This window comes from Coregonus clupeaformis, unplaced genomic scaffold, assembly GCF_020615455.1.
Source record: "Coregonus clupeaformis isolate EN_2021a unplaced genomic scaffold, ASM2061545v1 scaf0005, whole genome shotgun sequence".
Taxonomy (NCBI): Eukaryota; Metazoa; Chordata; class Actinopteri; order Salmoniformes; family Salmonidae; genus Coregonus; species Coregonus clupeaformis.
Window position 1 is genome coordinate 1,433,890 of NW_025533460.1, and position 72,089 is coordinate 1,505,978.

General features: G+C 43.5%; 1 protein-coding gene across 36 annotated transcripts; it reads left to right on the forward strand.

The window, feature by feature from the left end:
• Positions 1 to 13,063: 13,063 nt before the first annotated feature.
• On the forward strand, positions 13,064 to 52,237 carry znf740a (zinc finger protein 740a). Of its 36 annotated transcripts, XM_045212283.1 has the most exons (26): positions 13,098 to 13,186; positions 16,862 to 17,030; positions 18,152 to 18,337; positions 19,071 to 19,217; positions 19,859 to 19,985; positions 20,243 to 20,326; positions 21,685 to 21,768; positions 25,309 to 25,392; positions 27,297 to 27,380; positions 27,738 to 27,869; positions 28,261 to 28,344; positions 29,032 to 29,115; positions 31,880 to 31,963; positions 32,346 to 32,429; positions 33,187 to 33,270; positions 34,288 to 34,371; positions 34,924 to 35,007; positions 35,195 to 35,278; positions 35,560 to 35,643; positions 36,426 to 36,509; positions 37,867 to 37,950; positions 45,142 to 45,225; positions 45,655 to 45,738; positions 46,679 to 46,762; positions 47,237 to 47,355; positions 49,323 to 52,237. In XM_045212283.1, the coding sequence occupies exons 2-26, from the start codon at positions 16,986 to 16,988 to the stop codon at positions 49,494 to 49,496; spliced, it is 2,442 nt and encodes an 813-aa protein (XP_045068218.1). In that variant the 5' UTR covers positions 13,098 to 13,186; positions 16,862 to 16,985; the 3' UTR covers positions 49,497 to 52,237. The 36 variants fall into 36 exon arrangements, with proteins under 36 accessions (XP_045068216.1, XP_045068217.1, XP_045068223.1 ...); XM_045212281.1 differs by lacking the exon at positions 16,862 to 17,030 and having other exon boundaries at positions 13,064 to 13,186; XM_045212282.1 differs by lacking the exon at positions 16,862 to 17,030 and having other exon boundaries at positions 13,064 to 13,186; positions 27,738 to 27,821.
• Positions 52,238 to 72,089: the final 19,852 nt, after the last annotated feature.

A 72,089-nucleotide genomic window follows, 5' to 3' on the forward strand; every position in this document is an offset into this window, starting at 1 on the left:
AATTAACCCCCTAAGGTCGATGTCCGCACCACGTGGAAATCTAATTAGCATAATATAAACAAATATGACATCATCTTGTGGGGGGTGGGTCTTACCACAGGGAGCGTCCCGCCCCAAAGTACCCTAATTTGTTTGTTCAACATGGTGGGATCATTTTGTGTTGGTAAAATGTATTATGTGGGAAATGGCGGTGGAAACGCCTTTATGCTCAAATATTGATATAATAACCACATCTAAGTAAATTTGGAGTCACGCGATGATATGGTGTGTGGTCCTCCCACTATGACACGGGAAACATGCAGTTTATTAGGTTACCGATGAAATAAGTTATGATGAACTTCACAGGTTGGTGAAAGTGCACGGTGATGAGCTTGATGCTGCTTTCCAATAAATATCAAGGGTCTTATTCTGGTGCCATGATGATCGATGTGTATCACGCACTGATTTTTATCCGCAATAAGTCCATTTGATGGAAACGTAGGCCTACCACTGGTGGGATAATTTGCCTATTTTCTTTAATGCGGATTCTAGAATATTCGCATGATGTCTGTCGCCAATTGGATGGAAACCTAGCTACTGACAAATAGGGTTAGGCCTACACAGAAATGCATCACGAACTTCTTGGAGGTCGAAGTTGTGTAATGTTCTTCTAAATAACTAGAACTGGAGGAGTTGGTTTGGTGAACTACACTGTTCAAAAAAATAAAGGGAACACTAAAATAACACATCCTAGATCTGAATGAATGAAATAATCTTATTAAATACTTTTTTCTTTACATAGTTGAATGTGCTGACAACAAAATAAAAAAAAAAGATCAATGGAAATCAAATTTATCAAACCATGGAGGTCTGGATTTGGAGTCACCCTCAAAATTAAAGTGGAAAACCACACTACAGGCTGATCCAACTTTGATGTAATGTCCTTAAAACAAGTCAAAATGAGGCTCAGTAGTGTGTGTGGCCTCCACGTGCCTGTATGACCTCCCTACAACGCCTGGGCATGCTCCTGATGAGGTGGCGGATGGTCTCCTGAGGGATCTCCTCCCAGACCTGGACTAAAGCATCCGCCAACTCCTGGACAGTCTGTGGTGCAACGTGGCGTTGGTGGATGGAGCGAGACATGATGTCCCAGATGTGCTCAATTGGATTCAGGTCTGGGGAACGGGTGGGCCAGTCCATAGCATCAATGCCTTCCTCTTGCAGGAACTGCTGACACACTCCAGCCACATGAGGTCTAGCATTGTCTTGCATTAGGAGGAACCCAGGGCCAACCGCACCAGCATATGGTCTCACAAGGGGTCTGAGGATCTCATCTCGGTACCTAATGGCAGTCAGGCTACCTCTGGCGAGCACATGGAGGGCTGTGCGGTCCCCCATAGAAATGCCACCCCACACCATGACTGACACACCGCCAAACCGGTCATTCTGGAGGATGTTGCAGGCAGCAGAACGTTCTCCACGGCGTCTCCAGACTCTGTCACGTCTGTCACATGTGCTCAGTGTGAACCTGCTTTCATCTGTGAAGAGCACAGGGCGCCAGTGGCGAATTTGCCAATCTTGGTGTTCTCTGGCAAATGCCAAACGTCCTGCACGGTGTTGGGCTGTAAGCACAACCCCCACCTGTGGACGTCGGGCCCTCATACCACCCTCATGGAGACTGTTTCTGACCGTTTGAGCAGACACATGCACATTTGTGGCCTGCTGGAGGTCATTTTGCAGGGCTCTGGCAGTGGTCCTCCTGCTCCTCCTTGCACAAAGGCGGAGGTAGCAGTCCTGCTGCTGTGTTGTTGCCCTCCTACGGCCTCCTCCACGTCTCCTGATGTACTGGCCTGTCTCCTGGTAGCGCCTCCATGCTCTGGACACTACGCTGACAGACACAGCAAACCTTCTTGCCACAGCTCGCATTGATGTGCCATCCTGGATGAGCTGCACTACCTGAGCCACTTGTGTGGGTTGTAGACTCCGTCTCATGCTACCACTAGAGTGAAAGCACCGCCAGCATTCAAAAGTGACCAAAACATCAGCCAGGAAGCATAGGAACTGAGAAGTGGTTTGTGGTCACCACCTGCAAAACCAGTCCTTTATTGGGGGTGTCTTGCTAATTGCCTATAATTTCCACCTGTTGTCTATTCCATTTGCACAACAGCATGTGAAATTTATTGTCAATCAGTGTTGCTTCCTAAGTGGACAGTTTGATTTCACAGAAGTGTGATTGACTTGGAGTTACATTGTGTTGTTTAAGTGTTCCCTTTATTTTTTGAGCAGTGTATATACTATACAGTGGTGGAAAAAGTACCCAATTGTCATACTTGAGTAAAAGTAAAGTTACCTTAATAGAATATTACTCAAGTAAAAGTGAAAGTCACCCAGTAAAATACTAATTGAGTAAAAGTCTAAAAGTATTTGGTTTTAAATATACAGTGAGGGAAAAAAGTATTTGATCCCCTGCTGATTTTGTATGTTTGCCCACTGACAAAGACACGATCAGTCTATAATTTTAATTGTAGGTTTATTTGAACAGTGAGAGACAGAATAAGAACAAAAAAATCCAGAAAAATGCATGTCAAAAATTTTATAATTGATTTGCATTTTAATGAGGGGTATTTGACCCCTCTGCAAAACATGACTTAGTACTTGGTGGCAAAACCCTTGTTGGCAATCACAGAGGTCAGACGTTTCTTGTAGTTGGCCACCAGGTTTGCACACATCTCAGGAGGGATTTTGTCCCACTCCTCTTTGCAGATCTTCTCCAAGTCATTAAGGTTTCGAGGCTGACGTTTGGCAACTCGAACCTTCAGCTCCCTCCACAGATTTTCTATGGGATTAAGGTCTGGAGACTGGCTAGGCCACTCCAGGACGTTAATGTGCTTCTTCTTGAGCCACTCCTTTGTTGCCTTGGGCGTGTGTTTTGGGTCATTGTCATGCTGGAATACCCATCCACGACCCACTTTCAATGCCCTGGCTGAGGGAAAGAGGTTCTCACCCAAGATTTGACGGTACATGGCCCCGTCCATCGTCCCTTTGATGCAGTGAAGTTGTCCTGTCCCCTTAGCAGAAAAACAACCCCAAAGAATAATGTTTCCACCTCCATGTTTGACGGTGGGGATGGTGTTCTTGGGGTCATAGGCAGCATTCCTCCTCCTCCAAACACGGCGAGTTGAGTTGATGCCAAAGAGCTCAATTTTGGTCTCATCTGACCACAACACTTTCACCCACTTCTCCACTGAATCATTCAGATGTTCATTGGCAAACTTCAGATGGGCATGTTTATGTGCTTTCTTGAGCAGGGGGACCTTGCGGGTGCTGCAGGATTTCAGTCCTTCACGGCGTAGTGTGTTACCAATTGTTTTCTTGGTGACTATGGTCCCAGCTGCCTTGAGATCATTGACAAGATCCTCCCGTGTAGTTCTGGGCTGATTCCTCACCGTTCTCATGATCATTGCAACTCCACGAGGTGAGATCTTGCACGGAGCCCCAGGCCGAGAGAGATTGACAGTTCTTTTGTGTTTCTTCCATTTGCGAATAATCGCACCAACTGTTGTCACCTTCTCACCAAGCTGCTTATCGATGGTCTTGTAGCCCATTCCAGCCTTGTGTAGGTCTACAATCTTGTCCCTGACATCCTTGGAGACTCTTTGGTCTTGGCCATGGTGGAAAGTTTGGAATCTGATTGATTGATTGCTTCTGTGGACAGGTGTCTTTTATACATGTAACAAACTGAGATTAGGAGCACTCCTTTTAAGAGTGTGCTCCTAATCTCAGCTCATTACCTGTATAAAAGACACCTGGGAGCCAGAAATATTTCTGATTGAGAGGGGGTCAAATACTTATTTCCCTCATTAAAATGCAAATCAATTTATAACATTTTTGACATGCGTTTTTGTTGTTATTCTGTCTCTCACTGTTCAAATAAACCTACCATTAAAATGATAGACTGATCATTTCTTTGTCAGTGGGCAAACGTACAAAATCAGCAGGGGATCAAATACTTTTTCCCCCCACTGTACTTAAGTATAAAAAGTCAATGTAATTGCTAAAATATACTTAAGTATCAAAATGAAAGTATGAATCATTTAAAATTCCTTATATTAAGCAAACCAGATGCCACCATTTTGTTGTTTTTGTTATTTACAGATAGCCAGGGTCACACTCCAACACTCAGACGTCATTTACAAACAAAGCATGTGTGTTTGGTGAGTCCGTCAGATCAGAGGCAGTAGGGATGACAAGGGATGTTCTCTTGATAAGTGTGTGAATTGGACAATTTTCCTGTGCTGCTAAGCATTCAAAATGTCATGAGTAATTTTGGGTGTCAGGGAAAATGTATGGAGTAAAAAGTATATTATTTTCTTTAAGAATGTAGTGAAGTAAAAGTAAAAGATGTCAAAAATATAAATAGTAAATTAAAGTACAGATACCCTAAAAAGCTACTTAAGTAGTACTTTAAAGTATTTTTCTTAAGTTCTTTACACCACTGATACTATATGATGAATAACATTGCCTGAGACCTGAAAACTTAAATTAGCTCCACAATCTGATCTGATGCGTAGGCTTTAGTTCTGTGGGCTGCCTGCTGGTAGCTCACTCTTGCACAGTGCACCTACAAACTGGAGTAGGAGGGAGTGGGGTAAGTTGAGCCACCCTTGTTTCTAGGAAACCATAGCCTACACAAAATGTATCATTTGACCAAATATTTAGGAAGAGATAATAATTTCATGGAGTCTGTGAAGGAAGAAACCACATGGAAAAAGTGGTGAGCAAGTTAGGTAAAAAACACTGGTCGCTAAATTGAGCCAATGGGAATAGGGTAAGGGTAAGTGAATTGTGGTTGGGAAATAAAGATAGACATGGTTTTAGAAAGGTAGTGGTAATATTTCATTCAGTACAGAAATGTGTAGGCGGCTTAACTTACCCTGTCCTGCGACTCAATTTAGCCCATAACCGGTGTAAGTTGTGCCAAGAGACCACTTTTTTTGGACAAGATATGTTTTCAAAACTGTAATGTTTACATGAATTCTGATTATTTCTAGGGATACAGAACAGCCTGAAATATACACTACCGGTCAAAGGTTTTAGAACACCTACTCATTCAAGGATTTTCTTAATTTTTTTTACTATTTTCTACATTGTAAAATAATAGTGAAGACATCAAAACTATGAAATAACACATATGGAATCATGTAGTAACCAGAAAAGTGTTAAACAAATCAAAATATATTTTATATTTGAGATTCTTCAAATAGCCAGCGTTGATGACAGCTTTGCACACTCTTGGCATTCTCTCAACCAGCTTCACCTAGAATGCATTTCCAACAGTCTTGAAGGAGTTCCCACACATGCTGAGCACTTGTTGGCTGCTTTTCCTTCACTCTGCGGTCCGACTCATCTCAAACTCTCAATTTGGTTGAGGTCAGTGGATTGTGGAGGCCAAGTCATCTGATGCAGCACTCCATCACTCTCCTTCTTGGTAAAATAGCCCTTACACCACCTGGAGGTGTGTTGGGTCATTGTCCTGTTGAAAAACAAATGATATTCCCACTAAGCCCAAACCAGATGGGATGGCGTTTCGCTGCAGAATGCTGTGGTAGCCATGCTGGTTAAGTGTGCCTTGAATTCTAATTAAATCACAGACAGTGTCACCAGCAAAGCACCCCCCACACCATAACACCTCCCCCTCCATGCTTTACGGTGGGAAATACACATGCAGAGATTATCTGTTCACCCACACCGCATCTCACAAAGACATGGCAGTTGGAACCAAAAATCTCCAATTTGGACTCCAGACCAAAGGACACATTTCCACCGGTCTAATGTCCATTGCTCGTGTTTCTTGGCCCTAGCAAGTCTCTTCTTATTATTGGTGTCCTTTAGTAGTGGTTTCTTTGCAGCAATTCGACCATGGAATCAAAACAAATCAAATCAAATTGTATTTGTCACATGCGCCGAATACAACAGGTGAAGACCTTACAGTGAAATGCTTACTTGCAAGCCCTTAACCAACAATGCAGTTTTAAGAAAGAATACAAAAAAAAAGCACTAAAAATACAATATAAAATAATACGAAATTAAATTTACAAATAATTAAGAGCAGCAGTAAAAATAACAATAGCGAGGCTATATACAGCGGGTACCGGTACAGAGTCAATGTAAGGGGGCACCGGTTAGTCAAGGTAATTGAGGTAATATGTACATGTAGTAGCAGCAATGCAAATAGTCTGGGTAGCCATTTGATTAGATGTTCAGGAGTCTTATGGCTTGGGGGTAGAAGCTGTTTAGAAGCCTCTGACCTAGACTTGCCGCTCCAGTACCGCTTGCCGTGCGGTAGCAAAGAGAACAGTCTATGACTCAGGTGGCTGGAGTCTTTGACAATTTTTAGGGCCTTCTTCTGACACCGCATGGTATAGAGGTCCTGGATGGCAGGAAGCTTGGCCCCAGTGATGTACTGGGCCATACGCACTACCCTCTATAGTGCCTTGCGGTCGGAGGCCGAGCAGTTGCCATACCAGGCAGTGATGCAACCAGTCAGGATGCTCTCGATGGTGCAGCTGTAGAACCTTTTGAGGATCTGAGGACCCATGCCAAATCTTTAGGGGGAATAGGTTTTGTCATGCCCTCTTCACGACTGTCTTGGTGTGCTTGGACCATGTTAGTTTGTTGGTGATGTGGACAACAAGGAACTTGAAGCTCTCAACCTGCTCCACTAAAGCCCCGTCGATGAGAATGGGGGCATGCTCGGTCCTTTTCTTTTTCCTGTAGTCCACAATCATCTCCTTTGCCTTTGAGGGAGAGGTTGTTGTCCTGGCACCACACGAACAGGTCTCTGACCTCCTCCCTATAGGCTGTCTCGTCGTTGTCGGTGATCAGGCCTACCAATGTTGTGTCATTGGCAAACTGTTGGAGTCGTGCCTGGCCATGCAGTCATGACTAAACAGGGAGTACAGGAGGGGACTGAGCACGCACCCCTGAGGGGCCCCCGTGTTGAGGATCAGTGTGGCGGATGTGTTGTTACCTACTCTTACCACCTGGGGGTGGCCCGTCAGGAAGTCCATGATCCAGTTGCAGAGGGAGGTGTTTAGTCCCATGGTCCTTAGTTTAGTGATGAGCTTTGAGGGCACTATTGTGTTGAACGCTGAGCTGTAGTCAATGAATAGCATTCACACATAGGTGTTCCATTTGTCCAGGTGTGAAAGGGCAGTGTGGAGCGCAATAGAGATTGCATCATCTGTGGATCTGTTGGGGCGGTATGCAAATTGGAGTGGGTCTAGGGTTTCTGGGATAATGGTGTTCAAGTGAGCCATGAACAGCCTTTCAAAGCACTTCATGGCTACAGATGTGAGTGCTACGGATCGGTAGTAATTTAGGCAGGTTACCTTAGTGTTCTTGGGCACAGGGACTATGATGGTCTGCTTGAAACATGTTGGTATTAAAGACTCAGACAGGGAGAGGTTGAAAATGTCAGTGAAGGCACTTGCCAGTTGGTCAGCGCACGCTCGGAGTACACGTCCTGGTAATCCGTCTGGCCTTGCGGCCTTGTGAATGCTGACCTGTTTAAAGGTCTTACTCACATCGGCTACGGAGAGCGTGATCACACAGTCGTCCGGAACAGCTGATGCTCTCATGCATGTTTCAGTGTTACTTGCCTCGAAGCGAGAATTAAAGTAATTTAGCTCGTCTGGTAGGCTTGTGTCCTGGGCAGCTCGCGGCTGTGCTTCCCTTTGTAATCTGTAATAGTTTGCAAGCCCTGCCACATCCGACAAGCGTCGGAGCCGGTGTACTACGATTCGATCTTAGTCCTGTATTGACGCTTTGCCTGTTTGATGGTTCGTCAGAGGGCATAGCAGGATTTCTTATAAGCTTCCGGGTTAGAATCCCGCTCCTTTAGCTCAGTGCGGATGTTGCCTGTAATCCATGGCTTCTGGTTGGGGTATGTACGTACAGTCACTGTGGGGACGACGTCATCGATGCACTTATTGATGAAGCCAGTGACTGATGTGGTGTACTCCTCAATGCCATCAGAAGAATCCCAGAACATATTCCAGTCTGTGCTAGCAAAACAGTCCTGTAGCTTAGCATCTGCTTCATCTGACCACTTTTTTATTGACTGAGTCACTGGTGCTTCCTGCTTTAGTTTTTGCTTGTAAGTAGGATTCAGGAGGATAGAATTATGGTCAGATTTGCCAAATGGAGGGCGAGGGAGAGCTTTGTACGCGTCTCTGTGTGTGGAGTAAAGGTGGTCTAGAGATTTTTCCCCTCTAGTTGCACATTTAACATGCTGGTAGATATGAGGTAAAACAGATTTAAGTTTCCCTGCATTAAAGTCCCCGGCCACTAGGAGCGCCGCCTCTTGATGAGCGTTTTCCTGTTTGCTTATGGCCAAATACAGTTCATTGAGTGCGGTCTTAGTGCCAGAATCGGTTTGTGGTGGTAAATCGACAGCTACGAAGAATATAGATGTAAACTCTCTTGGTAGATAGTGTGGTCTACAGCTTATCATGAGATACTCTAGCTCAGGTGAGCAAAACCTCGAGACTTCCTTAGATATTGTGCATCAGTTGTTGTTTACAAATATACATAGACCACCACCCCTTGTCTTACATTTACATTTAAGTCATTTAGCAGACGCTCTTATCCAGAGTGACTTACAAATTGGTGCATTCAACTTAGGATAGCCAGTGGGACAACTACCACTGGGGGGGGGGTAGAAGGATTACTGTTAGACTATTCCAGGTATTCCTTAAAGAGGTAGGGTTTCAAGTGTCTCCGGAAGGTGGTCAGTGACTCCGCTGTCCTGGCGTCGTGAGGGAGCTTGTTCCACCATTGGGATGCCAGAGCAGGGAATAGCTTTGACTGGGCTGAGCGGGAACTGTGCTTCCGTAGAGGTAGGGGGGCTAGCAGGCCAGAGGTGGATGAACGTAGTGCCCTCGTTTGGGTGTAGGGTCTGATCAGAGCCTGAAGGTAAGGAGATGCCGTTCCCCTCACAGCTCCGTAGGCAAGCACCATGGTTTTGTAGTAGATGTGAGCTTCAACTGGAAGCCAGTGGAGTGTGCGGAGGAGCGGGGTGACATGAGAGAACTTGGGAAGGTTGAACACCAGACGGTCTGCAGCGTTCTGGATAAGTTGTAGGGGTTTAATGGCACAGGCAGGGAGCACAGCCAACAACAAGTTGCAGTAATCCAGACGGGAGATGACAAGTGCCTGGATTAGGACCTGTGCCGCTTTCTGTGTAAGGTAGGGTCGTACTCTGCGAATGTAGAGCATGAACCTGCAGGATCGGGTCACTGCTTTGATGTTAGTGGAGAACGACAGGGTGTTATCCAGGGTCACGCCAAGGTTCTTTGCACTCTGGGAGGAGGACACAATGGAGTTGTCAACCGTGATGGCGAGATCATGGAGCGGGCAGTCCTTCTCCGGGAGGAAGAGCAGCTCCTTCTTGCCGAGGTTCAGCTTTAGGTGGTGATCCGACATCCACACTGATATGTCTGCCAGACATGCAGAGATGCGATTCGCCACCTGATTATCAGAAGGGGGAAAGGAGAATATTAATTGTGTGTTGTCTGCGTAGCAATGATAGGAGAGACCATGTGAGGATATGACAGAGCCAAGTGACTTAGAGAATAGGAGAGCACCTAGAACTGAGCCCTGGGGGACACCAGTGGTGAGAGCATGTGGTGCGGAGACAGATTCTCGCCACGCCACCTTGTAGGAGCGACCTGTCAGGTAGGACGCAATCCAAGAGTGAGCAGCGCCGGAGATGCCCAACTCAGAGAGGGTGGCGAGGAGGTGCCCCGTGTAGCTCAGTTGGTAGAGCATGGCGCTTGCAACGCCAGGGTTGTGGGTTCGATTCCCACGGGGGGCCAGTATGAAAAAACTAATGTATTCATTCACTAACAGTAAGTCACTCTGGATAAGAGTGTCTGCTAAATGACTAAAATGTAAATGGTTCACAGTATCAAAGGCAGCAGATAGGATAAGAACAGAGGAGAAAGAGTTAGCTTTAGTAGTGTGGAGAGCCTCCGTGACACAGAGAAGAGCAGTCTCAGTTGAATGACCAGTCTTGAAACCTGACTGGTTTGGATCAAGAAGGTCATTCTGAGAGAGATAGCAGGAGAGTTGGCTAGAGACGGCATGCTCAAGAGTTTTGGAGAGAAAAGAAAGAAGGGATACTGGTCTGTAGTTGTTGACATCGGAGGGATCGAGTGTAGGTTTTTTGAGGAGGGGTGCAACTTTCGCTCTCTTGAAGACGGAAGGGACATAGCCAGCGGTCAAGGATGAGTTGATGAGCGAGGTGAGGTAAGGTAAGGGAGAAGGTCTCCGGAAATGGTCTGTAGAAGAGAGGAGGAGATAGGGTCATGCGGGCAGGTTGTGGCCGGCCGTCACAAGTCACAAGATTTCATCTGGAGAGAGAGGGGAGAAAGAAGTCAAAGCATAGGGTAGGGCAGTGTGAGCAGGACCAGCGGTGTCATTTGACTTAATAAATGAGGATCGGATGTCGTTAACCTTCTTTTCAAAATGATTGACGAAGTCATCCACAGAGAGGGAGGAGGGAGGGGGAGGAGGAGGAGGATTCAGCAGGGAGGAGAAGGTGGCAAAGAGCTTCCTAGGGTTAGAGGCAGAGGCTTGAAATGTAGAGTGGTAGAAAGTGGCTTTAGCAGCAGAAACAGAGGAAGAAAATGTAGAGAGGAGGGAGTGAAAAGATGACAGGTCCGCAGGGAGTCTAGTTTTCCTCCATTTCCGCTCGGCTGCCCGGAGCCCTGTTCTGTGAGCTCGCAATGAGTCGTCAAGCCACGGAGCAGGAGGGAAGGACCGAGCCGGCCGGGAGGATATGGGACATAGAGAGTCAAAAGATGCAGAAAGGGAGGAGAGGAGGGTTGAGGAGGCAGAATCAGGAGATCGGAGGGAGAAGGATTTAGCAGAGGGAAGAGATGATAGGATGGAAGAGGAGAGAGTAGCGGGAGAGAGAGAGCGAAGGTTGCTACGGCACATTACCATCTGAGTAGGGGCAGAGTGAGTAGTGTTGGAGGAGAGCGAGAGAGAAAAGGATACAAAGTAGTGGTCGGAGACTTGGAGGGGAGTTGCAGTGAGATTAGTAGAAGAACAGCATCTAGTAAAGATGAGGTCAAGCGTATTGCCTGCCTTGTGAGTAGGGGGGGACGGTGAGAGGGTGAGGTCAAAAGAGCAAAGGAGTGGAAAGAAGGAGGCAGAGAGAAATGAGTCAAAGGCAGACGTAGGGAGGTTAAAGTCACCCAGAACTGTGAGGGGTGAGCCATCCTCAGGAAAGGAACTTATCAAGGCGTCAAGCTCATTGGTGATCTCTCCAAGGGAACCTGGAGGGCGATAAATGATAAGGATGTTAAGCTTGAATGGGCTAGTGACTGTGACAGCATGGAATTCAAATGAGGAGATAGACAGATGGGTCAGGGGGAAAAGAGAGAATGTCCACTTGGGAGAGATGAGGATTCCTGTGCCACCGCCCCGCTGACCAGATGCTCTCGGGTATGCGAGAACACATGATCAGACGAGGAAAGGGCAGTAGGAGTAGCAGTGTTTGTCTTACCAGAGGCTGCCATTCTATCCATCCGATACAGCGTAAAACCCGCCAGCTGTATGTTATTGAGATTCATCAAATTGCCACCCTTTGCCTTGATGACAGCTTTGCACACTCTTAGCATTCTCTCAACCAGCTTCATGAGGTAGTGACCTGGAATGCATTTCAATTAACAGGTCTGCCTTCTTAAAAGTTCATTTGTGTTATTTCTTTCCTTCTTAATGCGTTTGAGCCAATCAGTTGTGTTGTGACAAGGTAGGGGGGGTATACAGAAGATATCCCTATTTGGTAAAGGACCAACTCCATATGAAGGCCTGATTCACACAGTCTCCTCTGAACAGTTGATGTTGAGATGTATTTATTTGGACTGCAATTTCTGAGGCTGGTAACTCTAATGAACTTATCCTCTGCAGAACTCTGCGTCTTCCATTCCTGTGGCGGTCCTCATGAGAGCCAGTTTCATCATAGCACTTGATGTTTTTTGCGACTTTTGCAATTTTCCGTATTGACTGACCTTCATGTCTTAAAGTAATGATGGACTGTTGTTTCTCTTTGCTTTTTTGAGCTGTTCTTGCCATAATATGGACTTGGTCTTTTACCAAATAGGGCTATCTTCTGTATACCCCCCCTACCTTGTCACAACACAACTGATTGGCTCAAACGCATTAAGAAGGAAATAAATTCCACAAATTAACTTTTAAGAAGACAGACCTGTTAATTGAAATGAATTCCAGGTGACTACCTCATGAAGCTGGTTGAGAGAATGCCAAGAGTGTGTAAAGCTGTCATCAAGGCAAAGGGTGACTATTTGATGAATCTCAAATATAAAATATATTTTGATTTGTTTAACACTTTTTTGGTTACTACATGATTCCAAGTGTTATTTCATAGTTTTGATGTCTTCACTATTATTCTACAATGTGGAAAATATAAAAAAAAATAAAGAAAAACCCTTGAATGAGTAGGTGTTCTAAAACTTTTGACCGGTAGTGTATGTAGATGTCTTTGTTAGAAAGAATACTATTTAGTGATGCTGAATGTTAAAAATGGCTCAATTTACCACACTCCCATAGGCTATGCATTGGTCAAAGCAAATGGTCACATTCTAAAGCCAATGCTCTTGTGGTCCTCTGTAGCTCAGTTGAGAGGCTAGAGCATGGCGCTTGTAATGCCAGGTAGTGTGTTTGATTCCCACATTTGGACAAAAGTGTCTACTAAAGGGCATATATTATTGTAGTTATCAGAGTTACAAAATTGGAAATTGCATACTTTGATTCACACATCCTATTGGAACTCCAATGTTTTAGCATAGCCTCTGCCTGATTATGTTTTTTGGGAAGGGCGAAGGCTGAAAATCATGTTTTTGTGGAAGAAAATCAGTGTGCATGAATACAGGCACTGTTGAGGAAAAAAGAATCCCCTTCTAAACTGAAATTATCTGTGGTTGAGGCAGCTAATTGAACCAACTAAAATGGAGTAACGTTTTCACATTCACCAACATGGTAGACGTGCAAAACCATTTTCTCCAATCACATGGCAGGATTCTCCTCGGGGAGCAGATCCGGTGGCGTTTCCTGTGTTTGTAAACTCAAAGAAATTGGAACTCGGGCGACGAACCACGACAGACGAGGAAAATTTAAGGTAAATAACAGCGTTTGAATATCACCAATGTTTTGATGTGTTGTATGTTTAGTCGTGTATCAGACGATATTTTCGAAATTCTGCCTCCGTCTCTAAGCAAAAAATAAGTGACACGACTTGTGTTAGCGTAGACAACAGGGGAGGGGGAGAACGGTAGCTAACTACAGGACGCATCAACCATCAGGTATTTATCGCTAAGTCTTGCTGCAACTGCTGTCTTGTTCCTCGTTGGATTGCAATCCTCGAACTGTTGTTTTATCTAACTAGCTGTATTTATCCGGATCTAATCACATCGAAATTGCCTAGCGATATCATATTTCGATTTGTAGATGGATGGCAACTGAAGTTTGTACAATTTGATGTGCGTGGAGGCCACGTTAGCGTCGTTGTTACGTTAGCCCGAAACAGCTAGCTCGTATTCGCTCGATGTTTTGTTTCCGTGAGTTATGAGGAAATACTTTCAATTTTTGGGTTAGTCATTTAAATATAACTTCAAGTACTATTTCTACCGTGGCAGTTAACTAGCAAACGTAAATGTTGTTCACACTACTTGATGGTCAATAACCTTGCCACGCTAACGTTACCTAGCTAGCTGCTGCCAGGGAAAATAGCTAGTTAACTTTACTATTTGTAATCAGCTACTAGTGTATCAAAAGGTTGCTGGTGCAGTAGGTCCGGTGTGGTTCAGTTGGTAGAGCATCTGCGAAATGACAAATATATATGTAGTGTTAGCAATGGTTGATACAAGAGAGTTTGAGGTTTTCCTTGGATCATTAGCTTGCCGGCTATGTGGGTGCCATTGGTTTCATTTTTGTAAAATGTTTTTCAGTTATGTGCCTATGGGGTCGTTCCATATGATTAAAATCACTTTCTGACTGCACCCCTTTTGATTTGATCAAAACCTTCCATGCATATTTGCCCATGGTAGAAGTGGTCAGAAAGTGACTTATTGTACCTGAATGACAAAACATTCAGGAGATTTGAGGTGCTTAAATGTCCAATGCAGGCGTTTTTGTCTCAATATAAAATATTTTTTGGGTAAAGATTAAGTACTTTACTGTGATTGTCTTCAATTAAAATGGTCAAAAAGAAAAATAGCTTCTTAGCAAAGAGCAATTTCTAAAGCAATAATTTTGCTAAGGCTGTCTGAGTGGGGAGGGGAAAAATGAAAACGAGCTGTTATTGGCAGAGAGGGTTGGAACTCTTTCACCAGGCATGCCAAAACTCCATCCCACCGAAATTTCAGGCAAACTTTTTAAACAGCTCTTGCACTAAAGGGGCATTATTATCATGTTCACAGTATTATTCCAACCTCAGTGTGGAAATATGTAGACTGGTTGGCTGACAACATCACGACAATGATGTGCACACTTCGATGTGGCCAGTGTGTTATGATTCTAAATGGTCAGATAGCTAGCAACAATGACAAGAAGCTGCCTTGTGGGGAATCGTATGTGGCTCGTTTCAGCTCATTGTATATTTAAGCAATAAGGCCTGAGGGGGTGTGGTATATGACCAATATACCACGGCTAAGGGTTGTTCTTATGCACTAAGCAACGCTATTTATAAACTGGGTGGTTCGAGCCCTGAATGCTGATTGGCTGACAGCCGTGGTATATCAGACCGTATACAACAGGTATGACAAAATATATTTTAAATATATAATTACATCGGTAACCAGTTTATAATAAGAATAAGCCACCTCGTGGTTTGTGGTATATGGCCAATATACCACGGCTAAGGGCTGTATCCAGGCACTCTACGTTGCGTGCATAAGAACAGCCCTTAGCCGTGGTATATAAACGCAACATGCAACAATTTCAAAGATTTTACATCAGAATGTTGACTTGAGTGGGAATATCCATTGTTATAAATTAAACTGTATCTTTCATAGGAAACCTATTGAAATTATTTAAATGTCAATGGTGCATCAGCTAAATTTCAGGGGTCTGAAGGCATAGGTCCAGTCTAGGAATTAATTTCTATGTTTGAAATGACACCCACCCTGTATTCAAGAGTATGCTGTCTCAACCGATGACAGGCACAACACAAACACTTTAGATAGGGTCTAAGCTACAACATTTGTGAAAATGAGAAATGTAATAAAGCTTAAATGATAGACATTTTGTTTCTTCAAGAAATCAAAGAATAGTTTGACAACCCTGTTTGTAAGCTTTCAAATTATATAAAACTCAACTGTTTATCGTTTTCCGTGATGAAGACATGGACGTCCCATGGTAGGATAGGGTATGCAAAATAGGTCGACTTTGAGCACCTCTATCTCCTCAATGTTTTGGCATTCAGGTCCAAAAAGTCACTTTCTGACAACTATTTCCACCATGGGTAAACATGTATGAAAGGTTTCGCCCAAATCAAAAGGGGTGCAGTCAGAAAGTGATTAAAATCATATGGAGCGACCCTATTCTCAAACCTGTTTGCTTGCTAACTTGCAGTATCAGCCCTTTCTTTGTCCCAAATTCATGGTATATTGTGGTCACCCCTTTCAACAGCTAGCTAACATTAGCAATGTTAATGTACACAATTGGTATTGTTCAGTATTGGAATTGGGTACCTGGGTTGCTTGACCATCCCATTATGGGTATTAGCTAGCTAGATGTGTTGTGTTGGTGTGACACTTGAGCGTCTCTTTCAAATGGGTATCCTATGAAGCAGTTTTGAGGAGTTAGCGAGGTAACTTTGGTAAACTCTTGAGTTAAACTCGGGATAACCGGTCATATGAAAGTGGCTCACCTTTTAGTCAGGTACATTTCTATGGCAACGAATCCTTCAGAACTAACCTGCTCCGGGCAGGCTAACTCACTGCTAACTCCACTTACTGAAGTGACTGAGCCACGAGTTGAGTACCATGAAATCAGATTCCCTCCCTCTTGCAAATATTGTCATCACCCCCTTCATTTGAGGAAGACAACTGATTTGAAATATTTTATTAACCAAATGTTTGTGTAATTTTTTTTTTAGTAATGTTAATCACATGATCACAGAATCACAGAATCACAGAATGCATTTTAAACTTCACGCACAGTAACTGTTTTGTATGACTATTATTTTGTCGATAGGAGTGGGAAGAAAGGGGGCTTGTGGTTGTGCATTGATAAGCACACAAGTCGGCATTTAACGATAAGTAAAAAAATTAAGACAGCACTTCTAAAAGCCTATTTCACGCCATAGCCTGCTGAATTTGCAAGGTAACTTTTCATTTTGATTTCGGCACAAATTAAATTGTGGCACTGACTCGCCCATGGATTGATGTTTCAGCGTTGTCTCAATTAAGAGTTTGGGGTTCGACAAGCCAAGTGCGACATGCACGCGCAGTTACAAGCCTGCTACAGTTAGCGGTAGGCGGACAAGTGATATCCACCGTCGTAATACGGATGAAGTATGAGATGGAATGTGATGCTAACTGAAGCTGGTTAGCTTTAGAAAACCCTGAGTAGATCTAGCTTTATTTGTAGGATACCCCTTTGGTGAAAAAGGCAAACAAGGAGTTAACCAAAGGACCTTCTACAGTTATTATGGTGATGTTTGTTTTTGAGTAATTGGGTTTTGTGTGATTTGGAGTAGTTACAATTTGATTAACTGGTTTTAGCGCAAAAAAATAATTTCAGTATTATTGAATGTGTTTTCATGTTTTGTCCACATCGTCCTCTTCCTCAGTTTTAGTGCTAGATGAGTGAGGTGGGTGTGGCCTCCCGTCAGACTGACCATCCTGATTGACGGATTCCTGGATGACCTTGTCCCCGCCCCTGTCCCCGCCCTCACATATACCGTTCCCACTGCAATGTCACACCTGCCCAGCAGCTCAGTCCGCGACCATATGAAATGGGTTTGTTTTCCAAAAAAATATATAATGATAAAATGGCTACAAACAACATGCCTACAATTAGGCTACATTATCTTTTGTCACTCAGGATGTTGTCGTCATCAAATGTTATTTAAAAAAATATTTGACATCTGTTTTATCATTGGGCTTCATACCGTTTCTGGTGTAACTAACTCGGCCTCTGGCAGTCTTGAGTTTTTGTTTTCTCCTTTGTTTAGCTCCTCTCTACACCCATACTGGTTCTATTTATACAGTGAGCTCCAAAAGTATTGGAACCGTGTTGTTTTGGCTCTGTACTCCAACACTTGGGATTTTAAAGGATACATTGACTGAGGTTAAAGTGCAGACTGTCAGCTTTAATCTAAGGGTATTTTTTGTACGTAGTCCCCCATTTTAGGGGACCAAAAGTATTGGGACAAATTCACTTATGTGTATTGAAGTAGTCAAAAGATTAGTATTTGGTCCCATATTCCTAGCACTCAATGATTACATCAAGCTTGTGACTCTATAAACTTTTTGGATGCATTTGCTGTTTGTTTTGTTTGTGTTTCAGATTATTTTGTGGCCAATAGAAATTAATGATAATAATGTATTGTCATTTGAGTCACTTTTATTATAAATAAGAATATAATGTTTCTAAATACTTCTATATTAATGTGGATGCTACCATGATAACGGATTGACCTCAATGAATCGTGAATAATGATGAGTGAAAGTTAGACGCACAAATATCATTCCCCCACCAAAAATGAAAACCTCTGATATTGTTTTAATGGTGAGAGGTTAGCATGTCTTGGGGGTATGATATTTGTGCGTTTAACTTTGGGACCAAATACAAAACTTTTGCCTACGTTATACACAAGTGAATTTGTCCCAATACTTATGGTCCCCTAAAATGGGGGGCGACTAGGTACAAAAAGTGCTGTAATTTCTAAACGGTTCACCCTATATAGAAGAAAATGCCCTCAAAATAAAGCTGACAGTCTGCACTTTAACCTCAGTCATTGTATAAGTTCAAATCCAAAGTGTTGGAGGGCTGAGCCAAAACAACAAATGAGCTCACTGTATATTTTCTAAATGTCTGATAGTGGATTTCCCTGACTCAGGCTCGGTTCTGTTCCCAGGCGGGGTTGCTTGGCTGTGAGGCTGTTCTCTCCAGTATGGCCCTGATGCAGGCCAGCTCCATGGCCGGTCCGCCCAAGAAGATGATGGCGCCACTCGGCCATGGACCACCGCCCCAGAGGGATGGCCCAGACCGCGGTCCTCAGAGCCACATGATCCTGCCATCTGGAATGAGCTGTCCACCCCTGGTTAGGAGGCGCCGGGGCAATGCAGAGGGGGAGGAGGGGTTTATTATTGTCACCTGCTGAAAGAACAACAAATGAGAAATTGACATATTTCGCATTGGATAGGTCTCAGCAGTAACTTGCATTTGTTATGTAGGTCAAGCACTTGCCTATTGTGGGCTGCTAATATAACTAAATTATAGTCTTCAGTAATGATTTAAAGAGGCTGCCAGATATGTACATCATTTGAGAAGTAGGCATGAAGGGAGGTTACCTTCTGTATTACTGTCTTTTGCCAAGGTTATTTTTATTTTTACTGTTTATTATTAGTTTTCCCAGCATAATCCTCCTGTAGCTCAGTTGGTAGAGCATGGCGCTTGCAACGCCAGGGTTGTGGGTTCGATTCCCACGGGGGGCCAGTATGAAAAATGTATGCACTCACTAACTGTATGTCGCTCTGGATAAGAGCGTCTGCTAAATGACTAAATTGTAAAACATTTAAATGTAATAATCCTGTAAAGGATTAGAAAATATCCTGTGCTTCACGTTTTAATTTTTTCATATATTTAGAAAACCTTAATTTTGTTGGAAATCAAGGAATATTTTCTTTCTCGTTTTGTTTCTGTTTTGAAATGTGGGGCTATCTGTACGGTAATTCCTATTTGTAAATTTCAGGCTATCAGGAGAAAAAAAAAGTGTTTTCTCCACCAGGCAGGCTTACGCAAAGCCCTCTCTCCCTCTTGTCTGTGCTCCTCAGCTTATCCGGAAGGAGGGCGACTTCCACACCCCCCGCCTGCTGGACGAGAAGGAGATGAGGGCCAACGAGGACATGCAGCTGAAAAAGAAGAACAGGAAGTCAGGAACGCCCTGTAAAGTGAGAGAGCAAGACGGGAGGGGAGGGAAGGTCAGTGCCTCTGAATTTTAAACTCTTTCTGTGGACTCTTTCTGTGTTTCGGAGAGATTGTGTTATAAAAACAGACTGAAAGTGTGTTTGTGTGCACGTCTGTGGGCGTTTGGCTCTCTGTGTGCTTTTATGTGTGTAAGACGTACTTTTTTGTCTCTAGCTGAGTTGGTGCCTTTGAGTGCACATATTTTGTTTGTGTGGGGGGAGGAGTGCATAGGAGATGTAGAGGGGGTGGGGTTCTCTGGAGAGGAAAGAGGGGGAAGGGGAACACTAACTGTTATTGTGTGGGAAAGGGGGAGCAGTAACATATGGGGGGTGGGAGGGATTAACCCTTCTCTAGGTTTTGGGTACTAAGTCATTTAAATGGCCAAAATGGTCAAATGTTTTACTTTTTTACAAGGAGCTAGAAATAATATATTACCCTTTTAACCAGGACTATTTGGCTGGAGTTTTTTTACTAGCATTTTGGTCAGCACTAGCGTTTCTCATACTGAATAAAACCAATGTATCATATGTTTCCTTCTATACAAAAGTGAGGGCATACTTGTAGTGATGATTTAGTAGATGTATATCTTTGAGTTTTGTCTGTGGTGTATTTAGGCCTACAATTTTTTGATGAGCCTCTATTCTATCCTGCATAGGTGGTTGTTGTGGATGAGAATGGTAACTGTCCAATATCTAAAGTGCAGAAAAACTTCATCTGCAATCACTGTTATGGCGCATTTAGGAGTGGATATCACCTGAAGAGACACATCCTCATTCATACAGGTATGTGTCAAGACCACAATGGCCAGCTAACTTCTGGAGGTGCTCCATTACCAGTTAGGGAGATGTTTAAAATGCCTAGCTAATACAGTAAGACAATACATAAGGCCAACAGAAACACCAGTTTGGATTAAGTGACTGGTGATTTTAAGTTTATGAGATGGCCTCCTAAAACAGACTGTCTAGTGTCAGATTTTGATTCACAGTTTTTGGTGTTGTCTGTGGGGACCTTTCACTAAAACTGGTACTCTTCGGTTTAGGGGAGAAGCCGTATGCTTGTGGCATATGTGGCATGAGGTTTATTCAGCGTTACCACCTGGAGAGACACAGCCTGATTCACACGGGTATGCGTCCTCTTACCATACCCATCTCTATCTAAACAGGCTACATCTGTAGTGCTGCACCGGAACCCCAGTATACAGGGCTTTCAGTGTTTAAAAAAAGTCATTTGGACAGTAATTTCCAGCAAAGCTCACAATTCCTTTCACCTCAACTATATGAAGGAGAGGGGTTATCATCACAAATGTTCAAATTGGTCCCCCAACACCAGTAAGCTTACAAATGAAAGGTCTACTTGGTACAAATGTTTATAGATTGACCACAGGAGGCTACACAAAGGTCCCAGTTTTAGGACAATGTTGCTTTAGCTAGGTGAAGGTGTTGCAAGTTACCAGTAGCTTTTTTTTTGCAGTATGAGATTTTGAATATAATTTAATGCATGGACATCAAGAAACTATGATTTTCTGAGATATTAAGTAATATTGGTAAGTAAACCATTTTAAAGAGTGGCCTGTAGCCTCTCCTAAATTGGAAAAGAAAACAATGCTTTCCAAGTTTGCATTTTTATTTTGAAATAAACTATTTGCTTTAGATTCTAGTCATCTTGTTTGTCTTTTGTGGTACTTTCAAAAATCGGATCATAAGCTAGGTTTTCATCCAACTAGCGACAGATTTTCATTAGACTATTCTAAAATCTGCATAAAAAGAATATGCACATTTTCCCACCAGAGATGTTTCCGTGTACCCAATTTTTTTTAAAGTTAAGTGTTTCGATCGCATTTTCAACTCTACTGATGGTTTTCTCACAAAAAAAAGCAGTTATATAGCGAGTGTGCCCACTCTGGTATTGGTACGTAGCAATGTATAGCCTACATGATGATTATGGAAAAAAGAGCAAGATAATTTTTATTTGTCAAACGGCAGCTAAGAATCGATGATCATGTCACCAGAATAAGACCCTCTATTGGAAAGGAGCATCAAGCTCATCACCTTGCATTTTCACCACCCTGTGAAGTTCATCATAACTTATTTCATCTTCAAGTTTTAATGTCACATGCACAAGTACAGTGAAATGCCTATCAATATGATGGTTATTATATCAATGTTTGCACATAAAAGCGTGTCCACTTACATTTCTCGCATAATTCATTTTACAGACACAAAAATATTTACGGAAACATTTTCCATCAGGCCTGTCATGACATTTATGACTATGTCCTTTACTTGCATAAAAAGGTTGGATGGAAACCTGGTTAGTGTCCAGTATTGTGTGTGTTCTTCATTTGGCCATATGTTTATCCTTGTAAATCTAACAAATCTTACTCTAATTTGAATTGACAGTTAGAAATGTGCAATTGGTATAAAATATTTGTTCATTCTGTGCAGATTGAATAGCTAATATTTGTATGCTCTGTGTGTATAGGGGTGAAGCCGTACGCTTGTTCCATGTGTGACATGAGGTTTTTCCAGCGTTACCACCTGGAGAGACACAGCCTCACTCATACGGGTATGAGTCCTCTTTCCGTACCCATCTCACATAAAACAAGCGACCCATTTTACTCCTGTTTGTCATAGAGCAGCCTCTCAGTAGAAATGTATTGAGTGTAAAATGATAGATGTCTTACCATGACAGTCTGCCAGCCTCAGGAGCTCAGGACGAGACAAATATCTTTATGCTAGGACAAAAACTGTGGCATTCATATACACTACATGGCCAAAAGTATGTGGACACCCCTTCAAATTAGAGGATTCTGCTATTTCAGACACACACATTGCTGACAGGTGTATAAAATCGAGCACACAGCCATGCAATCTCCATAAACAAACATTGGCAGTAGAATGGTCCGTACTGGAGAGCTCAGTGACTTTCAATGTGGCACCGTCATAGGATGCCACCTTTCCAACAAGTACGTTTGTCAAATTTCTGCCCTACAAGAGCTGCCCTGGTCAACTGTAAGTGCTGTTATTGTAAAGTGGAAACGTCTAGGTGGCTCAGCCGCAAAGTGGTAGGCAATACAAGCTCACAGAACAAGACTGCGTAGTGCAAAAATCGTCTGTCCTCGGTTGCAACACTCACTACCAAGTTCCAAACTGCCTCTGGAAGCAACGTCAGCACAATAACTGTTCGTCGGAAGCTTCATGAAATGGGTTTCCATGGCCGAGCAGCTGCACACAAGCCTAAGATCACCATGTGCAATGCCAAGTGAATCGCGCTTCACCATCTGGCAGTCCAACAGACAAATCTGAGTTTGGCGGATGCCAGGAGAATGCTACCTGCCCGACTGCATAGTGCCAACTGTAAAGTTTCAAGGATGAGGATTAATGGTCTGGGGCTGTTTTTCATGGTTCGGGCTAGGCCCCTTAGTTCCAGTGAAGGGAAATGTTAACGCTACAGCATACAATGACATTCTAGACGATTCTGTGCTTCCAACTTTGTGGCAACAGTATGGGGAAGGCCATTTCCTGTTTCAGCATGACAATGCCCCCGTGCACAAAGTGAGGTCCATACAGAAATGGTTTGTCGAGATCGGTGTGGAAGAACTTGACTGGCCTGCACAGAGCCCTGACCTTAACTCCTTCGAACACCTTTGGGATTAATTGGAACGCCGGCTGCGAGCCAGGCCTAATCGCCCAACATCAGTGCCGATCTCACTAATGCTCTTGGGGTTGAATGGAAGCAAGTCCCTGCACCAACATCTAGTGGAAAGCCTTCACAGAAGGGTGGAGGCTGTTATAGCAGCAAAGGGGGACCAACTCCATATTAATACCCATGATTTTGGAATTAGATGTTCGAGTAGGTGTCCACATGCTTTTGGTCATGTAGTGTAGGTAGAAATGCAGACATACTATATAGTTATATGTATTTGGCCATTCTGACACTTAAAATGTTTGAAACTATTAGACTTACAGTGGGGGAAAAAAGTATTTAGTCAGCCACCAATTGTGCAAGTTCTCCCACTTAAAAAGATGAGGCCTGTAATTTTCATCATAGGTACACGTCAACTATGACAGACAAATTGAGGAAAAAAAATCCAGAAAATCACATTGTAGGATTTTTAAATGAATTTATTTGCAAATTATGTTGGAAAATAAGTATTTGGTCACCTACAAACAAGCAAGATTTCTGGCTCTCACAGACCTGTAACTTATTCTTTAAGAGGCTCCTCTGTCCTCCACTCGTTACCTGTATTAATGGCACCTGTTTGAACTTGTTATCAGTATAAAAGACACCTGTCCACAACCTCAAACAGTCACACTCCAAACTCCACTATGGCCAAGACCAAAGAGCTGTCAAAGGACACCAGAAACAAAATTGTAGACCTGCACCAGGCTGGGAAGACTGAATCTGCAATAGGTAAGCAGCTTGGTTTGAAGAAATCAACTGTGGGAGCAATTATTAGGAAATGGAAGACATACAAGACCACTGATAATCTCCCTCGATCTGGGGCTCCACGCAAGATCTCACCCCGTGGGGTCATAATGATCACAAGAACGGTGAGCAAAAATCCCAGAACCACACGGGGGGACCTAGTGAATGACCTGCAGAGAGCTGGGACCAAAGTAACAAAGCCTACCATCAGTAACACACTTCGCCGCCAGGGACTCAAATCCTGCAGTGCCAGACGTGTCCCCCTGCTTAAGCCAGTACATGTCCAGGCCCGTCTGAAGTTTGCTAGAGTGCATTTGGATGATCCAGAAGAAGATTGGGAGAATGTCAGATGAAACCAAAATATAACTTTTTGGTAAAAACTCAACGTGTTTGGAGGACAAAGAATGCTGAGTTGCATCCAAAGAACACCATACCTACTGTGAAGCATGGGGGTGGAAACATCATGCTTTGGGGCTGTTTTTCTGCAAAGGGACCAGGACGACTGATCCGTGTAAAGGAAAGAATGAATGGGGCCATGTATCGTGAGATTTTGAGTGAAAACCTCCTTCCATCAGCAAGGGCATTGAAGATGAAACGTGGCTGGGTCTTTCAGCATGACAATGATCCCAAACACACCACCCGGGCAACGAAGGAGTGGCTTCGTAAGAAGCATTTCAAGGTCCTGGAGTGGCCTAGCCAGTCTGCAGATCTCAACCCCATAGAAAATCTTTGGAGGGAGTTGAAAGTCCTTGTTGCCCAGCGACAGCCCCAAAACATCACTGCTCTAGAGGAGATCTGCATGGAGGAATCGGCCAAAATACCAGCAACAGTGTGTGAAAACCTTTTGAAGACTTACAGAAAATGTTTGACCTGTGTCATTGCCAACAAAGGGTATATAACAAAGTATTGAGAAACTTTTATTGACCAAATACTTATTTTCCACCATAATTTGCAAATAAATTCATAAAAATCCTACAATGTGATTTTCTGGATTTTAGTTTCTCATTTTGTCTGTCATAATTGACGTGCACCTATGATGAAAATTACAGGCCTCTCATCTTTTTAAGTGGGAGAACTTGCACAATTGGTGGCTGACTAAATACTTTTTTCCCCCACTGTATGTGGCAAAAGTCTGTCTCTTACCCACAGAGGGAATGGTCTCTCACTCTCTCGATGTCCAAGCCTTGCACATGATTTACTGGTAGTTGTTCATGGCTAGGTAGCTCAAATGTAATTGATAATGGCTTGAAGTTGGTACAGATTGTTACTGATGATTATTTTCTGAGTTTTGTAGATAAAAACAAGTTCCTAGCCAAATAACTTATTTTGTGAGTTAACTTCCTCTTCTTTTTTTTTATAGCTAACGTTTCTGTGGTAGAATCTTGACGTTTGTTGCTATTGAGCTTTTGCTTGTGTTAATTGAACTTGATTGGGCATTAAACATTTAGTTTTAACCTTAAATGCATGTTGGAGTGTTTGTCTCCAAAGGTTAAGACATAATCGGGAAGTAATTGCTCACTATTGCAACAAACATTACACCTCTAGTAGTAGAACTAATCAGTCCTTACGTTTTAGTGAAATGTATTGATGTAGTTTGGGACTTGGGAATTGGTGTGTGTGTTCTACTTTATATAATAGGATCACTAGCTAATATATTAATACTCTGTGTGTGTATAGGGGTGAAGCCGTACGCATGCAACATGTGTGACATGAGATTCTTCCAGCGTTACCACCTGGCGAGACACAGCCTCACTCATACGGGTAGGCCCCCCTCACCATAGCCCTCATATAGAATAGCATTGTAGTGGTAACCAGGTTTCCCCAATGAAGTGAATTAACATACAGTGGGGAGAACAAGTATTTGATACACTGCTGATTTTGCAGGTTTTCCTACTTACAAAGCATGTAGAGGTCTGTCATTTTTATCATATGTACACTTCAACTGTGAGAGACGGAATCTAAAACAAAAATCCAGAAAATCACATTGTATGATTTTTAAGTAATTAATTTGCATTTTATTGCATGACATAAGTATTTCATCACCTACCAACCACTAAGAAGTCCGGCTCTCACAGACCTGTTAGTTTTTCTTTAAGAAGCCCTCCTGTTCTCCACTCATTATCTGTATTAACTGCACCTGTTTGAACTCGTTACCTGTATAAAAGACACCTGTCCACACACAATCAAACAGACTCCAACCTCTCCACAATGGCCAAGACCAGAGAGCTGTGTAATGACATCAGGGATACAATTGTAGACCTGCACAAGGCTGGGATTGGCTACAGGACAAACGGCAAGCAGCTTGGTGAGAAGGCAACAACTGTTGGCGCAATTATTAGAAAATGGAAGAAGTTCAAGATGACGGTCAATCACCCTCGGTCTGGGGCTCCATGCAAGATCTCACCTCGTGGGGCATCAATGATCATGAGGAAGGTGAGGGATCAGCCCAGAACTACACGGCAGGACCTGGTCAATGACCTGAAGAGAGCTGGGACCACAGTTTCAAAGAAAACCATTAGTAACACACTACGCTGTCATGGATTAAAATCCTGCAGCGCACGCAAGGTCCCCCTGCTCAAGCCAGCGCATGTCCAGGCCCGTCTGAAGTTTGCCAATGACCATCTGGATGATCCAGAGGAGGAATAGGAGAAGGTCATGTGGTCTGATGAGACAAAAATAGAGCTTTTTGGTCTAAACTCCACTTGCCGTGTTTGGAGGAAGAAGGATGAGTACAACACCATCCCAACCGTGAAGCATGGAGGTGGAATCATCATTCTTTAGGGATGCTTTTCTGCAAAGGGGACAGGACGACTGCACCGTATTGAGGGGAGGATGGATGGGGCCATGTATCGCGAGATCTTGATGGGTCGTGGCTGGGTCTTCCAGCATGACAACGACCTGAAACACACAGCCAGGACAACTAAGGAGTGGCTCCGTAAGAAGCATCTTAAGGTCCTGGAGTGACCTAGCCAGTCTCCAGGCCTGACCCAAATAGAACATCTTTGGAGGGAGCTGAAGGTCCGTATTGCCCAGCGACAGCCCCGAAACCTGAAGGATCTGGAGAAGGTCTGTTTGGAGGAGTGGGCCAAAATCCCTGCTGCAGTGTGTGCAAACCTGGTCAAGACCTACAGGAAACATATGATCTCTGTAATTGCAAACAAAGGTTTCTGTACCAAATAATAAGTTCTGCTTTTCTGATGTTTGAAATACTTATGTCATGCAATAAAATGCAAATGAATTACTTAAAAATCATACAATGTGATTTTCTGGATTTTTTTAGATTCTGCCTCTCACAGTTGAAGTGTACCTATGATAAAAATTACAGACCTCTACATGCTTTGTAAGTAGGAAAACCTGCAAAATCGGCAGTGTATCAAATACTTGTTCTCCCCACTGTACATGACCAACTCGAGTTTGGGTATAATTTTTTTATCTTGGTAATCTCAGGCGCTTTGTACAATGCTTCACGATTTTAAATCAATCTGCATGTATTTTCCTAATTTTATCATTAAGTATCTTTAGATAGAGTTCTGTAGCTGAAGGCCATTATCATACTAGAAAAGTATATTAGCCTACAAGGCTTGACATCATAGTGACAACTTGGTGGATATTTTAAAACCAAGACATTGGTGGCTAGCTACAATATTGATGTTCTGTGTGTATAGGGGTGAAGCCATACGCTTGCAACATGTGTGACATGAGATTCTTCCAGCGTTACCACCTGGCAAGACACAGCCTCACTCATACGGGTATGGGTCTGCACACCGTACCCTTTTTTACAATGGCCTATAAACACTGATGCTGCACTTAAGCACCAATACACAGGTTCCTTAAGTTCTTGCGTAGACTGGCGTGTGGTGAGAGTGTATTAATTAGCTATATTTCTATACTCAAACGACTGAGGTATGCTGGTGATTTTGTTTTGAATGTATATCAACTGTGTTGAATAATGTTATGTCTCAGTGCAAGTTTGCATGGCTATTGTGACGTTTAATTTCCGCCATTGTTCTGGCATGTCTGCCTTTATTCGATGAGTGTGTAAAGGACTCTAGTTTATCAAAGGGCAAGATGCAGGCTTTTCTGAAGTTGGTGCTCTGTGTGTATAGGTGTGAAGCCATACGCTTGCTCCATGTGTGATCAGAGATTCTTCCAGCGTTACCACCTGGCGAGACACAGCCTCAAACATACGGGTATGGGTCCGCTCACCATACCCATCTCACATATGTTGGCTACACCAGGTACACAGAGAGGGTATTTAAGTCCCACCAGTGAAATAATAATCTTAACTAAGAACATGCATGATCGTGATTCTTGAGTTTGGATTGTTGAACATTTGCAAATAATTAAATATTGCAGATAGAGACCAATAAGTTATTTTTATAGGAACAGCTTGTTCTTTTGCAACATTTAGGGCAGGTTGCACCGCTGCCACTTTAAAACCTCAATTATCTTTACTAGGCCACTGAGTTCCAACATTTAAAAAAATCCATATTTTGGTGTCTGGCACAGTACAAACCCAGTTAATACATGCATGATGTTCTTAAAACAAGCCTTTATATATTCACATGACTGGTGCAGGTGCTCTCTTGGTGTAGATTTATTCTAAAGTTTGGCGCTTTGTGTGTGTAGGAGTGAAGCCGTACGCTTGCTCCATGTGTGACATGAGGTTCTTCCAGCGTTACCACCTGGCGAGACACAGCCTCACTCATACGGGTATGGGTCCGCTCACTTACCATCTTACTCTCAGTACATTTTTACTCGAGCTGCTTACGCAAAATTATTCAGATGAATATAAATGTTAAGCCCCCAATGGCCCCATGCATTGTCAAATGTTCAGACATCTTGTTTGTATGGTTAGGCTACTTTTTAGTACAGTTAGACAGAAAATTCATTGTTGGATGTCCTTGTTGGTAATCCCATCCCCTTCTCAATCTCAGTGATTTTGAATTAAGAGGCTTTGTTGGAAACTACTGTCCACTAAAAAGAAAAATCCCCATGTTATCAAATATTACAGAATGATGTGATTATGTATTAAGAATGTATTGTTTCATAAAAAAATATTTATTTATTTTTGGTCAGTGATCTCTAACCAAGTTCCTGATATAATTGACTATTTGTAACAAGGGGAGAGATTATCACCAGATGACATCATCAGTTATGTTTTGTAACTTTAGAGACAATCATTGCATGATATGGAGAAATGTATTCGCAAGTACTTAAGGTTATGGACACTCTTTATCAACATATGGTTTTTCATTGTAAGTGATTGTTTATACTATTGTTTAAATTGTAAAGCAGGAAATCGACCATGTAATTGTATAGAATAAAGAATCAGGGAATGCATTTAAAAAAAAACTGCAACAGAAAGATGGCTAATATTTGTATGTTCTGTGTGTTTAGGAGTGAAGCCGTATGCTTGTTCCATGTGTGACATGAGGTTTATTCAGCGTTATCAACTGGAGAGACACAGCCTCACTCATACGGGTATGTGTCCTCACTTTGAATCCCTCCCTCTTGCTTCAATCTGGCATCGGATGCCATGCGTGAGCCCCACTGCATTGTGGTTAAATTAGTCCCCCATGTCATGTTGGGGTATAATGGAATTAAATTGATCCATATGGCTGCATCAAACTCGAGTTTGTGTTAAAGGCATTTTATTTAGAAATTAGACTGCATTTATGCTTAGTCATGTTTCCTTTCAGAACAGGTTTTCTTAGAGAATGATGTTGAATATTGTTCTATGTAGGTAAAAGATTTCCAAGGTAACCAGTTTAGAGGACTATGATAGATTCTCATCCAACCCTCAAATCATTGCACAGCGTTAGTTAATCAGCATCATATCATGTTTAGAAATTAGGCTTGTTGGTGAAATGAACCCATTTTTAATTAAGCCCCAGGTCCGATTAAAATCTTTATACCCCCATGTTGGAATTGAGCTGTGGTCTGGCTAAGAGCCAAAACTTTAGGCTGGCTACATTGGTCTTTCCAAAAATGTCCTATGGAAGCCATCTTTGATGTAGGGCTGGGCAGTATACCGTATTTTACTATATACCGGTATTGATGAACGGACCGGTTTGGGTTTTTACTTTACCTAAAATAACGGTATTTCAAAGTTTGGTTTGTTAAATGTGATGCGCAACTCCCAGCGCGTTTACTCTGTTTGCTACTTGAGTCGTCTTTCTCCCTCTCCTCCTGCTGCATGCTGCTTTCCACACCAAGCCGTGCCCCCTGTCACTCGAGAGAACAGCTGCTCGACCACTGAGTCACAAGCACTTTCTTGCCATTCTCTGCACTACAGTCTGCATGGTCAAATAGATTAAACAAGATGTTGGTGACATGCTGCTTTCCACAAGCCTACTGTAATTACACTTATTCTGTGTATCTTACTGTCTGCAAACTGTCTCCTAGTTTGTCTTTTTTTTTGCAAGTTGTGGCTAAAATAAATATTGTTAGCCACTAATACTAATATAGCTAGCATGCTAAATGTACTAAGAGTCAGTGCAAATGTAGCAATCTAATACAGCCTGGTACCAGTGCTGGTACCAGGCTGTATTAGGAGGAAATAGGCGAAGCAAGAATATGTTGGCTAGCTACATGATTGAAGAAAACAACATGTAATATCTAATTAGGGTCACCTGGAAACACTGACTAGCACTTTGGTTCCTACCCTGTCAATAATTCCTCCCTTGTTTATTCATTCGTTTTCATTTCAAACAACAATGTATTCAAGGTGCTGCCAACTATATTCTAACTATAGAATTAGAACATGCATTCTATTTCCATGATTCCAACAGTTCACCAATTAACTAGGCCTGTTTTTTTTGCCCATATCATGCAGCCCTGCGTGGCACAGTGTAGAAATTATAACAAAAGTGCAGAAATTTTTCTTTTTGTTGGATTGAAAAGTATAAAACTATCAGAATAGCGAAAGCCCCATTTGAAATCATGTATGTGTTTTCACCCTAGGGTCATGAACTATACTGAACAAAAATATAAACGCAACATACAACAATTTTACTGAGTTACAGTTCATATAAGGAAATCAGTAAATTGAAATAAATTCATTAGGCCTAATCTATGGATTTCACATGAAATACTATCCAGCTGTCCGGGTGGCTGGTCTTAGACGATCCCGCAGGTGAAGAAGCCAGATGTGGAGGTCCTGGACTGGCATGGTTACACGTGGTCTGCAGTTGTGAGGCCGTTGGACGTACTGCCAAATTCTGGTAGAGAAATTAACATTGAATTCTCTGGTGGACATTCCTGCAGTCAGCATGCCAATTGCACGCTCCCTCAAATCTTGAGACGTCTGTGTTGCGACAACTGCACATTTTAGTGGCCTTTTATTGTCCCCAGCACAAGGTGCCCCTGTGTGATTATGCTGTTTAATCAGCTTCTTGATATGCCACACCTGTCAGGTGGATTGATTATCTTGGCAAAGGAGAAATGCTCACTAACAGTGATGTAAACAAATTTGTGCATAACATTTGAGAGAAATAAGCTTTTTGTACATATGGAACATTTCTGGGATCTTTTATTTCAGCTCATGAAACATGGGACCAACACTTTACATGTTGCGTTTTCTATTTTTGTTCAGTGTAGGTACTCATAAAACATATTTTTAGAATTGTTACTATTCAAAACTTAAAATACCGGCATACCGTCAAATTTGAAAAATATCATATATTTTGGCCATACCTACTTTGATTCTCCTGCTACAATCCTGAACTCCATCAGACAGCTTCAGGAGTTTATGATGTCACAATAGCATGGCAAAAATCACATGGTTGTGTCAATGTATTTTATGTTTAAATATGTACCAACTGCCTCAAATTTTCACATCTAATGTTCATATGAACAGCATGACGTGAAGTCATGTGTCCACCAGCCTTTTCACCCAAAATTCTAACCTGACTCGGAAATTGCAATTGTTATTAGGTAAACCATTGGCAGCGCGTAGCCACGCTTAGGCTACAACAATGGTTTTGCGGTGTATTATGGCAGTGTATTAAGGCACTACCTTTCTTAGCATTACCCTTTGAACATAGAAACGGCCCAATATGGCCTACTCATTGGGCGCTGAACTCGTGTCCCAATTGGATTAGTAGATTGCACAAGATGTTCTGTCAAAGAAAATTGTCTGGTGAACAAGACCAAAACTTTGCTAAGCTTATTTAGCTAAAGTTAAGATCGATCATTTTTGGCAGTTGACCTTTCTTATACTAAAGTTCGTGCTCTTTGTGTATAGGGGTGAAGCCATTTGGTTGCACCATGTGTGACAAGAGGTTCTTCCAGCGCTACCACCTGGCAAGACACAGCCTCACTCATATGGGTATGCACCTGCTCACTGTATCCCTGTAATTAAACCATAGTATACAGGGTTGGCAGGATATATGCACCAAAAAAGATATGCACACATTTTTTTGCAGGTTTGATATCCATAAAAGTCCATAATTTAATTTCCCTTAAGGATGAGAAGGGTTAGTTTTGCCACCAGGTGACATCATCAGCTCATGTGATGTGTTGTGGACAAAAGCTTTGAATAACACATCTAAAAATATCTCACTTCATTGGGGGAAACATTTAGATGTTTGTTAATCCCCAGTACATAATGGCAAGTATAGTGGTTAACTACCAATGAATTGAACGTCCAAGTATATTCATACCTAAAATTCGAGGCACTGAAATGATGTATTGATGCTCTGTGGGTTTAGGTGTGAAACCTTACGCTTGCACCCTGTGTAACATGAGGTTTGTTCAGCGCTACCACCTGACAAGACACAGCCTCAAACATACGGGTACAGTCCGCTCACCGTACCCATCACACATATACAAGCTAGTAAAGGATGTTAGTAAAAATGTCACAGGCACACGTATGTAAGACTTTGCAAAAATAGTTGATTTGATCCGTTATTTATGATAAATTAGTACACTATATTTAATTTTCTTGACACATTGCAGTAGTGATGACTAAAGACTGGCATTTCTATAAATAATGATTGTGATTTGCAGTCCTTTACAAGTTAACGCCTTTGATGAATTACAAACTGTAATATTGCATCATTGCTGTTGTACTTTCGAAGTTCCCAGTAGCACTAGGTCATAAACACCAACTAAAACCACTTTCTTTTCACAACTTTGTAAATTGAGCACTTTAAGAAAGCCTTGAACTACCACCAGATAATATAATCAGTTCATCTAATGTGTTGTATCATGAAGTGCAATTCATCCAATTGCAATTTCCTACATTCTGAAGTCTGTGGATGGACGCCTTGTAAATTGTGGTTCATCATAAACAAATTGTTTCATTGGCTAATCCTAGATTTGCACGCCATACCAACACCTTTTTGATTAACCCCAAAAACCGCAAGCTATTGAGTTGGTAGTGTAATCAGATTCTTCAGGATGAATAGCAAGGAAGTCATCGCATGGATAGACATCAGGGTTTTATAAGCTATCAATTTATTATAAATGTGTATATACCTGAACTTAATATTGGAACACTTCAATTGATGGAGAGTGCGGCATTCAAATAATGATGTTCTGTGTGTATAGGGGTGAAGCCGTACGCTTGCACCATGTGTGACAAGAGGTTTTTCCAGAGAGACCACCTGCGGAGACACAACGTCACTCATATGGGTATGGGTCCGTTCACCGTACCCATGTCATTATTCCACACCTGAACCCTAGTATACAGGTTTGGAAGGGTTTAGCCTATATGCTAGCTACTGCGCGAATCAAGGATGGCCAAGAAAATGTGTTCATGATGAAATACGATTTTAGATGGTTGGATAAATCATAGTTGTAGAGATGTTTTTAAGGGGTGCTACCATCTGAACTTCCAATCCTGCTGTTTTGAAGTGAGCATGTTGATAAGAATGTTGCGCTGTTGATAACAATTGTTGATGGTACTGAATGTGGTGTAGTTTATGGTATTAGATCATGAACTTCTCATCATCCAAGTGCAATTTCTTACATTCTCAGCTCTGTGGATGGACGCCTTGTAAAATTGTCTCATCCTAATCGAATTATGTTTTATTGGCCATCCTTAATTAGCGCACTTTACTAACACCTTTTTGATAGACCCCAACAACGCAAGCTATTGTGGTAGTGAAATTGGTTTCTTCAGGGTGAATACCCTGGAAGTTACGGTGTGTTCGAGTGCTGTTGGAAATCCAAAAATATGAGGTCCAGACTCTGAAATAACCACTTGAACGACCCTCCAAATTGTTACAAGAGTTGGGAAACTTGGGCCTGAAATTTTAGTTGCGACAGATCACTGACATTAAACTTTTAGACCAAAATATGGTAAAACAAAGCCGTTTACAATGTAGCTAGGTTGACCCATGCAGTGTGGTTTGACACATTGTCAATGTAAGCAAGCTAGCAACATTGGTTCTTCGCCATCAAGCTTAAATCTCATTGGTTGAAGAATTGTTGTGAGTGCCGACTTCAAAAGCACTTGAACGCACTCATGTCATAACGACGACTTCACCAACTGGGAAATACGAGATTCTGAGGACCATTCGAACACACCACCATCAGTGGTTTATCAAAATCAATTTAATATAAATGTATATGCCTAAACTTAATTTTGGAAGACCTCATTCGATGGAGAGTGAGACTTAAAAACGTTTCTATTTTCTGTGTGTACAGCGGTGAAGCCGTTCGCTTGCACCATGTGTGACAAGAGGTTTTTTCAGCGCCACCACCTGCGGAGACACAGCATCACTCATATGGGTATGGGTCCGCTCACCGTACCCATGTCTTTAAGATCAGGCTAAATCTGAACCAGAGTATACAGAGTTGGCGAGGTTTAAATGCTTTAACTCCAATAATATTGAGCAAGTGTTACCATAATTGGTGTTCTTGCATCTCAAAGAAACACCTTTAAAAACACTCAATCCTTTGCTTGAAATTAGCATGTTGATAACAATAACACAGCTTAGGAACATATTGTTTATCGTACTGTATTTGGTATTAAGTTAATGGTAAATGATCACAAACTTGTCGTCATCCAAGTACAATTTCTTACATTCTACATTTTATTGGCCACCCTTAATTCGTGCATCTTGTCAACACCTTTTTTGATTAAAAAAAAAAAAAACGCATGCTATTGAGGTGGTGGAGTATTTAGATTCCGCAGGGTGAATACCCTGAAGGTTATTGACATCAGTGATTTTTATAAGAAATCAATGTAGTATAAATGTATATGCCTGAACTTAATATTGGAAGACTTCAATCGATAGACAGTGAGACGGAAAAATAATATGATGTTCTGTGTGTGTATAGGGGTGAAGCCGTATGCTTGCACCATGTGTGACAAGAGGTTTTTTGAGCGCCACCGCCTGCGGAGACACAGCATCACACATATGGGTATGGGTCCGTTCACCGTACCCACATCATTAAGATCAGGCTACACCTGTACCCTGGTATACATATTCTCAAAGCACCAGACCCCCCCCCCAAAGCTCAGAAATCTGGTATATACCTGAACTTAATATTGGAACACTTCAATCAATGGAGAGTGCGGCATTCAAATAATGATGTTCTGTGTGTATAGGGGTGAAGCCGTTCGCTTGCACCATGTGTGACAAGAGGTTTTTTCAGCGCCACCACCTGCGGAGACACAGCATCACTCATATGGGTATGGGTCCGTTCACCGTACCCATGTCATTTAAGATCAGGCTACACCTGAATCCTAGTATACTGGGTTGGCTGGATTTATATGCTAGTCGTACACAAAGAAATGTATAGATAAGATATATTGTTTGCGGATAGGTTGGATATGAAAACACCATTTCCCATAATTTTTTATAGACAGCAGTGGCTTTTAAACAATTGAGTTAAACTGAATACACATAATATTTGAAGACTTCAGTGGATAAATTCTGAGAACCTTAGTAATGTATTGTTCTGTGTGTATAGGGGTGAAGCCGTTCGCTTGCACCATGTGTGACAAGAGGTTTTTTCAGCGCCACCACCTGGCGAGACACAGCGTCACTCACATGGGTATGTCATTAAGGCTATTGGTGAAATGTTTGCATGTTAGGTTTGATATCCAAAACGTCCATAATTCAATTTCCCCTAAGGACGAGAAGGGCTTGTATTACTACCAGATGATGTCATCAGCTCATGTGATGTGTTTTGTTATTTTGGGAAAAACAACTACACCGACTGTTCGATAACTCGCACCTCAATAGCATGCAGATTCGGATCTCTTCCAAATTGTCTTGTATTTTCAACCCGAGACTATTTAAATTGAGCAAGTGTTATCATAATTTTTTTCTTGCGACCTTCATAAACAATAGTTAGTAATTCTACCATCCGAAAACGGGTCCATTCTGCTGCGTGAAAGCAGCATGTTGATAACAAAAACAGCACTCTGTTCATTATTAGCTCTTGTATTCTGTGTAAAGTGGTGTTTTTAGGTATGAGAAAAATCACACTTGATGACAAGTTCACTTTTACATTCTGAACCCAGTGGATGGAAAGTCCTATATTTTCGACCATTTAAAATTGAGTTCTGTACAGATAACGTTTTATTGCTCAGCCTCAATTCACACTGAAAAAATAAACGTGTGCTTTGTTCGACTCCAATGACCACTGCGAGTTATCGAAGTGGCGGTGTAATGACATTTCTTCAGTGTTAATCCTCTGTTATAATTGCATAGATTTACAACAGTGATTTAATAAACAATCAATGAAGTATAAACTCATACACATAATATTCAATCGATTCAAACGATGGAGTATGTGAAACAGAAAAATAATAAAACGTTCTTTGTGTATAGGAGTGAAGCCGTATGGTTGCACCATGTGTGACAAGAGGTTTTATCAGCGCCACCACCTGGCGAGACACAGCGTCACACACATGGGTATGGTTCTGCTCACCGTACTCCTGTCATTAAAGGGATAGTTCACCCAAATTACAAAATGTAATTGGTTTCCTTACCCTGTAAGCAGTCTATGGACAAGGTATGACAGCAGTACATGCTTTGGTTTAATTTCCCTGGCACTGTGTCCAAATGCTGAAGTTTTAGCATTTGTGGCACAAATCACATTCAAGTCATTGTACCGATATTAGCATTTTTCACGCATCGTGTTCAAATCATCGAAGTGACTTTGACCTTCACAATACATTTTTCATACTTTTGGGTGATTTGGACATGATGTGCGAAAAATGCTAATATCAGGTACATGACTTGAATGGGATTTGTGCTATAAATGCTAAAACAGTAGCATTTGGAAACCGTGCCAGGGAAATAAAACCAAAGCATGGATTGCTGCTTTACCTTGTCCATAGACCGCTTACAGGGTACGGAAACCAATGTCATTTGGCAATTTGGGTGAACCATCCCTTAAAGATCAGGACACAGTATCAAAGTTGGCATCAGGACGCCAACCCTGGTATACAGGGTTGGCGGGATTTATAAGCTAGTCATGGCCAAAGAAATGTATAGGTGAAATATATTATTTTGTAATTTAGGTTTGATACCCCCAAAGTCTACAATGTAATTACCCTTGAGAATGAAGCTAATATTACCACCAGATGACATCAGCTCATGTGATGTGTGCAAAATTAATTGCCAAGAAATTGGCTAAATAACAACTACATTGACCACTCCGTAACTCATGCATCAATAAGATTAAAAACTAACAGTTGTGAAGATGTCTATCAAACATTTTTGTATTTTCAAACCAGACAGTTATGATAATTGCTATTGGAATGGATGTTATTGGAACCTGCAGCAACGGTTAAAGATGTCTACAATCTGAAAACATCCAATCCTGCTCAGTATTGCCAACTTTGCCACTTTGCACTAGTCACTAGATCTAGCAACGATTTGGATCCCCCTCCCCCTTCCCATTTTTGCCCCCTGAATGTGACTGAGTCAGGACAAATTCAGCAATATTTAAAGCATTCTCAGAGCGTTTGCCTCAGAGTTTTCTGAAATTTGCGACAGCCTATGTAATCATCACATGCCTTGAAAATCTGTCATCTAACAACTTCTAGTGACAAATTGTGTAGACAATAGCTTTTTCCCCCCAAAAAAAGTTGGCAACACCGGTCCTGTTGCGTGAAGGCAGAATGTTGATAATAACAGAACTTAGTGCATATTGTCAGTCCTACTGTTTTTGTGCCTAAAGTTTATGGTAAACCTAATATTGGAAGACTTCAATATGGAGTGTGAGGCATTACAGTAATGTATTGATGCTCTTGTGTGTGTATAGGGGTGAAGCCGTACGGTTGTACCATGTGTGACAAGAGGTTTTACCAGCGTTACCTCCTGGCAAGACACAGCCTCACTCATTTGGGTATGGGTCCGCTCACCGTACCCACCTTACCCAAGATCAGGCTACACCTGAACCCCAGTATACAGGGTTGGCAGAATTGATATGCTAGTCTTGCTCAAAGAAATGTATACAGTGCCTTCAAAGTATTCATACCCCTTGAATTATTCCACATTTTGTGTAACAGCCTGAATTCAAAATGTATAGATTTTTTTTTTCTTCTTCTTGCCCATCTACACATAATACCCCATAATGACAAAGTGAAAACATGTTTGTAGAAATGTATGCACATTTATTCAAAATAAAATACAGAAATATCTCATTTACATAAGTATTCACAACCCTGAGTCAATACTTTGTAGAAGCACCTTTGGCAGCAATTACAGCTGTGAGTCTTTCTGGGCAAGTCTGAGCTTTCCACACCTGAATTGTGCAACATTTGTCCATTATTCTTTTTAAAATGTTATTGATCATTGCTAGACAATCATTTTCAGGTCTTGCCATAGATTTTTCAAGTATATTTAATTCAAAACTGTAACTGCCACTCAGGAAAATACACTTTCTTATTGGATTTCAGCTCCTGTGTAGATTTGGCCTTGTGTTTTTAGGTTATTGTCCTGCTGAAAAGTGAATTAATCTCCCAGTGTCTGGTGGAAAGGAGACTGAACCAAGTTTTCCTCTAGGATTTTGCCTGTGCTTAGCTCCATTCCGTTTCTTTTCTATCCTGAAAAACTCCAAGGCCCTTAACTATTACAAGCATACCCATAACATGATGCAGCCACCACTATGATTTGAAAATATGGAAAGTGGTACTCAGTAATATGTTTGGGGCAAATCCAATACAACACTTTGTATTCAGGACAGAAAGTGAATTGCTTTGCCACATTTATTGCAGTATTACTTTAGTGCCTTGTTGCAAACAGGATGCATTTTTTGGAGTATTTGTATTCTGTACTGTTTTAAAGTCACCATTGGCCTCACGGTGAAATCCCTGAGCGGTTTCCTTCCTCTCCGGCAGCGGAGTTAGGAAGGACGCCTGTATCTTTGTTGTGACTGGGTGCATTGTTTGTTTATTTATGTATGTATGTATGTGTGGTACTGTATATTTTTATATACAGTACCAGTCAAAAGTACATACATACATAAACTCAGCAAAAAAAGAAACGTCCTCACTGTCAACTGCGTTTATTTTCTGTCAACTACGTTTATTTTCAGCAAACTTAACGTGTAAATATTTGTATGAACATAAGATTCAACAACTGAGCCATAAACTGAACAAGTTCCACAGACATGTGACTAACAGAAATTGAATAATATGTCCCTGAACAAAAGTAACAGTCAGTATCTGGTGTGGCCACCAGCTGCATTAAGTACTGCAGTGCATCTCCTCCTCATGGACTGCACCAGATTTGCCAGTTCTTGCTGTGAGATGTTACCCCACTAAGGCACCTGCAAGTTCTTGGACATTTCTGGGGGGAATGGCACTAGCCCTCACCCTCCGATCCAACAGGTCCCAGACGTGCTCAATGGGATTGAGATCCGGGCTCTTCGCTGGCCATGGCAGAACACTGACATTCCTGTCTTGCAGGAAATCACGCACAGAACGAGCAGTAAGGCTGGTGGCATTGTCATGCTGGAGGGTCATGTCAGGATGAGCCTGCAGGAAGTGTACCACATGAGGGAGGAGGATGTCTTCCCTGTAACGCACAGCGTTGAGATTGCCTGCAATGACAACAAGCTATGCCCGATGATGCTGTGACACTCCGCCCCAGACCATGACGGACCCTCCACTTCCAAATCGATCCTGCTCCAGAGTACAGGCCTCGGTGTAACGCTCATTCCTTCGAAGATAAACGCGAATCCAACCATCACCCCTGGTGAGACAAAACCGCGACTCATCAGTAAAGAGCACTTTTTGCCAGTCCTGTCTGGTCTGGCGACGGTGGGTTTGTGCCCATAGGCGATGTTGTTGCCAGTGATGTCTGGTGAGGACCTGCCTTACAACAGGCCTTCAAGCCCTCAGTCCAGCCTCTCTCAGCCTATTGCGGACAGTCTGAGCACTGATGGAGGGATTGTGCGTTCCTGGTGTAACTCGGGCAGTTGTTGTTGCCATCCTGTACCTGTCCCGCAGGTGTGATGTTTGGATGTACCGATCCTGTGCAGATGTTACACACAGTCTGCCACTGCGAGGACGATCAGCTGTCCGTCCTGTCTCCCTGTAGTGCTGTCTTAGGCGTCTTACAGTATGGACATTGCAATTTATTGTCCTTGCCACATCAGCAGTCCTCATGCCTCCTTGCAGCATGCCTAAGGCACGTTCACGCAGATGAGCAGGGACCCTGGGCATCTTTCTTTTGGTGTTTTTCGGAGTCAGTAGAAAGGCCTCTAGTGTCCTAAGTTTTCATAACTGTGACCTTAATTGCCTACCGTCTGTAAGCTGTTGGTGTCTTAACGACCGTTCCACAGGTGCATGTTCATTAATTGTTTATGGTTAATTGAACAAGCATGGGAAACCGTTTTTAAACCCTTTACAATGAAGATCTGTGAAGTTATTTTGATTTTTACGAATATCTTTGAAAGACCGGGTCCTGAAAAAGGGATGTTTCTTTTTTTGCTGAGTATACATACATACATACATACATACATACATACATACATACATACATACATACATACATACATACATACATACATACATACATACATACATACATACATACATACAGTACCAGTCAAAAGTTTGGACACACATTCCAGGGTTTTTCTTTATTTTTACTATTTTCCTTGATGACAGCTTTGCACACTCTTGGCATTCTCTCAACCAGCTTCATCTGGAAAGCTTTTCCAACAGTCTTGAAGGAGTTCCCACATATGCTGAGCACTTGTTGGCTGCTTTTCCTTCACTCTGCGGTCCGACTCATCCCAAACCATCTCAATTGGGTTGAGGTCGGGGGATTGTGGAGGCCAGGTCATCTGATGCAGCACTCATCACTCTCCTTCTTGGTAAAATAGCCCTTACACAGCCTGGAAGTTTGTTGGGTCATTGTCCTGTTGAAAAACCAATGATAGTACCACTAAGCCCAAACCAGATGGGATGGCGTATCGCTGCAGAATGCTGTGTTAGCCATGCTGGTTAAGTGTGCCTTGAATTCTAAATAAATCACAGTGTCACCAACAAAGCACCCCCACACCATCACACCACCTCCTCCATGCTTTACGGTGGAAATACACATGCAGAGATCATCCGTTCACCCACACCGCGTCTCACAAAGACACAGCGTTTGGAACAAAAAATCTCCAATTTGGACTCCAGACCAAAGGACAAATTTCCACCGGTCTAATGTCCATTGCTCGTGTTTCTTGGCCCAAGCAGGTCTCTTCTTCTTATTGGTGTCCTTTAGTAGTAGTTTCTTTGCAGCAATTTCGACCATGAGTGCCTGATTCACGCAGTCTCCTCTGAACAGTTGATGTTTGGATGTGTCTGTTACTTAAACTCTGAAGCATTTATTTGGGCTGCAATTTCTGAGGCTGGTAACTCTAATGAACTTATCCTCTGCAGCAGAGGTAACTCTGGGTCTTCCTTTCCTGTGGCGGTCCTCATGAGAGCCAGTTTCATCATAGCGCTTGATGGTTTTTGTGACTGCACTTGAAGAAGAAACTTTCAAAGTTTTTGAAATTTTCAGAATTGACTGACCTTCATGTCTTAAAGTAATGATGGACTGTCGTTTCTCTTTGCTTATTTGAGCTGTTCTTCTGTATACCAACCCTACCTTGTCACAACACAACTGATTTGCTCAAACGCATTAAGAAGGAAAGAAATTCCACAAATTAACTTTTTACAAGGCACACCTGTAAATTGAACTAAAATGTGACTATCTCATGAAGCTGGTTGAGAGAATGCCAAGAGTGTGCAAAGCTGTCATCAAGGCAAAGGGTGGCTAATTTGAAGAATCTCAAATATAAAATATATTTTGATTTAACACTTTTTTTGGTTACTACATTAATATGCCATTTAGCAGACGCTTTTATCCAAAGCGACTTACAGTCATGCGTGCATACATTTTTGTGTATGTGTGGTCCCGGGGATCGAACCCACTACCTTGGCGTTACAAGCGCAGTGCTCTACCAGCTGGGCTACAGAGGACCACGTACATGATTCCATATGTGGTATTTCATAGTTTTGATGTCTTCACTATTAATCTACAATGTAGAAAATAGTACAAAATTATGAAAAACCCTGGAATGAGTAGGTGTCAACGTTTGACTGGTACTGTGTGTGTGTGTATGTGTGTGTATATATGTATATATATATATATATATATATATATATATATATTGCTCAAAAAAATAAAGGGAACACTTAAACAACACATCCTAGATCTGAATGAATGAAATAATCTTATTAAATACTTTTTTCTTTACATAGTTGAATGTGCTGACAACAAAATCACACAAATTATCAATGGAAATCAAATTTATCAACCCATGGAGGTCTGGATTTGGAGTCACCCTCAAAATTAAAGTGGAAAACCACACTACAGGCTGATCCAACTTTGATGTAATGTCCTTAAAACAAGTCAAAATGAGGCTCAGTAGTGTGTGTGTGGCCTCCACGTGCCTGTATGACCTCCCTACAACGCTTGGGCATGCTCCTGATGAGGTGGCGGATGGTCTCCAGAGGGATCTCCTCCCAGACCTGGACTAAAGCATCCGCCAACTCCTGGACAGTCTGTGGTGCAACGTGACGTTGGTGGATGGAGCGAGACATGATGTCCCAGATGTGCTCAATTGGATTCAGGTCTGGGGAACGGGCGGGCCAGTCCATAGCATCAATGCCTTCCTCTTGCAGGAACTGCTGACACACTCCAGCCACATGAGGTCTAGCATTGTCTTGCATCCGCACCAGCATATGGTCTCACAAGGGGTCTGAGGATCTCATCTCGGTACCTAATGGCAGTCAGGCTACCTCTGGTGAGCACATGGAGTGCTGTGCGGCCCCCCAAAGAAATGCCACCCCACACCATGACTGACCCACCGCCAAACCGGTCATGCTGGAGGATGTTGCAGGCAGCAGAACGTTTTCCACGGCGTCTCCAGACTCTGTCACGTCTGTCACATGTGCTCAGTGTGAACCTGCTTTCATCTGTGAAGAGCACAGGGCGCCAGTGGCGAATTTGCCAATCTTGGTGCTCTCTGGCAAATGCCAAACGTCCTGCACGGTGTTGGGCTGTAAGCACAACCCCCACCTGTGGACGTCGGGCCCTCATACCACCCTCATGGAGTCTGTTTCTGACCGTTTGAGCAGACACATGCACATTTGTGGCCTGCTGGAGGTCATTTTGCAGGGCTCTGGCAGTGGTCCTCCTGCTCCTCCTTGCACAAAGGCGGAGGTAGCGGTCTTGCTGCTGGGTTGTTGCCCTCCTACGGCCTCCTCCACGTCTCCTGATGTACTGGCCTGTCTCCTGGTAGCGCCTCCATGCTCTGGACACTACGCTGACAGACACAGCAAACCTTCTTGCCACAGCTCGCATTGATGTGCCATCCTGGATGAGCTGCACTACCTGAGCCACTACCTGTAGACTCCGTCTCATGCTACCACTAGAGTGAAAGCACCGCCAGCATTCAAAAGTGACCAAAACATCAGCCAGGAAGCATAGGAACTGAGAAGTGGTCTGTGGTCACCACCTGCAGAACCACTTCTTTATTGGGGGTGTCTTGCTAATTGCCTATAATTTCCACCTGTTGTCTATTCCATTTGCACAACAGCATGTGACATTTATTGTCAATCAGTGTTGATTCCTAAGTGGACAGTTTGATTTCACAGAAGTGTGATTGACTTGGAGTTACAATGTTGTTTAAGTGTTCCCTTTATTTTTTTGAGCAGTGTATATATCTACCAATAGGTGCCCTTCTTTGCGAGGCATTGGAAAACCTCCCTGGTCTTTGTGGTTGAATCTGTTTTGAAATTCACTGCTCGGCTGGGGGGCCTTACAATTATCTGTATGTGTGGGGTACAGAGATGAGGTAGTCATTCAAAGATCATGTTAAACACTATTACATTTAAGTCATTTAGCAGACGCTCTTATCCAGAGCGACCTACAAATTGCATGCAACTTATGTGACTTAAGCAAATTGTTACTCCTGAACTTATTTAGGCTTGATATAACAAAGGGTTGAATACTTAGTGACTCAAGACATTTCAACTTTTAATTTTTAATTTGTAGAAGCTTTAAAAAAAAACATTGAGGTATTGTGTGTAGGCCGGTGATGACACATTTCAATTTAATCCATTTTAAATTCAGGCTGCAACACATCAAAATGTGGAGAAAGTCAAGGTGTGTGAATACTTTCTGAATGCACTGTAGGTGAAATATGTTCTTTACATGTTAGGTTTGATACCCCAAAAAGTAAATCATGTAATTTCACTTAAGGATGGGAAAGGCTAGTTTTACTACCAGATTACATCCGCTCATGAGATGTGTGGTGGATCTAAGCATTTAAAAAAAGGTATAAATCTTAATTGTCAAAAACATTATGACACTGAACACTCAGGAACTCATGCCTCCTAAGTTTCAAATTGGAATAACTCCCAGTTGTGGAGATGTCTTCCAAAATTGTGTGTGTATTTTAAACCAGACAGTTATGATGTGTTAGTGTAATGGCTGTTATTGGAAGCTGCAGAAACGGTTAAAGATGTCTACAATCTGAAAACGCCTAATCCTGCTCAGTGTTGCCAACTTGGCGACGTTGCACTAGTCATTAGATCTTATTGAGTCCCCCTCTCATTTTCCCCCTAAAAGTGACTAAGGTAAATTCAGCATTATTTAAGGATTTCTCCATTTTCTTATTTTTTATCTGAGTTTTCTAAATTAAGTGACTTGCCTGCAGTGATTTGGCCTAGTCGGAACAGCAGCTTACACACTCACTGTGCTGATGATGATCACATGCATTACAAATGTGTGTTGTGACGTTATCATGGAAATCAATTGTCTACTTTATGTACAATTTTAGTGACATTGTGCTACCAATAGCTGGTTTCTTACCTCACGAAAAGTTGGCACCACCAGTCCTGTTGCGTAAAGGCAAAATGTTGATAACAGCACTTGGTGCATATTGTCTGTTGTGCTCTATTTGTCTGAACTTTATCGTAAACCTAATAGTGAAAGACTAACAAGAGGCACAAAGTAATGTATTGATGCCCTTGTGTGTGTATAGGGGTGAAGCCATATGGTTGCACCATGTGTGACAAGAGGTTTTACCAGCGATACCACCTCTCAAGACACAGCCTCACTCATTTGGGTAGGGGTCCGCTCACCGTACCCACTGTACCCAAGATCAGGCCACACATCAACCCTTGTATACAGGGTTAGCAGGATGTATATGCTAGTCATCATGCACAAAGATATATAGGTGAAATATATATTGTTTTCAAGTTAGGTTTTCCAGAAACGTTTGGATGAGAAGGGATAGTTTTACTGTTAGATTACATCATCAGCTCATGTGATGTGTTGTGGTTGTGGACTAAAACATTGAAAAATACATTTTAAAAAATTGTTGGAGAAAACATCTCCCTGATTCTTCCATCTGAATCCCTTGTAAGTTATTGCATGAAATGAAATTAGTGGTAAAATCAGTTTAGCATAAATGGATATACTGTACTTCAACTTCCTATTGGACGTAAATTAGTGCGAGGCACAAAAATAATATCTCAATGCTTTGTGCATTTAGGTGTGAAACCTTACGCTTGCACCATGTGTGACATGAGGTTTGTTCAGCGCTACCACCTGACAAGACACAGCCTCACTCATACGGGTACAGTCCGCTCACCGTACCCATCACACATATACAAGCTAGTAAAGGATGTTAGTAATGGATTTTTACAAACGTAACAAAGGACTGCTAGAAAATAACAATTTCTCATCTACATAGTTTTGTAATGATAAATTAGTAATTTGTTGATTTTAAGTTTAAAACACTGCAGCAACACTAATTAATTAATTAATAATACATTCTAGTACAAGTTCCATTTCATTTTCTACCTCTAAAATTGTTTAAAGCTAGACCCCTAAAGATCTTCAGCTAATTGCTAATTTAGCTATCATTTGGATGTTGAGGTAACAAAAACTATTTATTAGAAGAATGAATCTATTCCAGCTATTCCGAACATGACTTGGCCAGGCACTTCCATAAGTAAAACAATATCATATTGTAGGCTTGTTGTGAGAAATTGTCTGCAGCTAAGTAGCTAGTGCTATGATCGTTTAGTGAAGAATTTAGTACAATTTGAAACGACAACTATTCTTTGCATTGTCTAATGATTATTTTATCTAGCTAGTTATTTTTGTGGTGGGATTATGCGTTCTGCGAAGGCTTTATTGACACACAATTACAGATTTTGTTCTTAGTACTGTTATTCAGTGCTTAGTTCACAAGTTGTTCACAATTGCATGTGTTGTTTGTTCTTAATTAGCTACTAGTGTTTTTTATGATGAAACAAAAAAAAGTAGTCTTCATTAGAGCTGATAAAACAGGTTAGATTGCCACATCTTCTCATCCTTGTGATCAATAGCCCCCATCTTCAGGGTCCACATCGTGATATGACACATAAAGCACTCTTACTGTAATTGTTACATGCTTATGGTAGCAAACAATTCTCACAATAGTATTTGTAGTGCTAACTTGAGCTCTTCAATTTTGTATGTGTTGTACTCTTTTGGAGAAAGAGAGCTAATGCATTGCTCTGTGTGTATAGGGGTGAAGCCGTATGCTTGTTCCATGTGTGACATGAGGTTTATTCAGCGTAACCACCTGGAGAGACACAGCCACACTCATACGGGTATGCCCCCATTTACCGTACCCTTATCCCCAAAAAGGCTATTTTAATAAAAACAAATATGACCACAACAAACTCGAGTTTGGATTGTCAAGTCATTTGATGAGATGTTGAACCAGCCTCAAACTATCAAGTAAAACTTTTCAGGGGCATCGAGTTGGTTTGATTTAAAAAGAAATCAGATTCCACTTTTTATCTACACATAATGAGTTGATGACAAGACATCTTAAAATGTTACCAGAAGTTTAGTTCCTTATCATCCTTAATTCCTGTCCAGAAATGGGCTCATATTCAGTAGTTTGTCTTTGTTTTAATGTCATAAGAACTAAAGAAACCGTTTCCCATCACTTTAACAAACATTTGTAGATGGTTCTGGTAACAAGTAGACTTTAACCTAGTAAGAGTAAATCATGTACAGTTTGTTGTGGTTCGACTCTGTGGATTTGATGTGATGAATCTGTTTGTGTGCTCTTTTAGGGGAGAAGCCATTTGCTTGTGACATGTGTGACATGAGGTTTATCCAGCGTTACCATCTGGAGAGACACAAGCGTGTCCACAGCGGAGAGAAGCCTTATCAGTGTGAGCGATGTCAGCAGGTAAAATAACTTAGACACGAAAGAGGCACACACATACCCAGGCAGGTGCACATACACACGGCCACCTGCATTGGAGAGATGCCATCTCAGTGTGAGCAGTGCCAGCACGTAAAATAACGTGCCTTGCGTGCTGGCACTGAGGAACACATGCACACGAAGCGAGGAGACGCGCATGGACATGCCCTCTTACGTCACAAAACATCTGCCGCAGGGTTAGCAGTGACAGCACATAGGGGAATGGTGTCACAGAGGCACATGTACACGCTGATACAGGCACGTAGCAAAGACATGCCCTACCAGGTTAGAAAATATATATTTTTTAGGGTGAGCAGTGCCAGCACGTAAGAGAACGTATTACATTGGTGATGCACATACACACACAGTGACGCACACAAATACAAACATATACAGATGCCTGCCCACATTAAAAATAAGTATTCTCCTTATGAGCAGTGCCAGCAGGTAAGAGAATGTGTGGACATACTCTGACATGCACACACGTTGATAGCCATGAAGCGCATTGAAAGGCTGGTCATGGCTCACATCAACACCATCATCCCGGAAACCCTAGACCCACTCCAATTCGCACACCGCCCCAACAGATCCACAGATGTCTCAATCACACTCCACACTGCCCTTTCCCACCTGGACAAAAGGAACACCTATGTGAGAATGCTGTTCATTGACTACAGCTCAGCGTTCAACACAATAGTGCCCACAAAGCTCATCACTAAGCTAAGGACCCTGGGACTAAACACCTCCCTCTGCAACTGGATCCTGGACTTCCTGACGGGCCGCCCCCAGGTGGTAAGGGTAGGCAACAACACATCTGCCACGCTGATCCTCAACACGGAGGCCCCTCAGGGGTGCATGCTTAGTCCCCTCCTGTGCTCCATGTTCACCCATGACTGCGTGGCCAAGCACGACTCCAACACCATCATTAAGTTTGCTGACGACACAACAGTGGTAGGCCTGATCACCGACAACGATGAGAAAGCCTATAGGGAGGAGGTCAGAGACCTGGTAGTGTGGTGCCAGGACAACAACCTCTCACTCAACGTGAGCAAGACAAAGGAGCTGATCGTGGACTACAGGAAAAGGATGGCTGAACACGCCCCCATTCACATCGACGGGCTGTAGTGGAGCGGGTTGAGAGTTTTTCAAGTTCCTTGGTGTCCACATCACCAACAAACTATCATGGTCCAAACACACCAAGACAGTCGTGAAGAGAGCACGACAACGCCTTTTCCCACTCAGGAGACTGAAAAGATTTGTTATACAGCTGCACCATCAAGAGCATCCTGACCGGTTGCATCACTGCCTGGTATGGCAACTGCTCGGCATCCGACCGTAAGGCGCTACAGAGGGTAGTGTGTACGGCCCAGTATATCACTGGGGCCAAGCTTCCTGCCATCCAGGACCTCTATACCAGGTGGTGTCAGAGGAAGGCCCAAAAAATTGTCAGACTCCAGTCACCCAAGTCATAGACTGTTCTCTCTGCTACCACACAGCAAGTGGTACCGGAGCGCCAAGTCTAGGTCCAAAAGGCTCCTTAACCGCTTCAAATGGCCAACCGGACTATTTGCATTGACCCCCACATGTACAAATTACCTCGACTAACCTGTACTCCCGCACATTGACTCAGTACCGGTACCCCCTGTATATAGCCTCGTTATTATTTTGTTACTTTTGTTTTAATTTTTTACTTTAGTTTATTTAGTAAATATTTTCTTAACCAACAATGCAGTTTTAAGAGAATAGAGTTAAGGGCTTGTAAGTAAGCATTTCACCGTAAGGTCTACACCTGTTGTCTTCGGCGCATTTGGCAATTTATTTGGGATTTGACCCACATGCACCAGAAAGGCCCATTGACCAGACAGACACAGTGGTCTTAATTGTATTGGGCATGTGTCCACACTCATCTGTTTAAATGAATGCTGCATAAATCCTCCATGTATGTGTTGTAGAACTTCTCACGGACAGACCGGCTGCTGCGACATCGGCGGCTGTGCCAGGGCCGGGGCGTGGCCAAGGTAGAGAACCAGCCGTGCTGCGAGCCCCGCCCTTACTCCCAGGAGCCCCCGCCCGCTCCACCCACCTGGAGCCCCCTTCACCCCCCCCCTGGTCGGCTGGCTGTCTGACTGACATTCCCCCCATCCCCATCCTCCCTCCACACATACACACACGACCACCATCTCCCAGAGAGACAAGACAGGCCACCGGGTCTTTGTCACTCAACCCTGCGCTCAGTGGCACCACACTCTGGCAAAGACTGATCCTGCAACTCCAGTCCTGAGGTTACTATGACAGCGGGACAGATGTTTTTGTCTTCTTTTGAGAGCGAGTTTCCTTCAATAGATGGTCTCTTTTGTACTTAATCTATTTTTTGAAAGTTATGTTTTTTTATTATTTAGATTTATCGTTTGTGCTTTTGGTGGTACACTCTGGTAGGGGGGGCATTACACAATGGCAATGATGAACTGGGATGGATATACATACATGCATACATACAACACATGACGTTTGTAGAAAATGTAGTTTGTGAAAGGAAAAAAAAGGAGTTGTCAGACAATGGTACAGGTGTCAGAGCTATAAAACTAAAAAGGGGTTCATAAAGTTAATGATTTTATGACGGTATAGGCAAGTGGAGGATGTCCTAAAAGGTCAAAGATGAAGTGTCAGGGTAGAGGACGTTGTGGTTCTTGTTGGATAGAGTTGCTGATGACTCAGGAAGTGGCAGAGGCAGGATGACAGCGTTAGCAAGTTCCATTACACCCTTTAACGGTGTATTATGTATGTACTGAGGTCTATGGGAGCAGGTCGCAGGCTCTCTTTTACAGTCAGTTCTCATTCAGATGTACGTGGAAAACAACGGCACAAGATGGCAGCTTCAGCAAGTCCCATTACTTTGTGTTTGTACAGATCCTCATGTTGAGAGCATAGCAGGAGGTATACACAATCTTGTGGCCTTAGAGCGTGCTTATGTTTTATATGTTTTGTATTTGTTTAATTTGCCTTTTTGTTTTTTAGTTCATGGTTTAATTATTATCATATATGATTATAAGGACAAGCCACTGCCTTTTTAAAAGCTGGGTATGTTTTTCTGAAGCTGTCACCCTTATAGAACACTGCTTACTAAAATGGCACTAAGGCATAGGCTAAAATTCCTTCCTCTGTTCTTTGAGAATTGATATAGTGCTGGTTATTATTGTTAATAATGTAACCCCTCGTGTAATTATTCAGGAACCCGGGGAGTTTGACAATTCCAGTGAGATGCTAATAGTGCTAACTTCAATTTGTCAGGCAGTGCTTTGGCCAGCTAATGGCCGTACCGATCATTTTTCTCATAGCTAAATCAACACTTGTTTCACTTTGCTACACACTAACAAATGCCTTTTACTGAGATGTGGGGTAGGTGTGTATAAAGGATTTCTGTCATGTTCTTTCAGGGGTTAGCCTTAACTCGAATAAGATCTCACTCTTAAATAATCATTGTAGTGTAAAATGATATTGTAATGAATGACTGTAACCTGTACTGAACTTTTGAACATGTCTGTGGTTTACCCCCTCCAAGTGTAATGGCTACAGAGCACAGAGATGCTTTAGTTAATGTCTATCTACTCTGACGTTTATCTATTTTTGTCCGGGTAAATCAGTGGGTCTATTGGTGGTGTTCCACAGCAGCCTGTCTGTGGGCTAGTAGAGAAGCTTAGGGGAGGATCTCTGAAACCTGGTCCTGAGGACCCCCCAATGTGTGCTGGACTTCACTTAAACCGAATCATTGAATTTAATTAATGTTTCTCAATGTCGCCAGGCTACTACTGTTAGTGAAACCAATGTACTTTTGTTTATTTAGTAATGCAAAATGTATATTCCAGAAATGTTGTGATGTACAGTCTGCAGTAGTTAAGATATTTAACTGTTTAATTATGCCTGAGTGATTAGATGATGCCATCCAGCAAACATAGGGGTTTTCTAGTACCAGGGTTAAGAAACGGCAGCTTACTGTATGATTTGGCAACCCCTTGCCCCAAGAAATGTGGAAAGGATGCCACCTGTAACCACCACTACCCACTAGTGAGGCCACAGGGCAAGGTTGGTTGCCATTAACTGTTAAAGCCCTCTCAGTTCTGGTCTTTTAAGTATTGTTCTCAATCTCATCATGGTGAAAATGCATTGGAATCTTTGAGTCTGATCAGTTAATACAGTGAGATTCATTTTCTTCTAAGGATCAGACAGGATGGCGCGGTTAGAGAAGAGCTCCTCTCTCTGCCCTACCGCATTTTACGATTCTGGTAATGTTTCAAGGACCTTTTTCTTCTGATAATATTGTAAACACTGGAGTGATAAAAACAAAAGATAAAAAAATCATGAAATATGGATATTTTTCTTTTTCAAAACAGTTCTAGATTTTAGACTTTAGACAAGCCTCTTACTCCTCAACTTGACGAAGATGGCAGAACCATTTGGATCAGTACTGTATTGAGAGCCCAGAACGTTTTAGTAATTTAAAGATTAGAGGCGGTAGTACCTCAAGAAAATGACTTTTTTATACAGGTCCCCTTCTATTTGTAGTGAATTATATTGATAGAAATATTAGGTAAGCAACAGCATCTACATTAGCTATCACAAGTTAGTATTTTCTTTGTCTTTATTAGTCTTGCATGCAGAGTTATGGTCCTCAGTTAAGATGGGATCTTATATTGATTATTCTTTTGTGTAAGCAAAATACGTGCATAAAAATACCTTCTTAAAAAATTACATTGATTATTGTAAAAATTGGGAAACTAAATGTACCCTTGTGATCCAATTAGTTTTAATTGTACGGAGTAAGGGGAGAGGCTTCCTACCATTATGCTGAAATAAAATACTTTATAAAAGACTTGAGTTTTATTTCCTCTGTTTGTGACCAAGGTTTAACTTCCTGACTGATGTCTTGAGATGTTGCTTCAATATATCCACATAATTTTCCTTCCTCATGATGCCATCTATTTTGTGAAGTGTACCAGTCCCTCCTGCAGCAAAGCACCCTCACAGCATGATGCTACCACCCCCGTGCTTCACGGTTGGGATGGTGTTCTTCGGCTTGCAAGTCCCCCTTTTTTCTCCAAACATAACGATGGTCATTATGGCCAAACAGTTCTATTTTTGTTTCATCAGACCAGAGGACATTTCTCAAAAAAGTATCTTTGTCCCCATGTGCAGTTGGAAACCATAGTCTGGCTTTTTTATGGCAGTTTTGGAGCAGTTGCTTCTTACTTGCTGAGCGGCCTTTCAGGTTATGTCGATATAGGACTCGTTTTACTGTGGATATAGATACTTTTGTACCTGTTTCCTCCAGCATCTTCACAAGGTCCTTTGCTGTTGTTCTGGGATTGATTTGCACTTTTCGCACCAAAGTACGTTCATCTCTAGGAGACAGAACGCGTCTCCTTCCTGAGTGGTATGACGGCTGCGTGGTCCCATGGTGTTTATACTTGCGTACTATTGTTTGTACAGATGAATGTGGTACCTTCAGGCGTTTGGTTCATCCTTGGGAGCAATTTCCAGACTTGTGGAGGTCTACATTTTTTTGTTGTTGAAAAAAGGCACTGAGTTTGAAGGTAGGCTTTGAAATACATCCACAGGTACACCTCCAATTGACTCAAATAATGTCAATTAGCCAATCAGAAGCTTCTAAAGCCATGACTTCATTTTCTGGAATTTTCCAAGCTGTTTAAAGGCACAGTCAACTTAGTGTATGTAAACTTCTGACCCACTGGAATTGTGATACAGTGAATTATAAGTTAAATAATCTGTAAACAATTGTTGGAAAAATTACTTGTGTCATGCACAAAGTAGATGTCCTAACCGACTTGCCAAAACTACAGTTTGTTAACAAGTTTTAATCACTCCAAGTGTATGTAAACTTCCGACTTCAACTGTATGTTCTTTTGAAGGTTTATTGAAACATTGCTATGTTAAGTTACGTACTCATTACTGGGTCTGATTATTTATTTTTTTAATCTCTAGCTAATCCTAAAATTAATTGGGATGACTTGTGGCGATAATTGTCCTATAGAGACCCTACCCCAAGCAGTAGTTGGTGTCAAATCAATTTTTATTTGTCACATGCGCCGAATACAAATTGTGTAGACTTTACAGTGAAACGCTTACTTACAAGCCCTTTCCCAACGATGCAGAGTTAAAAATAAGAGTGAAGCTACAGAGAATACCAATACCATATCAGTGTGCAGGGATACGAGGTAATTGCGGTAGGTATGCACATGTAGGCAGGAGTAAAGTGACTAGGCATCAGGATAGAGGAGAGTAAAAAAAAAAGTTGCAGCAGTGTGTTTGTGTGTGTGTGGGTTTGTATGATAGATAGTGTGTGTGTGGGTAGTCTTTTGAGTGTGCATAGGGTCAATGTAGATAGTCCGGGTAACCATTTCATTCACTATTCAGCAGTCATGGGCATGGCTTGGGGATAAAAGCTGTCTCGGAGCTTGTTGGTCTAAGACCCGATGCTCCGGTACCGTTTGCCGGATGGTAGCAGAGAGAACAGTCTATGGCTTGGGTGGCTTAAGTCCTTGGCAATTGTTCGGACCTTCCTCTGTCCATGTGTTGGCATAACTGCTCCCAATCTCTTCAAGTCAAATGAAATGGCCCACCTTACATTAAATTAAACTGTGTTTGCTGTGATCCAGAAGTTCTTTGGAATTTACAGGTATTTCCCCAGAAACACTGACCTTGGTCCTTCTCTGTCCACTCCACATCCCCCTCAAACCATCAACACCTGCGGAGGAGGAGGGCTGATCATAATGGCAAGGAGGGGAGGAGGAGAAGGACAGAACCTGGAGTTAGTCAGGGGTGTCCTCCTCTAAGGCCTGCCTTTCTATAGTCTAGCTGCCTGTGCTTTCCCAAATGCCCTATGAATGGTGTGAGTACAAATAGGATAAGGCACTAACTCATTGATCCTGCTTTTCTTTGTTTCTCTTAAACTCCACCCAAAAACGATATTTTTGTATTTGTTTTGAGCCCCACCTGTTTAGCTAAAATAAGAATAATACAAAAATATTATTATATATTTATTTGCCTGTTTTGCATGTTATTTAGGTATTAATATGTGTCATATATCAGTTTGCAAACAATGTAAAAAAATTAATAATTCATTGAGTTAATAAAGCCACATACAAACATGGTCTCTTTTTTGCTTTCTTGAGTAAGGCAGCTCCAAAATGCAGGTGTTTCAGCCTAGCTCAGTGCTTTCTGTGGTGGTGGGGCAGCCAGCGGAAAATACGGAGCATAGGGGTTGGTAATGTTCTCTAGTTGCGCCCTGATTGGATCAGTGTTCTGTCACTCATGGGGACACTACCTCACCGCAAAATCTACAGGGAGAGCTCGAAAATTCAAGCCCCTTGGGTGCTGCCATAGAGTTACATTAGAAGTGCCCATCCAAGAAGGCTCAAGGTCATTGGCAACAGATAAAATGACGTCAAATCACGTTATATCTACCATAGCTTTGATTGGACTGATCATGTCAACATCATCCTTTCAAAATCTTAGCTAGCAGTCATCATCATGAATCAAGTCGACAATCTACTGGCAAATTTTACATTTACATTTACGTCATTTAGCAGACGCTCTTATCCAGAGCGACTTACAAATAGGTGCATTCACCTTATAGCCAGTGGGATAACCACTTTACAATGTTTTGTTATATATATATATATATATATTTTTTTTTGGGGGGGTGGATTGGAGTAAGGGGGGGGTAGAAGGATTGCTTTATCCTATCCCAGGTATTCCTTAAAGAGGTGGGGTTTCAAATGTCTCCGGAAGGTGGTGAGTGACTCCGCTGTCCTGGCGTCGTGAGGGAGCTTGTTCCACCATTGGGGTGCCAGAGCAGCGAACAGTTTTGACTGGGCTGAGCGGGAACTATGCTTCCGCAGAGGTAGGGGAGCCAGCAGGCCAGAGGTGGATGAACGCAGTGCCCTCGTTTGGGTGTAGGGACTGATCAGAGCCTGAATGTACGGAGGTGCCGTTCCCCTCACAGCTCCGTAGGCAAGCACCATGGTCTTGTAGCAGATGCGAGCTTCAACTGGAAGCCAGTGGAGTGTGCGGAGGAGCGGGGTGACGTGAGAGAACTTGAAGGTTGAACACCAGACGGGCTGCGGCATTCTGGATGAGTTGTAGGGGTTTAATGGCACAGGCAGGGAGCCCAGCCAACAGCGAGTTGCAGTAATCCAGACGGGAGATGACAAGTGCCTGGATTAGGACCTGTGCCGCTTCCTGTGTAAGGCAGGGTCGTACTCTCCGAATGTTGTAGAGCATGAACCTACAGGATCGGGTCACCGCCTTGATGTTAGCGGAGAACGACAGGGTGTTGTCCAGGGTCACGCCAAGGCTCTTCGCACTCTGGGAGGAGGACACAACGGAGTTGTCAACCGTGATGGCGAGATCATGGAACGGGCAGTCCTTCCCCGGGAGGAAGAGCAGCTCCGTCTTGCCGAGGTTCAGCTTGAGGTGGTGATCCGTCATCCATACTGATATGTCTGCCAGACATGCAGAGATGCGATTCACCACCTGGTTATCAGAAGGGGGAAAGGAGAAGATTAGTTGTGTGTCGTCAGCGTAGCAATGATAGGAGAGGCCATGTGAGGATATGACAGAGCCAAGTGACTTGGTGTATAGCGAGAATAGGAGAGGGCCTAGAACTGAGCCCTGGGGGACACCAGTGGTGAGAGCACGTGGTGCGGAGACAGCTTCTCGCCACGCCACTTGGTAGCAGCGACCGGTCAGGTAGGACGCAATCCAAGAGTGAGCCGCGCCGGAGATGCCCAGCTCGGAGAGGGTGGAGAGGAGGATCTGATGGTTCACAGTATCAAAGGCAGCAGACAGGTCTAGAAGGACAAGAGCAGAGGAGAGAGAGTTAGCTTTAGCAGTGCGGAGAGCCTCTGTGACACAGAGAAGAGCAGTCTCAGTTGAATGACCAGTCTTGAAACCTGACTGGTTTGGATTAAGAAGGTCATTCTGAGAGAGATAGCAAGAGAGTTGGCTAAAGACGGCACGCTCAATAGTTTTGGAGAGAAAAGAAAGAAGGGATACTGGTCTGTAGTTGTTGACATCGGAGGGATCGAGTGTTGGTTTTTTGAGAAGTGGTGCAACTCTCGCTCTCTTGAAGACGGAAGGGACATAGCCAGCGGTCAAGGATGAGTTGATCAGCGAGGTGAGGTAAGGGAGAAGGTCACCGGAGATGGTCTGGAGAAGAGAGGATGGGATAGGGTCAAGCGGGCAGGTTGTTGGGCGGCCTGCCGTCACAAGTCGCAGGATTTTATCTGGAGAGAGAGGGGAGAAAGAAGTCAAAGCATAGGGTAGGGCAGTGTGAGCAGGACCAGCAGTGTCATTTGACTTAACAAACGAAGATCGGATGTCGTCAACCTTCTTTTCAAAATGGTTGACGAAGTCATCCACAGAGAGGGAGGAGGGGGGGATTCAGCAGGGAGGAGAATGTGGCAAAGAGCTTCCCTAGGGTTAGAGGCAGATGCTTGGAATTTAGAGTGGTAGAAAGTGGCCTTAGCAGCAGAAACAGATGAAGAAAATGTAGAGAGGAGGGAGTGAAAAGATGCCAGGTCTGCAGGGAGTCTAGTTTTCTTCCATTTCCGCTCAGCTGCCCGGAGCTCTGTTCTGTGAGCTCGCAATGAGTCATCAAGCCACGGAGCTGGAGGGGAGGACCGAGCCGGCCGGGAGGATAGGGGACATAGAGAGTCAAAGGATGCAGAAAGGGAGGAGAGGAGGGTTGAGGAGGCAGAATCAGGAGATTGGAGGGAGAAGGATTTAGCAGAGGGAAGAGATGATAGGATGGAAGAGGAGAGAGTAGCGGGAGAGAGAGAGCGAAGGTTGCGACGGCGCATTACCATCTGTGTAGGGGCAGCGTGAGTAGTGTTGGAGGAGAGGGAGAGAGAAAAGGATACAAAGTAGTGGTCGGAGACTTGGAGGGGAGTTGCAGTGAGATTAGTAGAACAGCATCTAGTAAAGATGAGGTCAAGCGTATTGCCTGCCTTGTGAGTAGGGGGGGACGGTGAGAGGGTGAGGTCAAAAGAGGAGAGGAGTGGAAAGAAGGAGGCAGAGAGAAATTAGTCAAATGTAGACGTAGGGAGGTTGAAATTCCCCAGAACTGTGAGGGGTGAGCCATCCTCAGGAAAGGAGCTTATCAAGGCGTCAAGCTCATTGATGAACTCTCCAAGGGAACCTGGAGGGCGATAGATGACAAGGATATTAAGCTTAAATGGGCTAGTGACTGTGACAGCATGGAATTCAAATGAGGAGATAGACAGATGGGTCAGGGGAAAAATTGAGAATGTCCACTTGGGAGAGATGAGGATTCCTGTGCCACCACCCCGCTGACCAGATGCTCTCGGGGTATGCGAGAACACATGGTCAGACGAGGAGAGAGCAGCAGGAGTAGCAGTGTTTTCTGTCAGCTTCCTGCCTCCTGTTTGTCTCCGGGCCTCTAGAGGTCATCTGTGTTCCCCTCTGCCTTAGTTCTTCCTCGTGTGTCCTTATTAGCTTGATCCAGGTCACCTGTGCCTTGTTTCACCTAGAGTATTTTAGCTGTGTTTTTTCCCCTGTTCCTCACTTGGTTTTTGAGTCCTGGCTATGTGTCTCCTGCTTTGTCCCACCGTGTCTTTCCAAGTAAGCTTTTCTAAGTTATCTTTAGTTTGTTTTTCTCCCCTCGTGGAGTTATTTGGTTTTGCCTCCTGTTTTGTTACTCTACCTCTGTTAATATACCTCTTTCTGAGAAGAACTTTTGTTGGACTATTTTTGAAGTGCAAAGAACCTTTTTGTTACATTAAATCTACTTACCCGGAGTATTGCCTTGGGTGTTTCATTTGGGTCCAACTATACCTCCTCTGTGGCTAAGGGGTAGAACCCCCAGCTCCCCACATCTGAGACCGGAGTTCTAGCCCAGCTCGTGACAGAAAAACCAAGTCAATCATGGACCCAGAAACACTCAGTTCCCAGGACCTGTTGGCGGTGATCACTCGACATGAGGCATCTTTCCAGCGCCATGAAGCCGTTCTCAGCCGACAAGAAGAGCTGATGGCTAGTCATTCTCAACTCCTGGCCGAAATGATGAGTTCCCTCCACCAGCTCTTTGAACGCCTCCCTGGTCCTCTCCCTTCCTCCAGGTCACCCCCCAGTGACGACAGGCCTTCTCCAGTGGCGGAGCCCCGACTACCACCTCCCAAGCCCTTTTCTGGGGATCCAAGCTCTTGCCAGGGTTTCCTCACCCAATGCTCTCTCACCTTCGAGCTCCAACCCTCAAGTTTTCCCACAGACCGTTCCAAGATTGCTTACATCATTACCCTTCTTTCAGACAAGGCGCTCGCCTGGGCCTCTGCGGTGTGGCAGTCCCAGGAGGCCTGTTGTGACTCCTACGCTGCATTTGTAGAAGAGTTCAAGCGGGTGTTCGATCATCCTGTCAGTGGGCGGGAGGCTTCCAAGCGCCTACTGTCTCTCCGTCAGGGTCCCCGAAGCACGGCAGATTTTGCCATTGAATTCCGGACCATAGCAGCAAGGAGCGGATGGAATGATGAAGCGCTGAGGGTCTGTTTTCAGGGAGGGTTATCTGAGCCCCTTCAAGATGAGTTAGCCACCCGAGAACCAGCTGGAGATCTCGAGTCCCTCATAGCCTTGGCCATCCGCCTGGACAATCGTCTAAGAGAGCGGAGAACGGCTCGCCGCCAGGTGTCTCAGTCCCAGGTTCCTCTGAGCAGCTCTGTTTCTCCTGTTTGGACTCCGTCATTTAGAGCTTCCCCGGCTCCTGAACTGCTCCAGGATTCCCCGGAGAGCATGCAGTTAGGCCGTTCCAGGCTTTCTCCCAACGAAAGGGAACGTCGCATGAGGGAGCGTCGGTGCCTCTACTGCGGGGTTGCCGGCCACATCCGCTCCACTTGCCCCGAGCCTTCGGGAAACGCCTGTCCCCGCCCAGCTACAGGAGGGTTGTGATGGGGAAAATTAGAGCTCCTCCTACTAACGCTGTCCTAGCTATTCCAGCCACTCTGTCCTGGGAGGGCCACCAGCATCGGGTCCAGGCTATGATCGATTCCGGTGCCGCAGGTGATTTCATGGATGTAACCTTGGCTAAGGAACTCAAGATCCCTACCCAACTACTTCCTCAACCCCAGGCAGTTACAGCCTTAGATGGCAGACCTCTGGAACCAGGAAAGGTTACGGAGGCGACTCAGTCCCTGCGACTTACTATCTCTCAACACCAGCAGGAGGAGACCTTCTATCTCATTGACTCTCCCGAGTATCCTATTATCCTGGGTCACCCTTGGCTATGCAGACATAATCCCCAGATCGACTGGCCTACTGGCACCATTCTAAACTGGGGTTCCACTTGCCAACTCACCTGCATGCTTCAGAGTCCCTCAGCCCCTAGTACCCAGTTTCAAGAGTCTGTTGACGTCTCCCGAGTCCCCAGTGTTTACCATCGGTTCAAGGCAGTGTTCAGCAAGGCCCTGGCTACTTCCTTACCGCCTCATCGCACGTATGACTGTGCCATTGATCTACTCCCTGGTTGCTGCCCTCCTAGAGGTCGGATCTTTCCTTATCCTCCCCGAGCAAGCAGCTATGGACACCTACATTAAGGAGTCCTTGGCAGCCGGCCTCATCTGTGCCTCTACTTCCCGGCTGGGGCGGGCTTTTTTTGTTGAAAAGAAAGACGGGGTCTTAGGCCTTGTGTTGATTACCGGGGGACTCAACAAGATCACGGTTCGGAATCGATACCCCCCTTCCTCTCATGGCCACTGCTTTTGAGCTGCTTCAAGGGGCTTCCATTTTTACTAAACTGGATCTCCGCAATGCTTACCATCTCGTGCGGATCCGGCAAGGGGACGAATGGAAGACGGCGTTCAACACGCCCACGGGGCACTATGAATATCGGGTGATGCCGTTCGGGCTCACCAATGCCCCCGCAGTATTCCAAGCCCTGATTAATGATGTTCTCCGGGATATGCTTAATCTGTTCGTCTTCGTGTACCTGGACGATATCCTCATCTTCTCGAGGTCACTGAAGGAGCATGAGGGGCATGTTAGCAGGGTTCTCCAGAGGCTCCTTGACAATCACCTCTACGTTAAACCTGAGAAGTGTGAGTTTCATGTTTCTCAGACTCAGTTTCTCGGGTTTATTGTCACTCCCGGCCACCTAGAGATGGATCCCAAGAAGGTCAAAGCGGTCCACAGCTGGCCCACACCTGCCACGGTCAAGGAGGTTCAACGGTTCATTGGCTTTTCTAACTTCTATCGGAAGTTCATTAAGAATTTCAGCTCTGTGGTAGCCCCTTTGACGACGCTTACCAAGGGAGGAGGGACCAAGATTCACTGGGGTCCGGAAGCAGCAGGGGCCTTCGAGGATCTCAAGCGCCGCTTCACTTCTGCTCGATTCTGGTGATCCCTGACCCAGAAAGACCTTTCGTGGTGGAGGTGGACGCCTCAGAGGTGGGGGGTGGGAGCCGTCCTGTCACAGAGGGGTGAGGATGAGAGATTACACCCTTGTGCCTTCATGTCTCGCCGCCTGTCTGAGGCCGAGCGCAACTACCACGTGGGGGATCGAGGAGTTGCTTGCGGTTAAGCTGGCCTTGGAAGAGTGGCGCCATTGGCTTGAGGGGGCTCAGCATCCTTTCCAGGTTCTCACAGACCACAAGAACCTGGAATATCTCCAACAGGCTAAGCGGATGAACCCTCGGCAAGCACGATGGTCCCTTTTCTTTAATCGATTCCAGTTCCTCCTGTCTTACCGACCTGGCACCAAGAACGTCAAGCCGGATGCCCTGTCTCGAGCCTATTCTCCCGAGGTACAAGAGAAGCCCTTGGCATCGATTATTCCGAGGTCTAGGATCGTCGCACCTCTTCAGTGGGAACTTGAAAGAGGGGTACGAGAGGCCCTTGTCCATGAGCCCGATCCAGGCGGTGGTCCTGCCGGTCGCCTGTACGTTCCTCTCTCTGTTCGGGCCCGCGTCTTGCAGTGGGGTCATGAGTCGCCCTTGACATGCCATCCAGGCAGTGCTCGCACACTGGAATTCCTCCGACGGGCGGTTTTGGTGGCCGTCCATCAAGAAGGACGTGCAGGTCTATGTTGAGGCCTGCCCTGTGTGCAACCAGGGAAAGTCGACACGCCAGCGACCCCAGGGACTGCTCCATCCCTTACCTGTTCCTCGAAGGCCATGGTCACACCTTTCTCTGGACTTTGTTACGGGACTTCCTCCATCCCAGGGCAACACCGTCATCCTAGTGGTGGTAGACCGGTTCTCTAAGGCTGCCCGGTTTATTCCCCTGCCCAAGCTGCCCTCGGCTAAGGAGACTGCTGAGCTCCTCATGAACCATGTCTTCCGGATATTTGGTATTCCCCTGGACGTGGTCTCCGACCGAGGTCCCCAATCTCGTCCCGGTTTTGGGGGCCTTCTGCAGGCTTATTGGGGCCACAGCCAGCCTATCGTCGGGGGTTCCATCCAGAGTCTAATGGCCAAACGGAACGGATTAATCAGGATCTGGAGACCATCCTGCGGTGTATGGCGGCCAGTAATCCCACGTCTTGGGCCACCTATATCATTTGGGCTGAATACGCCCACAACACCCTCCAGTCCTCAGCCACCAGATTGTCCCCCTTCGAATGCCAGTTCGGTTACACCCCCTCCATTATTTCCAGAGGAAGAGGCGCAAGTTGGTGTTCCCTCGGCCCAGCGCTTTGTCCAACGCTGTAGGCGGACCTGGAAGAAGGCCAGGCGTACCCTCCTTCGGACCTCCCAGAGATACCAAAGTCAGGCTAATCGCCGCCGCCGGACGGCCCTAGTTTCCGAGCTGGTCAGAGAGTTTGGTTGGCCACTAAGAACCTGCCCCTCCGGGTCGAATCCAAGAAGCTTTCCCAGAAATACATCGGCCCTTTCCGCATAGCAAGAAAGGTTAACCCTGTTTCGTATCGTTTGGTTCTCCCTCGCTCCCTTAGAATTAACCCCACTTTCCATGTTTCACTACTTAAACCTGTCTTGTCTTCTCCCTTTGCCCCCCCACGCAGACCCCCGCCACCTCCCAGGATCATTGACGGCCAGCCAGCCTACACAGTCCGCCGGATACTGGACTCCCCGGAGGGTCCAGAACTCTCTGCAGTATCTGGTGGACTGGGAGGGCTACGGGCCAGAGGAGCGCTCCTGGGTTCCAGCCAAGGACATCCTGGACCCAGGTTTGATCCGAGAGTTTCGCACCCTGAGGCCAGGGTGTTCTGGAAGGAACGTCAGGAGTCGTTCCTAGAGGAGGGGGTCCTGTCAGCTTCCTGCCTCCTGTTTGTCTCCGGGCCTCTAGAGGTCATCTGTGTTCCCCCTCTGCCTTAGTTCTTCCTCGTGTGTCCTTATTAGCTTGATCCAGGTCACCTGTGCCTTGTTTCACCTAGAGTATTTTAGCTGTGTTTTTTCCCCTGTTCCTCACTTGGTTTTTGAGTCCTGGCTATGTGTCTCCTGCTTTGTCCCACCGTGTCTTTCCAAGTAAGCTTTTCTAAGTTATCTTTAGTTTGTTTTTCTCCCCTCGTGGAGTTATTTGGTTTTGCCTCCTGTTTTGTTACTCTACCTCTGTTAATATACCTCTTTCTGAGAAGAACTTTTGTTGGACTATTTTTGAAGTGCAAAGAACCTTTTTGTTACATTAAATCTACTTACCCGGAGTATTGCCTTGGGTGTTTCATTTGGGTCCAACTATACCTCCTCTGTGGCTAAGGGGTAGAACCCCCAGCTCCCCACATCTGAGACCGGAGTTCTAGCCCAGCTCGTGACAGTTTTCAGTGGTAATCCATGTTTCCGTCAGCGCCAAGAAGTCGAGGGACTGGAGGGTAGCATAGGCTGGGATGAAGTCTGCCTTGTTGGCAGCAGAACGGCAGTTCCAGAGGCTGCCTGAGACCTGGAACTCCACGTGGGTCGTGCGTGCAGGGACCACCAGGTTAGAGAGGCAGCAGCCACGTGGTGTGAGGCGTTTGTGAAGCCTGTGCGGAGAGGAGAGAACAGAGATAGGCAGAGGCATAGTTGACAGGCTGCAGCAGATGGCTACAATAATGCAGAGGAGATCGGAATAAGATGAACTAAACATCTGGGAAAGGAGAGAGCGGGGCCTCCCTCACCACAACTCCCAAATATAACTCTCCCAACTTCCACCTCAGACTATAATTGTTGTAAACTACAGCGGTTCAATGTTTTCTAGGAATAGACTAACCTAGTTTATTCAGCTAGCTAACTAGGTGCAGTATTATTCTGTGAAAAACGTCCGGGCACCTCGTCATAAGACGCCACAGCCAGCTAGCATGCCGGTCTCCAGCAGCAGGGTTTAGCGCCAATACTCAGCCACAACAACCACCAGTGTATCAACACACAAGCAGATTGTTCGTGTCCGTGTCTAACGTTGTGGGTTAGTCCCGACAGCTTGAGCGAGTCCGTCGTCAACTTATTCAGCCAGTTAGTTAGCTAGAATAGTTAGCAAACTAGCTAGCCATTGCTTTCAGACAAAGAAGAACCCCTCCTTTCACGGCACGAACACACAGAGAGAGCCAAACTAACGTTAACTAGTCACCCATGTCCCGAATTCCTTGAGCGACTCGGGCTATCAATATGTAAAAAACAAAACACAAGTGTAGGTTATGACTTACCCCTAGCAGCTACTGTTAGCTAGCCAAGTGCAAAGCTAGCCACTGAATTGACTCAGCCAGTTCGCAAATCCTTTTCAATCCTTGTCATATGAAGATAGATTATAGATAAAACGTATCGGTGCTCATGGGCCATTGGACATAAACATTACACAACAAGTTGGAAATCGCAAATTCAACAATGAGTGGTTTGGAAGGAATCAGTGGCTAACTGCATGCATTGCAATGCAATCACTAGCCTGCTATTCTGTGGAGTGGGTGTGTGGTCCAAGTCTGGGTTTAAGGGTCTCTTTTCCAACCTTAAAAGGATAAACATTCAACATTGGCCATGGTGTCAATCCAGCATGACTTCTGCTGCGTTCAAAACAACTGGAATCTCGGAACTGGGAAATCTCAGACTTCAGTGAGTTCAAGACAACTGTGAACTCTGAAAAAAACGAGCTCCGACCAGGCAAATACGTTTTGAACGGTCATCCAACTCAGAATTCCAAGTCGGGATCTCGGGCCTCTTTCTAGAGCTCCGACCTGAAGATCACTAACGTCATGATTCTACCTTATTTTTTTCAGAGTTCCCAGTTGTCTTGAAAGCACCATATATCCAGAGAATGCCAGACTTTGATGATAAAGTTTGATGACAAAATTTGTCCACGAAGGACCGCCGCGCCACCTTCCTGTTCAAGTGAGCACAGCACAACAAGGTGAGTCCAACAATGCATTGTATGCTGCTGCATAAATTATGTAATATGCCAGGGAGATATGTATACTGTAGCTAAGAAAGTAATACAAATTGCATGTTGTGTAGTAAGCATTTAGTAGCCCATGTGCCTCACCCTAATAATTTGGTCCCTTTTAACCTCATAACTTAGCCTACTGTTCTGACTTGGTGGTGCACATGTAGCCTATAGCCTGTTTTAGAGAAAAGTAATCATCAAATATTGTAAGAGCTTTCATTGTCTGCTTATATGCCCCCTTTATTTATCCTACGGTTCTGACTTGGTGTACAGGGAGAATAGTGTAATACTGGCCCATGTTCTGAATTCTGTCACTGTACATTTCAAAGGTGCTGAACAAATAGTTATATTGACTACGTCCGTCCTAGCTCGCTCATTACTGTCTTAACCGAAATTACGGATTGCCTCTTATCCGCTCGTCGTCCCCTTATGGCATAGTTTGTACATCTCAATTGTCAGTAGAAACCACATTTGCAAGTCAGCCATATCAGCTATGTTTTTTTTAAAGGCAGTAAAATGAGGCTGAATGAACTGTTTCGCTGCCAGACAAGGCTCCGCTGATAGCCAGGTGTAGCAGTGGTAAGGTGTTGGGGCTGCTTTTGGGACTGCTGTTGGGACAGCTTTATGTAGGCCCTAACAGTTTGTGGGCACCGTTTGTCACCGTTAAAGTGCAATTAATGTATTGTTTAGTGTTGTGTTGTGCTGTGCTGTGTAGTGTAGTGGCTTTGCTGGCATGAATCCCAAACATTTTTGGGGAGTTTGCCCCACCAAAATGTACATGCTAAAATCACCACTGATATCAGCAATCAAGTTTTCAAGATATATAACTTTCAAAATACAGAAATACAGCCAATATGATTTTTCCCTTTAAGCTTCACCACCTCAGATGTTCTCTTCCACACTGACTGCAATGCTATCAGACTTTTTGGGGTCTAATGAAACCAGCTCACTGAGGCATCACTCATAGAGGGCTCTCTCTCTATCCATTCCGCTGTCTCTCCCTTTCTCAGGGGTTCAGCCATAGACTAATTTACAGCACCCTGGGGCTCCGAGCACTTAACACAGAGCCATCCTAAGTGAGGGGAAATTATATCTTCTTATGGGGGGGAAGGGTCACTGCTAGGGTGTGTACGTCTTTTCATAAAGCAGGTGTCTGGGTAGCGTTTTCAGTGTTTCTCTAGATAACGGACACCTGGTAAGGATGCAGACAGTTTGGTTGGACACTTGACACATTGTGGTGGGATAGATTATAGAATTCTGATAATAAAGCTTTTATTTATCTCATTGATCTTTCAGACGTTTCTGAAATCAGAGGGTTAAACCCTCCTTTCCTTTCTCAAGGGTTGAGCCTGGATCCCTCACTGTCATAAATCAGTACAAATAATTTAAAAGCACCCCAGACTCAGACACCCCACTCCTCCCACCATGAGGTACAGGGGTGGCCTCTCATTTACTGGTTAATTAATAAATTAATCAGCGGCTCTGCAAATACAGTGATTGGCCCTCAGTCATCCATCACAGGATCGCCATGGTCACTGTCTGTGGTAATTAAAGACGATATTTAAGGTCGCCGATACATGTCCTGGAGGGGTCTGTGGCTTCATGTCAGCATTTACACACACACACACATACACACACACATAAAAATATGTTGGCTGTAAATTCTCCAGACATGAGAATGAGCGAACTGGTCCATTTCACAAATGGGGGAGAGATTGTGTAGAAGATCTGGCCAAATATTTTGTTGAACAAAATGTCCCTCGGTCATAAGGACAGTGAGTTCCAAAATTATTTTTTGTTGTTTTGGCTCTGTACTCCAGCACTTTGGTTTTGTAATATAATGACTATGAGGTTAAAGTGCAGACTGTCAGCTTTAGGATATTTTCATCCATATCGGGTGAACCGTTTAGAAATTACACCACTTTTTGTACATAGTCCCCCCATTTTAGGGGACCAAAAGTATTGGGACAAATTCACTTATGTGTATTAAAAGAGTAAAACGTTTATTTGGTCCCATATTCCTAGCACGTAATGATTACATTAAGCTTGTGACTCTACAAACTCGTTGGATGCATTTTCTGTTTGTTTTAGTTTGTTACAGAAGTCACTTTTATTGTAAATAAGAATAGCCCATCTGAAATTAGCCCACCCAACCCTATATTGTTATTTATTTTGCTCTTTTGCACCCCAGTATCTCTTTTTGCACATCATCTCTTGCACATCTAGCATTCCAGTGTTAATACTAATTGTAATTATTTTGCACTATAGCCTATTTATTGCCTTACCTCCATAACTTGCTACATTTGCACACACTGTATATATATTTTCTGTTGTATTTTTTGACTTTATGTTTTTTTTACCCCATATGTAACTCTGTGTTGTTGTTTTTATCGCACTGCTTTGCTTTATCTTGGCCAGGTCGCAGTTGTAAATGAGAACTTGTTCTCAACTGGCTTACCTGGTTAAATAAAGGTGAAATAAAAAAATTAAATAAAAAATATGTTTCTAAACACTTCTACATTAATGTGGATGCTTCCATGATTTGTATTTATTTATTTTACCCTTATTTTACCAAGTAAGTTGACTGAGAACACATTCTCATTGACAGCAATGACCTAGGGAATAGTTACAGGGGCGGAGGGGGGATGAATGAGCCAATTGGAAGCTGGGGATGATTAGGTGGCCATTATGGTATGAGGGCCAGATTGGGAATTTAGCCCAATTTAGACGCACAAATATCATACCCCCAAGACATGCTAACCTCTCACCATTACATTAAAAGGGGAGGTTAGCATTTTTGGGGGGTATGATATTTATGCCTTTGTAACTTTCTCCCTCATCGTTATTCACGATTCATTCAGAATTATCCGTAATCATGGTAGCATTCACATTAATATAGAAGTGTTTAGAAACATATTCTATTATTATTTACAATAAAAGTGACTCCAAAATGACACAATACATTATTTACCATTAATTTCTATTGGGCACAAAATAATCTGAAACACAACCAAAACAAACAGCAAATGCATCCAACAAGTTTGTATTCACAAGCTTGATGTAATCATTGGGTGCTAAGAATATAAGACTGAATACTGAACTTTTGACTATTTTAATACACATATAAGTGAATTTGTCCCAGTACTTTTGGTCCCCTAAAATGGGGGGACTATGTACAAAAAGTGATGTAATTTCTAAACAGTTCACCATTATGGATGAAAATACCCTCAAATTAAAGCTGACATAGTCATAGTCATTGTATCATTTAAAATCCAAAGTGCTGGAGTACAGAGCCAAAACAACAAAAAATATGTCACTGTGCCAATACTTTTGGAGCTCACTATATCAACAACTAACCACTCTGTGCCTGATCTAGAAAAAAAGTTATTTTAGAGGGTAAGTATGCATTAGCTTCAACTTCTACCATGATTTAGACTGGTCAACACTAGTGTATGGAGGGCGAGCAGAGATGTCATCTTAACGGAGAACTGTAATTTCACATGCTTTTAAAGTCCCTGTAAATTCCTAACAAGGAAAAATGACACACCTTGCTGCTTTCATGTGTTGTAGAGCTAGAAAAATTATGCCATTAACACCACCATACTGGAGAAGTACTACTATATCTATTACTTCTACTACTGTGTGGTACCACAACTACTAGTCCCATTGTGTCTGTGATTAAGGCTAGTTACTGTATGATTGGCTAATCATGAGAAGGAACGGAATGTTGTTCAATTACCCACCCATACCAAAATGTATGCACACATGATTGTAAGTCTCTTTGGATAAAAGTGTCTGCTAAATGGCACATATTATATATTATATCATATTATATTGTGGTTTCTGGCTGCTTCCCTGCAGTATTGAAACCATGATATCATAGCCACTGCAGGTTCATCATTTTGTTATATTTGCCATTTACTAGGACAATGTAAGAGAGCAGGCACTTTCACTGATAGTCCTCTTAGCTATTCTTTCAGCTGAGATTAGTCTAACAAAGTTATAAATCAAAATTATATTAAACCATAAATCAATGGTAAACGGGGGTGAATCTCTGAATGAGAATGAGGGTCTTCTTCTCATAGGATGATGAAAAACAGAAGCCATTTTGGGTGGGACCATTCAATAGCAGGCGCAGCAGCTGCGTCAGGCACAAAATGGTGCTAATGTTAGGCCATTTTAGTGAAGAAATGTAATGTCTAAGTCAGTGGTGAAAGGACAAGGCTGTCTATCCAATGTTAGCATACCTAACTGATGTTACCTTGAAGCTTACAATGAAGATATGTCATTATGATTTAGGTGTGAATAGCCCTTCTATGTGTCTTTATGTATCTCTTGATGACTGTCTCCATCAGGGGTTGGACATAGTGTCTGACCTCAATGTGTGTGTAGGACAGAGATGAACTGGAGACATGGACCCGCCCCTCCCCTCTGCTGACCTCCCGAGTGGCGCAGTGGTCTAAGGCACTGCATCGCAGTGCTAGCTGTGCCACTAGAGATCCTGGTTCGAATCGTAGCCGGCCGCGACCGGGAGACCCATGGGGCGGCGCACAATTGGTCCAGGGTAGGGGAGGGAATGGCCGGCAGGGATGTAGCTCAGTTGGTAGAGCATGGCGTTTGCAACGCCAGGGTTGTGAGTTCGATTCCCACGGGGGGCCAGTATGAAAAAAAGAATTTAAAAAAGAATAATATATGCACTAACTGTAAGTCGCTCTGGATAAGAGCGTCTGCTAAATGACTAAAATGTAAATGCTGACAGGTTAGAGATGTTTGACGCCCATGTGAAGTGGTGGCATGGAATGAAACCCACAACCCTGGCATTGCAAGCAACTGAGCTACACGGGACAATGAAGGGCCCCATTGTCTCCCAATAGGGGGCATCATTCCTACTTGGTCCTTCGAGCCGGATTGGCAGTTCACAGCACTCACCGTTTGTCTACTGGACATCATGTCAGAATTTATGAATAGACTCAGGCCTATGGTGGTTAGTGTGATCAGGGAAGAGGAAGGATAAAAACAGAGAGGGGGACTAAAGATAGAAAGAGAGAGAGCTGGAGAAAGGTCCACAGAAACAGAGAGGAATGGAGAAAAAGATACCCACCGACAGGCAAATGGATCGTTGCTAAACTGCAGAGAAAGACGGACAACCTGACCAACAGACAGATAGAGAGGGAGTAAGAGTGACTTTGGCAGTTTTCTCCCGTTGATCGGCGATGCGACAGTAATTTACAGCGCACCACAGCCATTTTATCAGTCATACACTGCCTGGCTGCCCACAGAAGGGATGGCTCTGGGCTGGAAGGCAGCAGCAGGAAGGAGAGGAACGGAGTGGGAGGAGGACTGGATAATGGAATCAGAGGGAAGGAGAGGAGAGGAACAGAGGCCTTCAAACTCCACTCTGCCGGTAGGATGAGAGAATCTAATTTAGCTCTGAGTCATAAAACCTGGCACTCATCTCTACTCTATAAAACACCAGTGCAGTTTCACACCTTCTTTTATCCCTCATTTTGAATTTCTATCATATTACACTGAACAAAAATATAAAGGCAACAAGTAAAGTGTTGGTCCCATGTTTCATGAGCTGAAATAAAAGATCCCCAAAATGTTCCATACGCACAAAAGAAGCTTATTTCTCTCAAATTTTGTGAACAAATGTTTTACATCCCTGTTAGTAAGCATTTCTCCTTTGCCAAGATAATTAAACAGCATGATCATTACACAGGTGCACATTGTGCTGGGGAGTATTTCTGTCTGTAATAAAGCCCTTTTGTGGGGAAAAACTCATTCTGATTGGCTGGGCCTGGCTCCCAGTGGGTGGAACTGTAATTCAGCAAAATCTTTGAAATTGTTGCATGTTGCGTTTATATTTTTGTTCAGTGTACAGTATGTTAGAATAGAAACAAAGGCATTTTAGTGTAGAAGGTAAACTCCTGTAAGGAAAGGCCAGAAGAATGGATGCACAAGTATTGATGTAGACTGGAACCGTAGATTAACTGTAGGATATAACATGAAACTGAATACTCTACTCTTGAAGAGGTACAAAGGCAGTATGAACCACCTCCTAGGGGATACTGAGAGTGTGTTAGATGTTCAAAGGAAGGGATGTGTTTCAACAAAGGCTGCAGGAGAAGATAATAATAACAGACTGCAAAATATAGAAACCCTCCCCTCCCTCTTTCTTGTGGTCTCTCTCTCCATCTCTTTCTGTGTCTCCCATCTCTTTTCCCTTTTCTCTCTTTCTAAGTCTCGACAGGCATACTACACCCTCCTTCCCTCCTCCCTCCCCTCCCCCAGGGATGCAGGTTTTACGACAGTAACATGACACTGCTTCTATGTCCTATCACAGACAAGGCCGTAATTCACCTCAAAGGCAGGCAGCATCGAATCGTAGCGCAGCAATACATTTGCCTGTCAAGCCAGGACCAATGAGGGGCAAGCTTTAAATCACAGCTGTCAGCTTGGTGGCCAATGGCGTGGCAATGGCAATAAATATGTCAGAGGAGGTGGGAGAGGGGGGCTCTGTTAATGGATACTGCATTGCTGCTGGGGAATTCACAGTGAGGGGGATGGGGGAGGGGATGGTGGCAAAAGAGACAGAGAGAGAAGGAGAAAAGAGAAAGCCTTCAAGATGAGAAACTTATAGGCAAATGGCAGTGTTATTTTTTTTGGTCTTCTTCTGCTTCTCTTGGCTGTGTTAGAGTCCCATGAAAACAGATCTCTGGGCATGGAGCCAGAGAGGAGGAATTTATGACAGAAACAAGACTGAGCACGTGACCATCAAATAGCAAGACCCAGTTAACCAGCCGCATCAGAGCGGCAGCCTTCACCTTGTATAACACCCAACAACATATACATAAATCATATACAAGATGTGACCATAAACCCATCACTATTTTCTGTTTTATCACAGACACAAAGATAATTTAAAACAGCTCACTGATTCATGACAATAACAAGTAGAGTTTCTGTTCAACATTAGTTGGTCACAATCTCGTAATCAGTTACATATCTACTGCTGTTTGATCATTTAGTAGTAAACAGACATAACAGACTCCAACCAACCATAATCCCAAATGGGTTAGGAAATAAAAGAAAGCCCTATACAATTAAAACAATACAAATGCAATGGAATAATGGCAGTATAGTCTTGAATTTTTATACACCAATGCCATGTCACACCCTGGCTCTGGGACTCATTATGTTGAGCCAGGGTGTGTTCATTCTATGTGTGTATTTCTATGTTGGGGATTCTGTTGTGTTGATTTCTATGTTTTGCCTGAGTGACTCCCAATCAGAGGCAACGAGTGTCAGCTGTTGGCTGGTTGTCTCTGATTGGG

Excerpts from the sequence above, each read along its gene's own strand:
- znf740a (XM_045212281.1), top strand. The coding sequence starts at position 13,079 with ATGGCAGGATTCTCCTCGGGGAGCAGATCCGGTGGCGTTTCCTGTGTT. Across the intron at positions 33,271-34,287 it reads ACACAACGTCACTCATATGG|CGGTGAAGCCGTTCGCTTGC; the intron begins GTATGGGTCCGT and ends CTGTGTGTACAG. Across the intron at positions 45,226-45,654 it reads ACACAGCCTCACTCATTTGG|GTGTGAAACCTTACGCTTGC; the intron begins GTAGGGGTCCGC and ends TTGTGCATTTAG.